A 71,668-nucleotide genomic window follows, 5' to 3' on the forward strand; every position below is an offset into this window, starting at 1 on the left:
CCACACAAGGTTTTTGGCCCCGGTATCGAAGGGAGAGGAATCCCGAGAGGCCCCCTAGCAACTCGCATGGGGACTGGCCTCTCCTGAGGCCACCAGGGCGGGTCCCTGAGGTCCCCGTCGTAACTCGGGAACACCTGCCGCAACTCGAGAAAATCCAGGAAGTTCTCCCTTCCAGGCGAGATGAGGCCTATTTCCGATGAGGCGTCTGGAGACTAATGACACCTAACCTCTGGAACTTCGAAAGGGTCTTTCACACCCTTGCTGCAACTCAAGAAGTTCACCGCCATATCCGTCTCCACTCGAGAGGAAGCACGATGGTCCCGCCCACATCCAGAGGAGCCCCGTTTCCCCCTCGGAGCTCGAGATGAGGGATCCTTTCCCTGCTTTCAACGGGAAAGAATTCCCGGCGTTCCCGTCGCATCTCAAGAGGAGGCACTCTCAACAGGAAAGGCGAGAGGAACTCCATGGTCGTACCACCATTCCAAGAGTCCCCCAGATGTCTAAGTCCATTCCAGAGGAAACTCTTTGCCCTGCACTGGCTCATCTTTCACGCCGAGGATCGACTCACACCACGGTGGCACGTGGGACAGCCCTGTGGGAAAGCCTCGAGGGAAAGCCTCGAGGGAAAACCACAGAACCTTTGATCCACGCGACGGGAAGCGTGACATTGCTGCTACAGCCTGGAAGGAAAGCGCACGAGCATGCCCCCACTCGAGACGAGGCCTGTCTCCCCTGGCGAGACTCCAGAAGTACCCAAAGATCCATGTCAGCCCTTGAGAGGAATCCTCGGTTCCGGCCCTGACTCCACACAAGATTTTTGGCCCCGGTATCGACGGGAGAGGAATCCCGAGAGGCCCCCTAGCAACTCGCATGGGGACTGGCCTCTCCTGAGGCCACCAGGGCGGGTCCCTGAGGTCCCCGTCGTAACTCGGGATAACCTGCCGCAACTCGAGAAAATCCAGGAAGTTCTCCCTTCCAGGCGAGATGAGGCCTATTTCCGATGAGGCGTCTGGACACTAATGACACCTAACCTCTGGAACTTCGAAAGGGTCTTTCACACCCTTGCTGCAACTCAAGTAGTTCACCGCCATACCCGTCTCCACTCGAGAGGAAGCACGATCGTCCCACCCATAACCAGAGGAGCCCCGTTTCCCCCTCGTAGCTCAAGATGAGGGATCCTTTCCCTGCTTTAAATGGGAAAGAATTCCGGGGTTCCTGTCGCATCTCAAGAGGAGGCACTCTCAACAGGAGAGGCAAGAGGAACTCCATGGTCGTACCACCATTCCAAGAGTCCCCCAGATGTCTCAGTCCATTCCAGAGGAACCTCTTTGCCCTGCACTGGCTCATCTTTCACGCCGAGGATCGACTCACACCACGGTGGCACGTGGGACAGCTCTGTGGGAAAGCCTCGAGGGAAAGCCTCGAGGGAAAACCACAGATCCTTTGATCCACGCGACGGGAAGCGTGACATTGCTGCTACAGCCTGGAAGGAAAGCGCACGTGCATGCCCCCACTCGAGATGAGGCCTGACTCCCCTGGGGAGACTCCACAAGTACCCAAAGATCCATGTCAGCCCCTGAGAGGAATCCTCGGTTCCGGCCCTGACTCCACACAAGGTTTTTGGCCCCGGTATCGACGGGAGAGGAATCCCGAGAGGCCCCCTAGCAACTCGCATGGGGACTGGCCTCTCCTGAGGCCACCAGGGCGGGTCCCTGAGGTCCCCGTCGTAACTCGAGAACACCTGCCGCAACTCGAGAAAATCCAGGAAGTTCTCCCTTCCAGGCGAGATGAGGCCTATTTCCGATGAGGCGTCTGGAGACTAATGACACCTAACCTCTGGAACTTCGAAAGGGTCTTTCACACCCTTGCTGCAACTCAAGAAGTTCACCGCCATACCCGTCTCCACTCGAGAGGAAGCACGATGGTCCCGCCCACATCCAGAGGAGCCCCGTTTCCCCCTCGGAGCTCGAGATGAGGGATCCTTTCCCTGCTTTCAACGGGAAAGAATTCCCGGCGTTCCCGTCGCATCTCAAGAGGAGGCACTCTCAACAGGAAAGGCGAGAGGAACTCCGTGGTCGTACCACCATTCCAAGAGTCCCCCAGATGTCTCAGTCCATTCCTGAGGAACCTCTTTGCCCTGCACTGGCTCATCTTTCACGCCGAGGATCGATCACACCACGGTGGCACGTGGGACAGCCCTGTGGGAAAGCCTCGAGGGAAAGCCTCGAGGGAAAACCACAGATCCTTTGATCCACGCCACGGGAAGCGTAACATTGCTGCTACAGCCTGGAAGGAAAGCGCACTTGCATGCCCCCACTCGAGACGAGGCCTGACTCCCCTGGGGAGACTCCACAAGTACCCAAAGATACATGTCAGCCCCTGAGAGGAATCCTCGGTTCCGGCCCTGACTCCACACAAGGTTTTTGGCCCCGGTATCGACGGGAGAGGAATCCCGAGAGGCCCCCTAGCAACTCGCATGGGGACTGGCCTCTCCTGAGGCCACCAGGGCGGGTCCCTGAGGTCCCCGTCGTAACTCGAGAACACCTGCCGCAACTCGAGAAAATCCAGGAAGTTCTCCCTTCCAGGCGAGATGAGGCCTATTTCCGATGAGGCGTCTGGAGACTAATGACACCTAACCTCTGGAACTTCGAAAGGGTCTTTCACACCCTTGCTGCAACTCAAGAAGTTCACCGCCATACCCGTCTCCACTCGAGAGGAAGCACGATGGTCCCGCCCACATCCAGAGGAGCCCCGTTTCCCCCTCGGAGCTCGAGATGAGGGATCCTTTCCCTGCTTTCAACGGGAAAGAATTCCCGGCGTTCCCATCGCATCTCAAGAGGAGGCACTCTCAACAGGAAAGGCGAGACGAACTCCATGGTCGTACCACCATTCCAAGAGTCCCCCAGATGTCTCAGTCCATTCCAGAGGAGCCTCTTTGCCCTGCACTGGCTCATCTTTCACGCCGAGGATCGACTCACACCACGGTGGCACGTGGGACAGCCCTGTGGGAAAGCCTCGAGGGAAAGCCTCGAGGGAAAACCACAGATCCTTTGATCCACGCGACGGGAAGCGTGACATTGCTGCTACAGCCTGGAAGGAAAGCGCACGTGCATGCCCCCACTCGAGACGAGGCCTGACTCCCCTGGGGAGACTCCACAAGTACCCAAAGATCCATGTCAGCCCCTGAGAGGAATCCTCGGTTCCGGCCCTGACTCCACACAAGGTTTTTGGCCCCGGTATCGACGGGAGAGGAATCCCGAGAGGCCCCCTAGCAACTCGCATGGGGACTGGCCTCTCCTGAGGCCACTAGGGCGGGTCCCTGAGGTCCCCGTCGTAACTCGAGAACACCTGCCGCAACTCGAGAAAATCCAGGAAGTTCTCCCTTCCAGGCGAGATGTGGCCTATTTCCGATGAGGCCTCTGGAGACAAATGACACCTAACCTCTGGAACTTCGAAAGGGTCTTTCACACCCTTGCTGCAACTCAAGAAGTTCACCGCCGTACCCGTCTCCACTCGAGAGGAAGCACGATGGTCCCGCCCACATCCAGAGGAGCCCCGTTTCCCCCTCGGAGCTCGAGATGAGGGATCCTTTCCCTGCTTTCAACGGGAAAGAATTCCCGGCGTTCCCATCGCATCTCAAGAGGAGGCACTCTCAACAGGAAAGGCGAGAGGAGCTCCATGGTCGTACCACCATTCCAAGAGTCCCCCAGATGTCTCAGTCCATTCCAGAGGAGCCTCTTTGCCCTGCACTGGCTCATCTTTCACGCCGAGGATCGACTCACACCACGGTGGCACGTGGGACAGCCCTGTGGGAAAGCCTCGAGGGAAAGCCTCGAGGGAAAACCACAGATCCTTTGATTCACGCGACGGGAAGCGTGACATTGCTGCTACAGCCTGGAAGGAAAGCGCACGTGACTGCCCCCACTCGAGACGAGGCCTGACTCCCCTGGGGAGACTCCAGAAGTACCCAAAGATCCATGTCAGCCCCTGAGAGGAATCCTCGGTTCCGGCCCTGACTCCACACAAGGTTTTTGGCCCCGGTATCGACGGGAGAGGAATCCCGAGAGGCCCCCTAGCAACTCGCATGGGGACTGGCCTCTCCTGAGGCCACTAGGGCGGGTCCCTGAGGTCCCCGTCGTAACTCGAGAACACCTGCCGCAACTCGAGAAAATCCAGGAAGTTCTCCCTTCCAGGCGAGATGAGGCCTATTTCCGATGAGGCCTCTGGAGACAAATGACACCTAACCTCTGGAACTTCGAAAGGGTCTTTCACACCCTTGCTGCAACTCAAGAAGTTCACCGCCGAACCCGTCTCCACTCGAGAGGAAGCACGATGGTCCCGCCCACATCCAGAGGAGCCCCGTTTCCCCCTCGTAGCTCGAGATGAGGGATCCTTTCCCTGCTTTCAACGGGAAAGAATTCCCGGCGTTCCCGTCGCATCTCAAGAGGAGGCACTCTCAACAGGAAAGGCGAGAGGAACTCCATGGTCGTACCACCATTCCAAGAGTCCCCCAGATGTCTCAGTCCATTCCAGAGGAGCCTCTTTGCCCTGCACTGGCTCTTCTTTCACGCCGAGAATCGACTCACACCACGGTGGCACGTGGGACAGCCATGTGGGAAAGCCTCGAGGGAAAGCCTCGAGGGAAAACCACAGATCCTTTGATCCACGCGACGGGAAGCGTGACATTGCTGCTAAAGCCTGGAAGGAAAGCGCACGTGCATGCCCCCACTCGAGACGAGGCCTGACTCCCCTGGGGAGACTCCACAAGTACCCAAAGATCCATGTCAGCCCCTGAGAGGAATCCTCGGTCCCGGCCCTGACTCCACACAAGGTTTTTGCCCCGGTATCGACGGGAGAGGAATACCGAGAGGCCCCCTAGCATCTCGCATGGGGACTGGCCTCTCCTGAGGCCACCAGGGCGGGTCCCTGAGGTCCCCGTCGTAACTCGAGAACACCTGCCGCAACTCGAGAAAATTCTGGAAGTTCTCCCTTCCAGGCGAGATGAGGCCTATTTCCGATGAGGCGTTTGGAGACGAATAACACCTAACCTCTGGAACTTCGAAAGGGTCTTTCACACCCTTGTTGCAACTCAAGAAGTTCACCGCCATACCCGTCTCCACTCGAGAGGAAGCACGATGGTCCCGCCCACATCCAGAGGAGCCCCGTTTCCCCCTCGTAGCTCGAGATGAGGGATCCTTTCCCTGCTTTCAACGGGAAAGAATTCCCGGCGTTCCCGTCGCATCTCAAGAGGAGGCACTCTCAACAGGAAAGGCGAGAGGAACTCCATGGTCGTACCACCATTCCAAGAGTCCCCCAGATGTCTCAGTCCATTCCAGAGGAGCCTCTTTGCCCTGCACTGGCTCATCTTTCACGCCGAGGATCGACTCACACCACGGTGGCACGTGGGACAGCCCTGTGGGAAAGCCTCGAGGGAAAGCCTCGAGGGAAAACCACAGATCCTTTGATCCACGCGACGGGAAGCGTGACATTGCTGCTACAGCCTGGAAGGAAAGCGCACGTGCATGCCCCCACTCGAGACGAGGCCTGACTCCCCTGGGGAGACTCCAGAAGTACCCAAAGATCCATGTCAGCCCCTGAGAGGAATCCTCGGTTCCGGCCCTGACTCCACACAAGGTTTTTGGCCCTGGTATCGACGGGAGAGGAATCCCGAGAGGCTCCCTAGCAACTCGCATGGGGACTGGCCTCTCCTGAGGCCACCAGGGCGGGTCCCTGAGGTCCCCGTCGTAACTCGAGAACACCTGCCGCAACTCGAGAAAATCCAGGAAGTTCTCCCTTCCAGGCGAGATGAGGCCTATTTCCGATGAGGCGTATGGAGACGAATGACACCTAACCTCTGGAACTTCGAAAGGGTCTTTCACACCCTTGCTGCAACTCAAGAAGTTCACCGCCATACCCGTCTCCACTCGAGAGGAAGCACGATGGTCCCGCCCACATCCAGAGGAGCCCCGTTTCCCCCTCGTAGCTCGAGATGAGGGATCCTTTCCCTGCTTTCAACGGGAAAGAATTCCCGGCGTTCCCGTCGCATCTCAAGAGGAGGCACTCTCAACAGGAAAGGCGAGAGGAACTCCATGGTCGTACCACCATTCCAAGAGTCCCCCAGATGTCTCAGTCCATTCCAGAGGAGCCTCTTTGCCCTGCACTGGCTCATCTTTCACGCCGAGGATCGACTCACACCACGGTGGCACGTGGGACAGCCCTGTGGGAAAGCCTCGAGGGAAAGCCTCGAGGGAAAACCACAGATCCTTTGATCCACGCGATGGGAAGCGTGTCATTGCTGCTACAGCCTGGAAGGAAAGCGCACGTGCATGCCCCCACTCGAGACGAGGCCTGACTCCCCTGGGGAGACTCCAGAAGTACCCAAAGATCCATGTCAGCCCCTGAGAGGAATCCTCGGTTCCGGCCCTGACTCCACACAAGGTTTTTGGCCCCGGTATCGACGGGAGAGGAATCCCGAGAGGCCCCCTAGCAACTCGCATGGGGACTGGCCTCTCCTGAGGCCACCAGGGCGGGTCCCTGAGGTCCCCGTCGTAACTCGAGAACACCTGCCGCAACTCGAGAAAATCCAGGAAGTTCTCCCTTCCAGGCGAGATGAGGCCTATTTCCGATGAGGCGTCTGGAGACTAATGACACCTAAACTCTGGAACTTCTAAAGGGTCTTTCACACCCTTGCTGCAACTCAAGAAGTTCACCGCCATACCCGTCTCCACTCGAGAGGAAGCACGATGGTCCCGCCCACATCCAGAGGAGACCCGTTTCCCCCTCGGAGCTCGAGATGAGGGATCCATTCCCTGCTTTCAACGGGAAAGAATGCCCGGCGTTCCCGTCGCATCTCAAGAGGAGGCACTCTCAACAGGAAAGGCGAGAGGAACTCCATGGTCGTACCACCATTCCAAGAGTCCCCCAGATGTCTCAGTCCATTCCAGAGGAGCCTCTTTGCCCTGCACTGGCTCATCTTTCACGCCGAGGATCGACTCACACCACGGTGGCACGTGGGACAGCCCTGTGGGAAAGCCTCGAGGGAAAGCCTCGAGGGAAAACCACAGATCCTTTGATCCACGCGACGGGAAGCGTGACATTGCTGCTACAGCCTGGAAGGAAAGCGCACGTGCATGCCCCCACTCGAGACGAGGCCTGACTCCCCAGGGGAGACTCCACAAGTACCCAAAGATACATGTCAGCCTCTGAGAGGAATCCTCGGTTCCGGCCCTGACTCCACACAAGGTTTTTGGCCCTGGTATCGACGGGAGAGGAATCCCGAGAGGCCCCCTAGCAACTCGCATGGGGACTGGCCTCTCCTGAGGCCACCAGGGCGGGTCCCTGAGGTCCCCGTCGTAACTCGAGAACACCTGCCGCAACTCGAGAAAATCCAGGAAGTTCTCCCTTCCAGGCGAGATGAGGCCTATTTCCGATGAGGCGTCTGGAGACTAATGACACCTAAACTCTGGAACTTCGAAAGGGTCTTTCACACCCTTGCTGCAACTCAAGAAGTTCACCGCCATACCCGTCTCCACTCGAGAGGAAGCACGATGGTCCCGCCCACATCCAGAGGAGACCCGTTTCCCCCTCGGAGCTCGAGATGAGGGATCCATTCCCTGCTTTCAACGGGAAAGAATTCCCGGCGTTCCCGTCGCATCTCAAGAGGAGGCACTCTCAACAGGAAAGGCGAGAGGAACTCCATGGTCGTACCACCATTCCAAGAGTCCCCCAGATGTCTCAGTCCATTCCAGAGGAGCCTCTTTGCCCTGCACTGGCTCATCTTTCACGCCGAGGATCGACTCACACCACGGTGGCACGTGGGACAGCCCTGTGGGAAAGCCTCGAGGGAAAGCCTCGAGGGAAAACGACAGATCCTTTGATCCACGCGACGGGAAGCGTGACATTGCTGCTACAGCCTGGAAGGAAAGCGCACGTGCATGCCCCCACTCGAGACGAGGCCTGACTCCCCTGGGGAGACTCCACAAGTACCCAAAGATCCATGTCAGCCCCTGAGAGGAATCCTCGGTTCCGGCCCTGACTCCACACAAGGTTTTTGGCCCTGGTATCGACGGGAGAGGAATCCCGAGAGGCCCCCTAGCAACTCGCATGGGGACTGGCCTCTCCTGAGGCCACCAGGGCGGGTCCCTGAGGTCCCCGTCGTAACTCGAGAACACCTGCCGCAACTCGAGAAAATCCAGGAAGTTCTCCCTTCCAGGCGAGATGAGGCCTATTTCCGATGAGGCGTCTGGAGACTAATGACACCTAACCTCTGGAACTTCGAAAGGGTCTTTCACATCCTTGCTGCAACTCAAGAAGTTCACCGCCATACCCGTCTCCACTCGAGAGGAAGCACGATTGTCCCGCCCACATCCAGAGGAGCCTCTTTTCCCCCTCGAAGCTAGAGATGAGGGATCCTTTCCCTGCTTTCAACGGGAAAGAATTCCCGGCGTTCCCGTCGCATCTCAAGAGGAGGCACTCTCAACAGGAAAGGCGAGAGGAACTCCATGGTCGTACCACCATTCCAAGAGTCCCCCAGATGTCTCAGTCCATTCCAGAGGAACCTCTTTGCCCTGCACTGGCTCATCTTTTATGCCGAGGATCGACTCACACCACGGTGGCACGTGGGACAGCCCTGTGGGAAAGCCTCGAGCGAAAGCCTCGAGGGAAAACCACAGATCCTTTGATCCACGCGACGGGAAGCGTGACATTGCTGCTACAGCCTGGAAGGAAAGCGCACGTGCATGCCTCCACTCGAGACGAGGCCTGACTCCCCTGGGGAGACTCCACAAGTACCCAAAGATCCATGTCAGCCCCTGAGAGGAATCCTTGGTTCCGGCCCTGACTCCACACAAGGTTTTTGGCCCCGGTATCGACGGGAGAGGAATCCCGAGAGGCCCCCTAGCAACTCGCATGGGGACTGGCCTCTCCTGAGGCCACCAGGGCGGGTCCCTGAGGTCCCCGTCGTAACTCGAGAACACCTGCCGCAACTCGAGAAAATCCAGGAAGTTCTCCCTTCCAGGCGAGATGAGGCCTATTTCCGATGAGGCGTCTGGAGACTAATGACACCTAAACTCTGGAACTTCGAAAGGGTCTTTCACACCCTTGCTGCAACTCAAGAAGTTCACCGCCATACCCGTCTCCACTCGAGAGGAAGCACGATGGTCCCGCCCACATCCAGAGGAGACCCGTTTCCCCCTCGGAGCTCGAGATGAGGGATCCATTCCCTGCTTTCAACGGGAAAGAATTCCCGGCGTTCCCGTCGCATCTCAAGAGGAGGCACTCTCAACAGGAAAGGCGAGAGGAACTCCATGGTCGTACCACCATTCCAAGAGTCCCCCAGATGTCTCAGTCCATTCCAGAGGAGCCTCTTTGCCCTGCACTGGCTCATCTTTCACGCCGAGGATCGACTCACACCACGGTGGCACGTGGGACAGCCCTGTGGGAAAGCCTCGAGGGAAAGCCTCGAGGGAAAACCACAGATCCTTTGATCCACGCGACGGGAAGCGTAACATTGCTGCTACAGCCTGGAAGGAAAGCGCACGTGCATGCCCCCACTCGAGACGAGGCCTGACTCCCCTGGGGAGACTCCACAAGTACCCAAAGATCCATGTCAGCCCCTGAGAGGAATCCTCGGTTCCGGCCCTGACTCCACACAAGGTTTTTGGCCCTGGTATCGACGGGAGAGGAATCCCGAGAGGCCCCCTAGCAACTCGCATGGGGACTGGCCTCTCCTGAGGCCACCAGGGCGGGTCCCTGAGGTCCCCGTCGTAACTCGAGAACACCTGCCGCAACTCGAGAAAATCCAGGAAGTTCTCCCTTCCAGGCGAGATGAGGCCTATTTCCGATGAGGCGTCTGGAGACTAATGACACCTAACCTCTGGAACTTCGAAAGGGTCTTTCACATCCTTGCTGCAACTCAAGAAGTTCACCGCATTACCCGTCTCCACTCGAGAGGAAGCACGATTGTCCCGCCCACATCCAGAGGAGCCTCTTTTCCCCCTCGAAGCTCGAGATGAGGGATCCTTTCCCTGCTTTCAACGGGAAAGAATTCCCGGCGTTCCCGTCGCATCTCAAGAGGAGGCACTCTCAACAGGAAAGGCGAGAGGAACTCCATGGTCGTACCACCATTCCAAGAGTCCCCCAGATGTCTCAGTCCATTCCAGAGGAACCTCTTTGCCCTGCACTGGCTCATCTTTTATGCCGAGGATCGACTCACACCACGGTGGCACGTGGGACAGCCCTGTGGGAAAGCCTCGAGCGAAAGCCTCGAGGGAAAACCACAGATCCTTTGATCCACGCGACGGGAAGCGTGACATTGCTGCTACAGCCTGGAAGGAAAGCGCACGTGCATGCCTCCACTCGAGACGAGGCCTGACTCCCCTGGGGAGACTCCACAAGTACCCAAAGATCCATGTCAGCCCCTGAGAGGAATCCTTGGTTCCGGCCCTGACTCCACACAAGGTTTTTGGCCCCGGTATCGACGGGAGAGGAATCCCGAGAGGCCCCCTAGCAACTCGCATGGGGACTGGCCTCTCCTGAGGCCACCAGGGCGGGTCCCTGAGGTCCCCGTCGTAACTCGAGAACACCTGCCGCAACTCGAGAAAATCCAGGAAGTTCTCCCTTCCAGGCGAGATGAGGCCTATTTCCGATGAGGCGTCTGGAGACTAATGACACCTAAACTCTGGAACTTCGAAAGGGTCTTTCACACCCTTGCTGCAACTCAAGAAGTTCACCGCCATACCCGTCTCCACTCGAGAGGAATCACGATGGTCCCGCCCACATCCAGAGGAGACCCGTTTCCCCCTTGGAGCTCGAGATGAGGGATCCATTCCCTGCTTTCAACGGGAAAGAATTCCCGGCGTTCCCGTCGCATCTCAAGAGGAGGCACTCTCAACAGGAAAGGCGAGAGGAACTCCATGGTCGTACCACCATTCCAAGAGTCCCCCAGATGTCTCAGTCCATTCCAGAGGAGCCTCTTTGCCATGCACTGGCTCATCTTTCACGCCGAGGATCGACTCACACCACGGTGGCACGTCGGACAGCCCTGTGGGAAAGCCTCGAGGGAAAGCCTCGAGGGAAAACCACAGATCCTTTGATCCACGCGACGGGAAGCGTGACATTGCTGCTACAGCCTGGAAGGAAAGCGCACGTGCATGCCCCCACTCGAGACGAGGCCTGACTCCCCTGGGGAGACTCCACAAGTACCCAAAGATCCATGTCAGCCCCTGAGAGGAATCCTCGGTTCCGGCCCTGACTCCACACAAGGTTTTTGGCCCCGGTATCGACGGGAGAGGAATACCGAGAGGCCCCCTAGCAACTCGCATGGGGACTGGCCTCTCCTGAGGCCACCAGGGCGGGTCCCTGAGGTCCCCGTCGTAACTCGAGAACACCTGCCGCAACTCGAGAAAATCCAGGAAGTTCTCCCTTCCAGGCGAGATGAGGCCTATTTCCGATGAGGCGTCTGGAGACTAATGACACCTAAACTCTGGAACTTCGAAAGGGTCTTTCACACCCTTGCTGCAACTCAAGAAGTTCACCGCCATACCCGTCTCCACTCGAGAGGAAGCACGATGGTCCCGCCCACGTCCAGAGGAGACCCGTTTCCCCCTCGGAGCTCGAGATGAGGGATCCATTCCCTGCTTTCAACGGGAAAGATTTCCCGGCGTTCCCGTCGCATCTCAAGAGGAGGCACTCTCAACAGGAAAGGCGAGAGGAACTCCATGGTCGTACCACCATTCCAAGAGTCCCCCAGATGTCTCAGTCCATTCCAGAAGAGCCTCTTTGCCCTGCACTGGCTCATCTTTCACGCCGAGGATCGACTCACACCACGGTGGCACGTGGGACAGCCCTGTGGGAAAGCCTCGAGGGAAAGCCTCGAGGGAAAACCACAGATCCTTTGATCCACGCGACGGGAAGCGTGACATTGCTGCTACAGCCTGGAAAGAAAGCGCACGTGCATGCCCCCACTCGAGACGAGGCCTGACTCCCCAGGGTAGACTCCACAAGTACCCAAAGATCCATGTCAGCCTCTGAGAGGAATCCTCGGTTCCGGCCCTGACTCCACACAAGGTTTTTGGCCCTGGTATCGACGGGAGAGGAATCCCGAGAGGCCCCCTAGCAACTCGCAAGGGGACTGGCCTCTCCTGAGGCCACAAGGGCGGGTCCCTGAGGTCCCCGTCGTAACTCGAGAACACCTGCCGCAACTCGAGAAAATCCAGGAAGTTCTCCCTTCCAGGCGAGATGAGGCCTATTTCCGATGAGGCGTCTGGAGACTAATGACACCTAAACTCTGGAACTTCGAAAGGGTCTTTCACACCCTTGCTGCAACTCAAGAAGTTCACCGCCATACCCGTCTCCACTCGAGAGGAAGCACGATGGTCCCGCCCACATCCAGAGGAGACCCGTTTCCCCCTCGGAGCTCGAGATGAGGGATCCATTCCCTGCTTTCAACGGGAAAGAATTCCCGGCGTTCCCGTCGCATCTCAAGAGGAGGCACTCTCAACAGGAAAGGCGAGAGGAACTCCATGGTCGTACCACCATTCCAAGAGTCCCCCAGATGTCTCAGTCCATTCCAGAGGAGCCTCTTTGCCCTGCACTGGCTCATCTTTCACGCCGAGGATCGACTCACACCACGGTGGCACGTGGGACAGCCCTGTGGGAAAGCCTCGAGGGAAAGCCTCGAGGGAAAACCACAGATCCTTTGATCCACGCGACGGGAAGCGTGACATTGCTGCTACAGCCTGGAAGGAAAGCGCACGTGCATGCCCCCACTCGAGACGAGGCCTGACTCCCCTGGGGAGACTCCACAAGTACCCAAAGATCCATGTCAGCCCCTGAGAGGAATCCTCGGTTCCGGCCCTGACTCCACACAAGGTTTTTGGCCCTGGTATCGACGGGAGAGGAATCCCGAGAGGCCCCCTAGCAACTCGCATGGGGACTGGCCTCTCCTGAGGCCACCAGGGCGGGTCCCTGAGGTCCCCGTCGTAACTCGAGAACACCTGCCGCAACTCGAGAAAATCCAGGAAGTTCTCCCTTCCAGGCGAGATGAGGCCTATTTCCGATGAGGCGTCTGGAGACTAATGACACCTAACCTCTGGAACTTCGAAAGGGTCTTTCACACCCTTGCTGCAACTCAAGAAGTTCACCGCCATACCCGTCTCCACTCGAGAGGAAGCACGATGGTCCCGCCCACGTCCAGAGGAGACCCGTTTCCCCCTCGGAGCTCGAGATGAGGGATCCATTCCCTGCTTTCAACGGGAAAGATTTCCCGGCGTTCCCGTCGCATCTCAAGAGGAGGCACTCTCAACAGGAAAGGCGAGAGGAACTCCATGGTCGTACCACCATTCCAAGAGTCCCCCAGATGTCTCAGTCCATTCCAGAAGAGCCTCTTTGCCCTGCACTGGCTCATCTTTCACGCCGAGGATCGACTCACACCACGGTGGCACGTGGGACAGCCCTGTGGGAAAGCCTCGAGGGAAAGCCTCGAGGGAAAACCACAGATCCTTTGATCCACGCGACGGGAAGCGTGACATTGCTGCTACAGCCTGGAAAGAAAGCGCACGTGCATGCCCCCACTCGAGACGAGGCCTGACTCCCCAGGGTAGACTCCACAAGTACCCAAAGATCCATGTCAGCCTCTGAGAGGAATCCTCGGTTCCGGCCCTGACTCCACACAAGGTTTTTGGCCCTGGTATCGACGGGAGAGGAATCCCGAGAGGCCCCCTAGCAACTCGCAAGGGGACTGGCCTCTCCTGAGGCCACAAGGGCGGGTCCCTGAGGTCCCCGTCGTAACTCGAGAACACCTGCCGCAACTCGAGAAAATCCAGGAAGTTCTCCCTTCCAGGCGAGATGAGGCCTATTTCCGATGAGGCGTCTGGAGACTAATGACACCTAAACTCTGGAACTTCGAAAGGGTCTTTCACACCCTTGCTGCAACTCAAGAAGTTCACCGCCATACCCGTCTCCACTCGAGAGGAAGCACGATGGTCCCGCCCACATCCAGAGGAGACCCGTTTCCCCCTCGGAGCTCGAGATGAGGGATCCATTCCCTGCTTTCAACGGGAAAGAATTCCCGGCGTTCCCGTCGCATCTCAAGAGGAGGCACTCTCAACAGGAAAGGCGAGAGGAACTCCATGGTCGTACCACCATTCCAAGAGTCCCCCAGATGTCTCAGTCCATTCCAGAGGAGCCTCTTTGCCCTGCACTGGCTCATCTTTCACGCCGAGGATCGACTCACACCACGGTGGCACGTGGGACAGCCCTGTGGGAAAGCCTCGAGGGAAAGCCTCGAGGGAAAACCACAGATCCTTTGATCCACGCGACGGGAAGCGTGACATTGCTGCTACAGCCTGGAAGGAAAGCGCACGTGCATGCCCCCACTCGAGACGAGGCCTGACTCCCCTGGGGAGACTCCACAAGTACCCAAAGATCCATGTCAGCCCCTGAGAGGAATCCTCGGTTCCGGCCCTGACTCCACACAAGGTTTTTGGCCCTGGTATCGACGGGAGAGGAATCCCGAGAGGCCCCCTAGCAACTCGCATGGGGACTGGCCTCTCCTGAGGCCACCAGGGCGGGTCCCTGAGGTCCCCGTCGTAACTCGAGAACACCTGCCGCAACTCGAGAAAATCCAGGAAGTTCTCCCTTCCAGGCGAGATGAGGCCTATTTCCGATGAGGCGTCTGGAGACTAATGACACCTAACCTCTGGAACTTCGAAAGGGTCTTTCACACCCTTGCTGCAACTCAAGAAGTTCACCGCCATACCCGTCTCCACTCGAGAGGAAGCACGATGGTCCCGCCCACATCCAGAGGAGCCCCGTATCCCCCTCGGAGCTCGAGATGAGGGATCCTTTCCCTTCTTTCAACGGGAACGAATTCCCGGCGTTCCCGTCGCATCTCAAGAGGAGGCACTCTCAACAGGAAAGGCGAGAGGAACTCCATGGTCGTACCACCATTCCAAGAGTCCCCCAGATGTCTCAGTCCATTCCAGAGGAGCCTCTTTGCCCTGCACTGGCTCATCTTTCACGCCGAGGATCGACTCACACCACGGTGGCACGTGGGACAGCCCTGTGGGAAAGCCTCGAGGGAAAGCCTCGAGGGAAAACCACAGATCCTTTGATCCACGCGACGGGAAGCGTGACATTGCTGCTACAGCCTGGAAGGAAAGCGCACGTGCATGCCCCCACTCGAGACGAGGCCTGACTCCCCTGGGGAGACTCCACAAGTACCCAAAGATCCATGTCAGCCCCTGAGAGGAATCCTCGGTTCCGGCCCTGACTCCACACAAGGTTTTTGGCCCCGGTATCGACGGGAGAGGAATCCCGAGAGGCCCCCTAGCAACTCGCATGGGGACTGGCCTCTCCTGAGGCCACCAGGGCGGGTCCCTGAGGTCCCCGTCGTAACTCGAGAACACCTGCCGCAACTCGAGAAAATCCAGGAAGTTCTCCCTTCCAGGCGAGATGAGGCCTATTTCCGATGAGGCGTCTGGAGACTAATGACACCTAAACTCTGGAACTTCGAAAGGGTCTTTCACACCCTTGCTGCAACTCAAGAAGTTCACCGCCATACCCGTCTCCACTCGAGAGGAAGCACGATGGTCCCGCCCACGTCCAGAGGAGACCCGTTTCCCCCTCGGAGCTCGAGATGAGGGATCCATTCCCTGCTTTCAACGGGAAAGAATTCCCGGCGTTCCCGTCGCATCTCAAGAGGAGGCACTCTCAACAGGAAAGGCGAGAGGAACTCCATGGTCGTACCACCATTCCAAGAGTCCCCCAGATGTCTCAGTCCATTCCAGAGGAGCCTCTTTGCCCTGCACTGGCTCATCTTTCACGCCGAGGATCGACTCACACCACGGTGGCACGTGGGACAGCCCTGTGGGAAAGCCTCGAGGGAAAGCCTCGAGGGAAAACCACAGATCCTTTGATCCACGCGACGGGAAGCGTGACATTGCTGCTACAGCCTGGAAGGAAAGCGCACGTGCATGCCCCCACTCGAGACGAGGCCTGACTCCCCTGGGGAGACTCCACAAGTACCCAAAGATCCATGTCAGCCCCTGAGAGGAATCCTCGGTTCCGGCCCTGACTCCACACAAGGTTTTTGGCCCTGGTATCGACGGGAGAGGAATCCCGAGAGGCCCCCTAGCAACTCGCATGGGGACTGGCCTCTCCTGAGGCCACCAGGGCGGGTCCCTGAGGTCCCCGTCGTAACTCGAGAACACCTGCCGCAACTCGAGAAAATCCAGGAAGTTCTCCCTTCCAGGCGAGATGAGGCCTATTTCCGATGAGGCGTCTGGAGACTAATGACACCTAACCTCTGGAACTTCGAAAGGGTCTTTCACATCCTTGCTGCAACTCAAGAAGTTCACCGCCATACCCGTGTCCACTCGAGAGGAAGCACGATTGTCCCGCCCACATCCAGAGGAGCCCCGTTTCCCCCTCGTAGCTCGAGATGAGGGATCCTTTCCCTGTTTTCAACGGGAAAGAATTCCCGGCGTTCCCGTCGCATCTCAAGAGGAGGCACTCTCAACAGGAAAGGCGAGAGGAACTCCATGGTCGTACCACCATTCCAAGAGTCCCCCAGATGTCTCAGTCCATTCCAGAGGAACCTCTTTGCCCTGCACTGGCTCATCTTTCACGCCGAGGATCGACTCACACCACGGTGGTACGTGGGACAGCCCTGTGGGAAAGCCTCGAGGGAAAGACTTGAGGGAAAACCACAGATCCTTTGATCCACGCCACGGGAAGCGTGACATTGCTGCTACAGCCTGGAAGGAAAGCGCACGTGCATGCCCCCACTCGAGAAGAGGCCTGACTCCCCTGGGGAGACTCCAGAAGTACCCAAAGATCCATGTCAGCCCCTGAGAGGAATCCTCGGTTCCGGCCCTGACTCCACACAAGGTTTTTGGCCCCGGTATCGACGGGAGAGGAATCCCGAGAGGCCCCCTAGCAACTCGCATGGGGACTGGCCTCTCCTGAGGCCACCAGGGCGGGTCCCTGAGGTCCCCGTCGTAACTCGAGAACACCTGCCGCAACTCGAGAAAATCCATGAAGTTCTCCCTTCCAGGCGAGATGAGGCCTATTTCCGATGAGGCGTCTGGAGACTAATGACACCTAACCTCTGGAACTTCGAAAGGGTCTTTCACACCCTTGCTGCAACTCAAGAAGTTCAACGCCATACCCGTCTCCACTCGAGAGGAAGCACGATGGTCCCGCCCACATCCAGAGGAGCCCCGTATCCCCCTCGGAGCTCGAGATGAGGGATCCTTTCCCTGCTTTCAACGGGAAAGAATTCCCGGCGTTCCCGTCGCATCTCAAGAGGAGGCACTCTCAACAGGAAAGGCGAGAGGAACTCCATGGTTCTACCACTTTTCCAAGAGTCCCCCAGATGTCTCAGTCCATTCCAGAGGAACCTCTTTTCCCTGCACTGGCTCATCTTTCACGCCGAGGATCGACTCACACCACGGTGGCACGTGGGACAGCCCTGTGGGAAAGCCTCGAGGGAAAGCCTCGAGGGAAAACCACAGATACTTTGATCCAGGCCACGGGAAGCGTGACATTGCTGCTACAGCCTGGAAGGAAAGTTCACGTGCATGCACCCACTCGAGACGAGGCCTGACTCCCCTGGGGAGACTCCACAAGTACCCAAAGATCCATGTCAGCCCCTGAGAGGAATCCTCGGTTCCGGCCCTGACTCCACACAAGGTTTTCGGCCCCGGTATCAACGGGAGAGGAATCCCGAGAGGCCCTCTAGCAACTCGCATGGGGACTGGCCTCTCCTGAGGCCACCAGGGCGGTTCCCTGAGGTCCCCGTCGTAACTCGAGAACACCTGCCGCAACTCGAGAAAATCCAGGAAGTTCTCCCTTCTAGGCGAGATGAGGCCTATTTCCAATGAGGCGTCTGGAGACTAATGACACCTAACCTCTGGAACTTCGAAAGGGTCTTTCACATCCTTGCTGCAACTCAAGAAGTTCACCGCCATACCCGTCTCCACTCGAGAGGAAGCACGATTGTCCCGCCCACATCCAGAGGAGCCTCGTTTCCCCCTCGTAGCTCGAGATGAGGGATCCTTTCCCTGCTTTCAACGGGAAAGAATTCCCGGCGTTCCCGTCGCATCTCAAGAGGAGGCACTCTCAACAGGAAAGGCGAGAGGAACTCCATGGTCGTACCACCATTCCAAGAGTCCCCCAGATGTCTCAGTCCATTCCAGAGGAACCTCTTTGCCCTGCACTGGCTCATCTTTCACGCCGAGGATCGACTCACACCACGGTGGCACGTGGGACAGCCCTGTGGGAAAGCCTCGAGCGAAAGCCTCGAGGGAAAACCACAGATCCTTTGATCCACGCGACGGGAAGCGTGACATTGCTGCTACAGCCTGGAAGGAAAGCGCACGTGCATGCCCCCACTCGAGACGAGGCCTGACTCCCCTGGGGAGACTCCAGAAGTACCCAAAGATCCATGTCAGCCCCTGAGAGGAATCCTCGGTTCCGGCCCTGACTCCACACAAGGTTTTTGGCCCTGGTATCGACGGGAGAGGAGTCCCGAGAGGCCCCCTAGCAACTCGCATGGGGACTGGCCTCTCCTGAGGCCACCAGGGCGGGTCCCTGAGGTCCCCGTCGTAACTCGAGAACACCTGCCGCAACTCGAGAAAATCCAGGAAGTTCTCCCTTCCAGGCGAGATGAGGCCTATTTCCGATGAGGCGTCTGGAGACGAATGACACCTAACCTCTGGAACTTCGAAAGGGTCTTTCACACCCTTGCTGCAACTCAAGAAGTTCACCGCCATACCCGTCTCCACTCGAGAGGAAGCACGATGGTCCCGCCCACATCCAGAGGAGCCCCGTTTCCCCCTCGGAGCTCGAGATGAGGGATCCTTTCCCTGCTTTCAACGGGAAAGAATTCCCGGCGTTCCCGTCGCATCTCAAGAGGAGGCACTCTCAACAGGAAAGGCGAGAGGAACTCCATGGTCGTACCACCATTCCAAGAGTCCCCCAGATGTCTCAGTCCATTCCAGAGGAGCCTCTTTGCCCTGCACTGGCTCATCTTTCACGCCGAGGATCGACTCACACCACGGTGGCACGTGGGACAGCCCTGTGGGAAAGCCTCGAGGGAAAGCCTCGAGGGAAAACCACAGATCCTTTGATCCACGCGACGGGAAGCGTGACATTGCTGATACAGCCTGGAAGGAAAGCGCACGTGCATGCCCCCACTCGAGACGAGGCCTGACTCCCCTGGGGAGACTCCAGAAGTACCCAAAGATCCATGTCAGCCCCTGAGAGGAATCCTCGGTTCCGGCCCTGACTCCACACAAGGTTTTTGGCCCCGGTATCGACGGGAGAGGAATCCCGAGAGGCCCCCTAGCAACTCGCATGGGGACTGGCCTCTCCTGAGGCCACCAGGGCGGGTCCCTGAGGTCCCCGTCGTAACTCGAGAACACCTGCCGCAACTCGAGAAAATCCAGGAAGTTCTCCCTTCCAGGCGAGATGAGGCCTATTTCCGATGAGGCGTCTGGAGACTAATGACACCTAACCTCTGGAACTTTGAAAGGGTCTTTCACATCCTTGCTGCAACTCAAGAAGTTCACCGCCATACCCGTGTCCACTCGAGAGGAAGCACGATGGTCCCGCCCACATCCAGAGGAGCCCCGTTTCCCCCTCGTAGCTCGAGATGAGGGATCCTTTCCCTGCTTTCAACGGGAAAGAATTCCCGGCGTTCCCGTCGCATCTCAAGAGGAGGCACTCTCAACAGGAAAGGCGAGAGGAACTCCATGGTCGTACCACCATTCCAAGAGTCCCCCAGATGTCTCAGTCCATTCCAGAGGAGCCTCTTTGCCCTGCACTGGCTCATCTTTCACGCCGAGGATCGACTCACACCACGGTGGCACGTGGGACAGCCCTGTGGGAAAGCCTCGAGGGAAAGCCTCGAGGGAAAACCACAGATCCTTTGATCCACGCGACGGGAAGCGTGACATTGCTGCTACAGCCTGGAAGGAAAGCGCACGTGCATGCCCCCACTCGAGACGAGGCCTGACTCCCCTGGGGAGACTCCACAAGTACCCAAAGGTCCATGTCAGCCCCTGAGAGGAATCCTCGGTTCCGGCCCTGACTCCACACAAGGTTTTTGGCCCCGGTATCGACGGGAGAGGAATCCCGAGAGGCCCCCTAGCAACTCGCATGGGGACTGGCCTCTCCTGAGGCCACCAGGGCGGGTCCCTGAGGTCCCCGTCGTAACTCGAGAACACCTGCCGCAACTCGAGAAAATCCAGGAAGTTCTCCCTTCCAGGCGAGATGAGGCCTATTTCCGATGAGGCGTTTGGAGACTAATGACACCTAAACTCTGGAACTTCGAAAGGGTCTTTCACACCCTTGCTGCAACTCAAGAAGTTCACCGCCATACCCGTCTCCACTCAAGAGGAAGCACGATGGTCCCGCCCACATCCAGAGGAGACCCGTTTCCCCCTCGGAGCTCGAGATGAGGGATCCATTCCCTGCTTTCAACGGGAAAGAATTCCCAGCGTTCCCGTCGCATCTCAAGAGGAGGCACTCTCAACAGGAAAGGCGAGAGGAACTCCATGGTCGTACCACCATTCCAAGAGTCCCCCAGATGTCTCAGTCCATTCCAGAGGAGCCTCTTTGCCCTGCACTGGCTCATCTTTCACGCCGAGGATCGACTCACACCACGGTGGCACGTGGGACAGCCCTGTGGGAAAGCCTCGAGGGAAAGCCTCGAGGGAAAACCACAGATCCTTTGATCCACGCGACGGGAAGCGTGACATTGCTGCTACAGCCTGGAAGGAAAGCGCACTTGCATGCCCCCACTCGAGACGAGGCCTGACTCCCCTGGGGAGACTCCACAAGTACCCAAAGATCCATGTCAGCCCCTGAGAGGAATTCTCGGTTCCGGCCCTGACTCCACAAAAGGTTTTTGGCCCTGGTATCGACGGGAGAGGAATCCCGAGAGGCCCCCTAGCAACTCGCATGGGGACTGGCCTCTCCTGAGGCCACCAGGGCGGGTCCCTGAGGTCCCCGTCGTAACTCGAGAACACCTGCCGCAACTCGAGAAAATCCAGGAAGTTCTCCCTTCCAGGCGAGATGAGGCCTATTTCCGATGAGGCGTCTGGAGACTAATGACACCTAAACTCTGGAACTTCGAAAGGGTCTTTCACACCCTTGCTGCAACTCAAGAAGTTCACCGCCATACCCGTCTCCACTCGAGAGGAAGCACGATGGTCCCGCCCACATCCAGAGGAGACCCGTTTCCCCCTTGGAGCTCGAGATGAGGGATCCATTCCCTGCTTTCAACGGGAAAGAATTCCCGGCGTTCCCGTCGCATCTCAAGAGGAGGCACTCTCAACAGGAAAGGCGAGAGGAACTTCATGGTCGTACCACCATTCCAAGAGTCCCCCAGGTGTCTCAGTCCATTCCAGAGGAGCCTCTTTGCCCTGCACTGGCTCATCTTTCACGCCGAGGATCGACTCACACCACGGTGGCACGTGGGACAGCCCTGTGGGAAAGCCTCGAGGGAAAGCCTCGAGGGAAAACCACAGATCCTTTGATCCACGCGACGGGAAGCGTGACATTGCTGCTACAGCCTGGAAGGAAAGCGCACGTGCATGCCCCCACTCGAGACGAGGCCTGACTCCCCAGGGGAGACTCCACAAGTACCCAAAGATCCATGTCAGTCTCTGAGAGGAATCCTCGGTTCCGGCCCTGACTCCACACAAGGTTTTTGGCCCTGGTATCGACGGGAGAGGAATCCCGAGAGGCCCCCTAGCAACTCGAATGGGGACTGGCCTCTCCTGAGGCCACCAGGGCGGGTCCCTGAGGTCCCCGTCGTAACTCGAGAACACCTGCCGCAACTCGAGAAAATCCAGGAAGTTCTCCCTTCCAGGCGAGATGAGGCCTATTTCCGATGAGGCGTCTGGAGACTAATGACACCTAAACTCTGGAACTTCGAAAGGGTCTTTCACACCCTTGCTGCAACTCAAGAAGTTCACCGCCATACCCGTCTCCACTCGAGAGGAAGCACGATGGTCCCGCCCACATCCAGAGGAGACCCGTTTCCCCCTCGGAGCTCGAGATGAGGGATCCATTCCCTGCTTTCAACGGGAAAGAATTCCCGGCGTTCCCGTCGCATCTCAAGAGGAGGCACTCTCAACAGGAAAGGCGAGAGGAACTCCATGGTCGTACCACCATTCCAAGAGTCCCCCAGATGTCTCAGTCCATTCCAGAGGAGCCTCTTTGCCCTGCACTGGCTCATCTTTCACGCCGAGGATCGACTCACACCACGGTGGCACGTGGGACAGCCCTGTGGGAAAGCCTCGAGGGAAAGCCTCGAGGGAAAACCACAGATCCTTTGATCCACGCGACGGGAAGCGTGACATTGCTGCTACAGCCTGGAAGGAAAGCGCACGTGCATGCCCCCACTCGAGACGAGGCCTGACTCCCCTGGGGAGACTCCACAAGTACCCAAAGATCCATGTCAGCCCCTGAGAGGAATCCTCGGTTCCGGCCCTGACTCCACACAAGGTTTTTGGCCCTGGTATCGACGGGAGAGGAATCCCGAGAGGCCCCCTAGCAACTCGCATGGGGACTGGCCTCTCCTGAGGCCACCAGGGCGGGTCCCTGAGGTCCCCGTCGTAACTCGAGAACACCTGCCGCAACTCGAGAAAATCCAGGAAGTTCTCCCTTCCAGGCGAGATGAGGCCTATTTCCGATGAGGCGTCTGGAGACTAATGACACCTAACCTCTGGAACTTCGAAAGGGTCTTTCACACCCTTGCTGCAACTCAAGAAGTTCACCGCCATACCCGTCTCCACTCGAGAGGAAGCACGATGGTCCCGCCCACATCCAGAGGAGCCCCGTATCCCCCTCGGAGCTCGAGATGAGGGATCCTTTCCCTGCTTTCAACGGGAAAGAATTCCCGGCGTTCCCGTCGCATCTCAAGAGGAGGCACTCTCAACAGGAAAGGCGAGAGGAACTCCATGGTCGTACCACCATTCCAAGAGTCCCCCAGATGTCTCAGTCCATTCCAGAGGAGCCTCTTTGCCCTGCACTGGCTCATCTTTCACGCCGAGGATCGACTCACACCACGGTGGCACGTGGGACAGCCCTGTGGGAAAGCCTCGAGCGAAAGCCTCGAGGGAAAACCACAGATCCTTTGATCCACGCGACGGGAAGCGTGACATTGCTGCTACAGCCTGGAAGGAAAGCGCACGTGCATGCCCCCACTCGAGACGAGGCCTGACTCCCCTGGGGAGACTCCAGAAGTACCCAAAGATCCATGTCAGCCCCTGAGAGGAATCCTCGGTTCCGGCCCTGACTCCACACAAGGTTTTTGGCCCTGGTATCGACGGGAGAGGAATACCGAGAGGCCCCCTAGCAACTCGCATGGGGACTGGCCTCTCCTGAGGCCACCAGGGCGGGTCCCTGAGGTCCCCGTCGTAACTCGAGAACACCTGCCGCAACTCGAGAAAATCCAGGAAGTTCTCCCTTCCAGGCGAGATGAGGCCTATTTCCGATGAGGCGTCTGGAGACGAATGACACCTAACCTCTGGAACTTCGAAAGGGTCTTTCACACCCTTGCTGCAACTCAAGAAGTTCACCGCCATACCCGTCTCCACTCGAGAGGAAGCACGATGGTCCCGCCCACATCCAGAGGAGCCCCGTTTCCCCCTCGGAGCTCGAGATGAGAGATCCTTTCCCTGCTTTCAACGGGAAAGAATTCCCGGCGTTCCCGTCGCATCTCAAGAGGAGGCACTCTCAACAGGAAAGGCGAGAGGAACTCCATGGTCGTACCACCATTCCAAGAGTCCCCCAGATGTCTCAGTCCATTCCAGAGGAGCCTCTTTGCCCTGCACTGGCTCATCTTTCACGCCGAGGATCGACTCACACCACGGTGGCACGTGGGACAGCCCTGTGGGAAAGCCTCGAGGGAAAGCCTCGAGGGAAAACCACAGATCCTTTGATCCACGCGACGGGAAGCGTGACATTGCTGATACAGCCTGGAAGGAAAGCGCACGTGCATGCCCCCACTCGAGACGAGGCCTGACTCCCCTGGGGAGACTCCACAAGTACCCAAAGATCCATGTCAGCCCCTGAGAGGAATCCTCGGTTCCGGCCCTGACTCCACACAAGGTTTTTGGCCCCGGTATCGACGGGAGAGGAATCCCGAGAGGCCCCCTAGCAACTCGCATGGGGACTGGCCTCTCCTGAGGCCACCAGGGCGGGTCCCTGAGGTCCCCGTCGTAACTCGAGAACACCTGCCGCAACTCGAGAAAATCCAGGAAGTTCTCCCTTCCAGGCGAGATGAGGCCTATTTCCGATGAGGCGTCTGGAGACTAATGACACCTAACCTCTGGAACTTTGAAAGGGTCTTTCACATCCTTGCTGCAACTCAAGAAGTTCACCGCCATACCCGTGTCCACTCGAGAGGAAGCACGATGGTCCCGCCCACATCCAGAGGAGCCCCGTTTCCCCCTCGGAGCTCGAGATGAGGGATCCTTTCCCTGCTTTCAACGGGAAAGAATTCCCGGCGTTCCCGTCGCATCTCAAGAGGAGGCACTCTCAACAGGAAAGGCGAGAGGAACTCCATGGTCGTACCACCATTCCAAGAGTCCCCCAGATGTCTCAGTCCATTCCAGAGGAGCCTCTTTGCCCTGCACTGGCTCATCTTTCACGCCGAGGATCGACTCACACCACGGTGGCACGTGGGACAGCCCTGTGGGAAAGCCTCGAGGGAAAGCCTCGAGGGAAAACCACAGATCCTTTGATCCACGCGACGGGAAGCGTGACATTGCTGCTACAGCCTGGAAGGAAAGCGCACGTGCATGCCCCCACTCGAGACGAGGCCTGACTCCCCTGGGGAGACTCCACAAGTACCCAAAGGTCCATGTCAGCCCCTGAGAGGAATCCTCGGTTCCGGCCCTGACTCCACACAAGGTTTTTGGCCCCGGTATCGACGGGAGAGGAATCCCGAGAGACCCCCTAGCAACTCGCATGGGGACTGGCCTCTCCTGAGGCCACCAGGGCGGGTCCCTGAGGTCCCCGTCGTAACTCGAGAACACCTGCCGCAACTCGAGAAAATCCAGGAAGTTCTCCCTTCCAGGCGAGATGAGGCCTATTTCCGATGAGGCGTCTGGAGGCTAATGACACCTAACCTCTGGAACTTCGAAAGGGTCTTTCACACCCTTGCTGCAACTCAAGAAGTTCACCGCCATACCCGTCTCCACTCGAGAGGAAGCACGATGGTCCCGCCCACGTCCAGAGGAGACCCGTTTCCCCCTCGGAGCTCGAGATGAGGGATCCATTCCCTGCTTTCAACGGGAAAGAATTCCCGGCGTTCCCGTCGCATCTCAAGAGGAGGCACTCTCAACAGGAAAGGCGAGAGGAACTCCATGGTCGTACCACCATTCCAAGAGTCCCCCAGATGTCTCAGTCCATTCCAGAGGAGCCTCTTTGCCCTGCACTGGCTCATCTTTCACGCCGAGGATCGACTCACACCACGGTGGCACGTGGGACAGCCCTGTGGGAAAGCCTCGAGGGAAAGCCTCGAGGGAAAACCACAGATCCTTTGATCCACGCGACGGGAAGCGTGACATTGCTGCTACAGCCTGGAAGGAAAGCGCACGTGCATGCCCCCACTCGAGACGAGGCCTGACTCCCCAGGGGAGACTCCACAAGTACCCAAAGATCCATGTCAGCCTCTGAGAGGAATCCTCGGTTCCGGCCCTGACTCCACACAAGGTTTTTGGCCCTGGTATCGACGGGAGAGGAATCCCGAGAGGCCCCCTAGCAACTCGCAAGGGGACTGGCCTCTCCTGAGGCCACCAGGGCGGGTCCCTGAGGTCCCCGTCGTAACTCGAGAACACCTGCCGCAACTCGAGAAAATCCAGGAAGTTCTCCCTTCCAGGCGAGATGAGGCCTATTTCCGATGAGGCGTCTGGAGACTAATGACACCTAAACTCTGGAACTTCGAAAGGGTCTTTCACACCCTTGCTGCAACTCAAGAAGTTCACCGCCATACCCGTCTCCACTCGAGAGGAAGCACGATGGTCCCGCCCACATCCAGAGGAGACCCGTTTCCCCCTCGGAGCTCGAGATGAGGGATCCATTCCCTGCTTTCAACGGGAAAGAATTCCCGGCGTTCCCGTCGCATCTCAAGAGGAGGCACTCTCAACAGGAAAGGCGAGAGGAACTCCATGGTCGTACCACCATTCCAAGAGTCCCCCAGATGTCTCAGTCCATTCCAGAGGAGCCTCTTTGCCCTGCACTGGCTCATCTTTCACGCCGAGGATCGACTCACACCACGGTGGCACGTGGGTCAGCCCTGTGGGAAAGCCTCGAGGGAAAGCCTCGAGGGAAAACCACAGATCCTTTGATCCACGCGACGGGAAGCGTGACATTGCTGCTACAGCCTGGAAGGAAAGCGCACGTGCATGCCCCCACTCGAGACGAGGCCTGACTCCCCTGGGGAGACTCCACAAGTACCCAAAGATCCATGTCAGCCCCTGAGAGGAATCCTCGGTTCCGGCCCTGACTCCACACAAGGTTTTTGGCCCCGGTATCGACGGGAGAGGAATCCCGAGAGGCCCCCTAGCAACTCGCATGGGGACTGGCCTCTCCTGAGGCCACCAGGGCGGGTCCCTGAGGTCCCCGTCGTAACTCGAGAACACCTGCCGCAACTCGAGAAAATCCAGGAAGTTCTCCCTTCCAGGCGAGATGAGGCCTATTTCCAATGAGGCGTCTGGAGACTAATGACACCTAACCTCTGGAACTTCGAAAGGGTCTTTCACACCCTTGCTGCAACTCAAGAAGTTCACCGCCATACCCGTCTCCACTCGAGCGGAAGCACGATGGTCCCGCCCACATCCAGAGGAGCCCCGTATCCCCCTCGGAGCTCAAGATGAGGGATCCTTTCCCTGCTTTCAACGGGAAAGAATTCCCGGCGTTCCCGTCGCATCTCAAGAGGAGGCACTCTCAACAGGAAAGGCGAGAGGAACTCCATGGTCGTACCACCATTCCAAGAGTCCCCCAGATGTCTCAGTCCATTCCAGAGGAGCCTCTTTGCCCTGCACTGGCTCATCTTTCACGCCGAGGATCGACTCACACCACGGTGGCACGTGGGACAGCCCTGTGGGAAAGCCTCGAGGGAAAGCCTCGAGGGAAAACCACAGATCCTTTGATCCACGCGACGGGAAGCGTGACATTGCTGCTACAGCCTGGAAGGAAAGCGCACGTGCATGCCCCCACTCGAGACGAGGCCTGACTCCCCTGGGGAGACTCCACAAGTACCCAAAGATCCATGTCAGCCCCTGAGAGGAATCCTCGGTTCCGGCCCTGACTCCACACAAGGTTTTTGGCCCCGGTATCGACGGGAGAGGAATCCCGAGAGGCCCCCTAGCAACTCGCATGGGGACTGGCCTCTCCTGAGGCCACCAGGGCGGGTCCCTGAGGTCCCCGTCGTAACTCGAGAACACCTGCCGCAACTCGAGAAAATCCAGGAAGTTCTCCCTTCCAGGCGAGATGAGGCCTATTTCCGATGAGGCGTCTGGAGACTAATGACACCTAAACTCTGGAACTTCGAAAGGGTCTTTCACACCCTTGCTGCAACTCAAGAAGTTCACCGCCATACCCGTCTCCACTCGAGAGGAAGCACGATGGTCCCGCCCACGTCCAGAGGAGACCCGTTTCCCCCTCGGAGCTCGAGATGAGGGATCCATTCCCTGCTTTCAACGGGAAAGAATTCCCGGCGTTCCCGTCGCATCTCAAGAGGAGGCACTCTCAACAGGAAAGGCGAGAGGAACTCCATGGTCGTACCACCATTCCAAGAGTCCCCCAGATGTCTCAGTCCATTCCAGAGGAGCCTCTTTGCCCTGCACTGGCTCATCTTTCACGCCGAGGATCGACTCACACCACGGTGGCACGTGGGACAGCCCTGTGGGAAAGCCTCGAGGGAAAGCCTCGAGGGAAAACCACAGATCCTTTGATCCACGCGACGGGAAGCGTGACATTGCTGCTACAGCCTGGAAGGAAAGCGCACGTGCATGCCCCCACTCGAGACGAGGCCTGACTCCCCTGGGGAGACTCCACAAGTACCCAAAGATCCATGTCAGCCCCTGAGAGGAATCCTCGGTTCCGGCCCTGACTCCACACAAGGTTTTTGGCCCTGGTATCGACGGGAGAGGAATCCCGAGAGGCCCCCTAGCAACTCGCATGGGGACTGGCCTCTCCTGAGGCCACCAGGGCGGGTCCCTGAGGTCCCCGTCGTAACTCGAGAACACCTGCCGCAACTCGAGAAAATCCAGGAAGTTCTCCCTTCCAGGCGAGATGAGGCCTATTTCCGATGAGGCGTCTGGAGACTAATGACACCTAAACTCTGGAACTTCGAAAGGGTCTTTCACATCCTTGCTGCAACTCAAGAAGTTCACCGCCATACCCGTCTCCACTCGAGAGGAAGCACGATTGTCCCGCCCACATCCAGAGGAGCCTCGTTTCCCCCTCGAAGCTCGAGATGAGCGATCCTTTCCCTGCTTTCAACGGGAAAGAATTCCCGGCGTTCCCGTCGCATCTCAAGAGGAGGCACTCTCAACAGGAAAGGCGAGAGGAACTCCATGGTCGTACCACCATTCCAAGAGTCCCCCAGATGTCTCAGTCCATTCCAGAGGAACCTCTTTGCCCTGCACTGGCTCATCTTTCACGCCGAGGATCGACTCACACCACGGTGGCACGTGGGACAGCCCTGTGGGAAAGCCTCGAGCGAAAGCCTCGAGGGAAAACCACAGATCCTTTGATCCACGCGACGGGAAGCGTGACATTGCTGCTACAGCCTGGAAGGAAAGCGCACGTGCATGCCTCCACTCGAGACGAGGCCTGACTCCCCTGGGGAGACTCCACAAGTACCCAAAGATCCATGTCAGCCCCTGAGAGGAATCCTCGGTTCCGGCCCTGACTCCACACAAGGTTTTTGGCCCCGGTATCGACGGGAGAGGAATCCCGAGAGGCCCCCTAGCAACTCGCATGGGGACTGGCCTCTCCTGAGGCCACCAGGGCGGGTCCCTGAGGTCCCCGTCGTAACTCGACAACACCTGCCGCAACTCGAGAAAATCCAGGAAGTTCTCCCTTCCAGGCGAGATGAGGCCTATTTCCGATGAGGCGTCTGGAGACTAATGACACCTAAACTCTGGAACTTCGAAAGGGTCTTTCACACCCTTGCTGCAACTCAAGAAGTTCACCGCCATACCCGTCTCCACTCGAGAGGAAGCACGATGGTCCCGCCCACATCCAGAGGAGACCCGTTTCCCCCTTGGAGCTCGAGATGAGGGATCCATTCCCTGCTTTCAACGGGAAAGAATTCCCGGCGTTCCCGTCGCATCTCAAGAGGAGGCACTCTCAACAGGAAAGGCGAGAGGAACTCCATGGTCGTACCACCATTCCAAGAGTCCCCCAGATGTCTCAGTCCATTCCAGAGGAGCCTCTTTGCCCTGCACTGGCTCATCTTTCACGCCGAGGATCGACTCACACCACGGTGGCACGTGGGACAGCCCTGTGGGAAAGCCTCGAGGGAAAGCCTCGAGGGAAAACCACAGATCCTTTGATCCACGCGACGGGAAGCGTGACATTGCTGCTACAGCCTGGAAGGAAAGCGCACGTGCATGGCCCCACTCGAGACGAGGCCTGACTCCCCTGGGGAGACTCCACAAGTACCCAAAGATCCATGTCAGCCCCTGAGAGGAATCCTCGGTTCCGGCCCTGACTCCACACAAGGTTTTTGGCCCCGGTATCGACGGGAGAGGAATCCCGAGAGGCCCCCTAGCAACTCGCATGGGGACTGGCCTCTCCTGAGGCCACCAGGGCGGGTCCCTGAGGTCCCCGTCGTAACTCGAGAACACCTGCCGCAACTCGAGAAAATCCAGGAAGTTCTCCCTTCCAGGCGAGATGAGGCCTATTTCCGATGAGGCGTCTGGAGACTAATGACACCTAAACTCTGGAACTTCGAAAGGGTCTTTCACACCCTTGCTGCAACTCAAGAAGTTCACCGCCATACCCGTCTCCACTCGAGAGGAAGCACGATGGTCCCGCCCACGTCCAGAGGAGACCCGTTTCCCCCTCGGAGCTCGAGATGAGGGATCCATTCCCTGCTTTCAACGGGAAAGAATTCCCGGCGTTCCCGTCGCATCTCAAGAGGAGGCACTCTCAACAGGAAAGGCGAGAGGAACTCCATGGTCGTACCACCATTCCAAGAGTCCCCCAGATGTCTCAGTCCATTCCAGAGGAGCCTCTTTGCCCTGCACTGGCTCATCTTTCACGCCGAGGATCGACTCACACCACGGTGGCACGTGGGACAGCCCTGTGGGAAAGCCTCGAGGGAAAGCCTCGAGGGAAAACCACAGATCCTTTGATCCACGCGACGGGAAGCGTGACATTGCTGCTACAGCCTGGAAGGAAAGCGCACGTGCATGCCTCCACTCGAGACGAGGCCTGACTCCCCTGGGGAGACTCCACAAGTACCCAAAGATCCATGTCAGCCCCTGAGAGGAATCCTCGGTTCCGGCCCTGACTCCACACAAGGTTTTTGGCCCCGGTATCGACGGGAGAGGAATCCCGAGAGGCCCCCTAGCAACTCGCATGGGGACTGGCCTCTCCTGAGGCCACCAGGGCGGGTCCCTGTGGTCCGCGTCGTAACTCGAGAACACCTGCCGCAACTCGAGAAAATCCAGGAAGTTCTCCCTTCCAGGCGAGATGAGGCCTATTTCCGATGAGGCGTCTGGAGACTAATGACACCTAAACTCTGGAACTTCGAAAGGGTCTTTCACACCCTTGCTGCAACTCAAGAAGTTCACCGCCATACCCGTCTCCACTCGAGAGGAAGCACGATGGTCCCGCCCACGTCCACAGGAGACCCGTTTCCCCCTTGGAGCTCGAGATGAGGGATCCATTCCCTGCTTTCAACGGGAAAGAATTCCCGGCGTTCCCGTCGCATCTCAAGAGGAGGCACTCTCAACAGGAAAGGCGAGAGGAACTCCATGGTCGTACCACCATTCCAAGAGTCCCCCAGATGTCTCAGTCCATTCCAGAGGAGCCTCTTTGCCCTGCACTGGCTCATCTTTCACGCCGAGGATCGACTCACACCACGGTGGCACGTGGGACAGCCCTGTGGGAAAGCCTCGAGGGAAAGCCTCGAGGGAAAACCACAGATCCTTTGATCCACGCGACGGGAAGCGTGACATTGCTGCTACAGCCTGGAAGGAAAGCGCACGTGCATGCCCCCACTCGAGACGAGGCCTGACTCCCCTGGGGAGACTCCACAAGTACCCAACGATCCATGTCAGCCCCTGAGAGGAATCCTCGGTTCCGGCCCTGACTCCACACAAGGTTTTTGGCCCTGGTATCGACGGGAGAGGAATCCCGAGAGGCCCCCTAGCAACTCGCATGGGGACTGGCCTCTCCTGAGGCCACCAGGGCGGGTCCCTAAGGTCCCCGTCGTAACTCGAGAACACCTGCCGCAACTCGAGAAAATCCAGGAAGTTCTCCCTTCCAGGCGAGATGAGGCCTATTTCCGATGAGGCGTCTGGAGACTAATGACACCTAAACTCTGGAACTTCGAAAGGGTCTTTCACACCCTTGCTGCAACTCAAGAAGTTCACCGCCATACCCGTCTCCACTCGAGAGGAAGCACGATGGTCCCGCCCACGTCCAGAGGAGACCCGTTTCCCCCTCGGAGCTCGAGATGAGGGATCCATTCCCTGCTTTCAACGGGAAAGAATTCCCGGCGTTCCCGTCGCATCTCAAGAGGAGGCACTCTCAACAGGAAAGGCGAGAGGAACTCCATGGTCGTACCACCATTCCAAGAGTCCCCCAGATGTCTCAGTCCATTCCAGAGGAGCCTCTTTGCCCTGCACTGGCTCATCTTTCACGCCGAGGATCGACTCACACCGCGGTGGCACGTGGGACAGCCCTGTGGGAAAGCCTCGAGGGAAAGCCTCGAGGGAAAACCACAGATCCTTTGATCCACGCGACGGGAAGCGTGACATTGCTGCTACAGCCTGGAAGGAAAGCGCACGTGCATGCCTCCACTCGAGACGAGGCCTGACTCCCCTGGGGAGACTCCACAAGTACCCAAAGATCCATGTCAGCCCCTGAGAGGAATCCTCGGTTCCGGCCCTGACTCCACACAAGGTTTTTGGCCCCGGTATCGACGGGAGAGGAATCCCGAGAGGCCCCCTAGCAACTCGCATGGGGACTGGCCTCTCCTGAGGCCACCAGGGCGGGTCCCTGAGGTCCGCGTCGTAACTCGAGAACACCTGCCGCAACTCGAGAAAATCCAGGAAGTTCTCCCTTCCAGGCGAGATGAGGCCTATTTCCGATGAGGCGTCTGGAGACTAATGACACCTAAACTCTGGAACTTCGAAAGGGTCTTTCACACCCTTGCTGCAACTCAAGAAGTTCACCGCCATACCCGTCTCCACTCGAGAGGAAGCACGATGGTCCCGCCCACATCCACAGGAGACCCGTTTCCCCCTTGGAGCTCGAGATGAGGGATCCATTCCCTGCTTTCAACGGGAAAGAATTCCCGGCGTTCCCGTCGCATCTCAAGAGGAGGCACTCTCAACAGGAAAGGCGAGAGGAACTCCATGGTCGTACCACCATTCCAAGAGTCCCCCAGATGTCTCAGTCCATTCCAGAGGAGCCTCTTTGCCCTGCACTGGCTCATCTTTCACGCCGATGATCGACTCACACCACGGTGGCACGTGGGACAGCCCTGTGGGAAAGCCTCGAGGGAAAGCCTCGAGGGAAAACCACAGATCCTTTGATCCACGCGACGGGAAGCGTGACATTGCTGATACAGCCTGGAAGGAAAGCGCACGTGCATGCCCCCACTCGAGACGAGGCCTGACTCCCCTGGGGAGACTCCAGAAGTACCCAAAGATCCATGTCATCCCCTGAGAGGAATCCTCGGTTCCGCCCCTGACTCCACACAAGGTTTTTGGCCCCGGTATCGACGGGAGAGGAATCCCGAGAGGCCCCCTAGCAACTCGCATGGGGACTGGCCTCTCCTGAGGCCAACAGGGCGGGTCCCTGAGGTCCCCGTCGTAACTCGAGAACACCTGCCGCAACTCGAGAAAATCCAGGAAGTTCTCCCTTCCAGGCGAGATGAGGCCTATTTCCGATGAGGCCCTGGAAACAAATGACACCTAACCTCTGGAACTTCGAAAGGGTCTTTCACACCCTTGCTGCAACTCAAGAAGTTCACCGCCGTACCCGTCTCCACTCGAGAGGAAGCACGATGGTCCCGCCCACATCCAGAGGAGCCCCGTTTCCCCCTCGTAGCTCGAGATGAGGGATCCTTTCCCTGCTTTCAACGGGAAAGAATACCCGGCGTTCCCGTCGCATCTCAAGAGGAGGCACTCTCAACAGGAAAGGCGAGAGGAACTCCATGGTCGTACCACCATTCCAAGAGTCCCCCAGATGTCTCAGTCCATTCCAGAGGAGCCTCTTTGCCCTGCACTGGCTCATCTTTCACGCCGAGGATCGACTCACACCACGGTGGCACGTGGGACAGCCCTGTGGGAAAGCCTCGAGGGAAAGCCTCGAGGGAAAACCACAGATCCTTTGATCCACGCGACGGGAAGCGTGACATTGCTGCTACAGCCTGGAAGGAAAGCGCACGTGCATGCCCCCACTCGAGACGAGGCCTGACTCCCCTGGGGAGACTCCACAAGTACCCAAAGGTCCATGTCAGCCCCTGAGAGGAATCCTCGGTTCCGGCCCTGACTCCACACAAGGTTTTTGGCCCCGGTATCGACGGGAGAGGAATCCCGAGAGGCCCCCTAGCAACTCGCATGGGGACTGGCCTCTCCTGAGGCCACCAGGGCGGGTCCCTGAGGTCCCCGTCGTAACTCGAGAACACCTGCCGCAACTCGAGAAAATCCAGGAAGTTCTCCCTTCCAGGCGAGATGAGGCCTATTTCCGATGAGGCGTCTGGAGACTAATGACACCTAAACTCTGGAACTTCGAAAGGGTCTTTCACACCCTTGCTGCAACTCAAGAAGTTCACCGCCATACCCGTCTCCACTCGAGAGGAAGCACGATGGTCCCGCCCACATCCAGAGGAGACCCGTTTCCCCCTCGGAGCTCGAGATGAGGGATCCATTCCCTGCTTTCAACGGGAAAGAATTCCCGGCGTTCCCGTCGCATCTCAAGAGGAGGCACTCTCAACAGGAAAGGCGAGAGGAACTCCATGGTCGTACCACCATTCCAAGAGTCCCCCAGATGTCTCAGTCCATTCCAGAGGAGCCTCTTTGCCCTGCACTGGCTCATCTTTCACGCCGAGGATCGACTCTCACCACGGTGGCACGTGGGACAGCCCTGTGAGAAAGCCTCGAGGGAAAGCCTCGAGGGAAAAACACAGATCCTTTGATCCACGCGACGGGAAGCGTGACATTGCTGCTACAGCCTGGAAGGAAAGCGCACGTGCATGCCCCCACTCGAGACGGGGCCTGACTCCCCTGGGGAGACTCCAGAAGTACCCCAAGATCCATGTCAGCCCCTGAGAGGAATCCTCGGTTCCGGCCCTGACTCCACACAAGGTTTTTGGCCCTGGTATCGACGGGAGAGGAATCCCGAGAGGCCCCCTAGCAACTCGCATGGGGACTGGCCTCTCCTGAGGCCACCAGGGCGGGTCCCTGAGGTCCCCGTCGTAACTCGAGAACACCTGCCGCAACTCGAGAAAATCCAGGAAGTTCTCCCTTCCAGGCGAGATGAGGCCTATTTCCGATGAGGCGTCTGGAGACTAATGACACCTAAACTCTGGAACTTCGAAAGGGTCTTTCACACCCTTGCTGCAACTCAAGAAGTTCACCGCCATACCCGTCTCCACTCGAGAGGAAGCACGATGGTCCCGCCCACATTCACAGGAGACCCGTTTCCCCCTTGGAGCTCGAGATGAGGGATCCATTCCCTGCTTTCAACGGGAAAGAATTCCCGGCGTTCCCGTCGCATCTCATGAGGAGGCACTCTCAACAGGAAAGGCGAGAGGAACTCCATGGTCGTACCACCATTCCAAGAGTCCCCCAGATGTCTCAGTCCATTCCAGAGGAGCCTCTTTGCCCTGCACTGGCTCATCTTTCACGCCGATGATCGACTCACACCACGGTGGCACGTGGGACAGCCCTGTGGGAAAGCCTCGAGGGAAAGCCTCGAGGGAAAACCACAGATCCTTTGATCCACGCGACGGGAAGCGTGACATTGCTGCTACAGCCTGGAAGGAAAGCGCACGTGCATGCCCCCACTCGAGACGAGGCCTGACTCCCCTGGGGAGACTCCAGAAGTACCCAAAGATCCATGTCAGCCCCTGAGAGGAATCCTCGGTTCCGGCCCTGACTCCACACAAGGTTTTTGGCCCCGGTATCGACGGGAGAGGAATCCCGAGAGGCCCCCTAGCAACTCGCATGGGGACTGGCCTCTCCTGAGGCCAACAGGGCGGGTCCCTGAGGTCCCCGTCGTAACTCGAGAACACCTGCCGCAACTCGAGAAAATCCAGGAAGTTCTCCCTTCCAGGCGAGATGAGGCCTATTTCCGATGAGGCGTCTGGAGACTAATGACACCTAACCTCTGGAACTTCGAAAGGGTCTTTCACACCCTTGCTGCAACTCAAGAAGTTCACCGCCATACCCGTCTCCACTCGAGAGGAAGCACGATGGACCCGCCAACATTCAGAGGAGCCCCGTTTCCCCCTCGGATCTCGAGATGAGGGATCCTTTCCCTGCTTTCAACGGGAAAGAATTCCCGGCGTTCCCGTCGCATCTCAAGAGGAGGCACTCTCAACAGGAAAGGCGAGAGGAACTCCATGGTCGTACCACCATTCCAAGAGTCCCCCAGATGTCTCAGTCCATTCCAGAGGAACCTCTTTGCCCTGCACTGGCTCATCTTTCACGCCGAGGATCGACTCACACCACGGTGGCACGTGGGACAGCCCTGTGGGAAAGCCTCGAGGGAAAGCCTCGAGGGAAAACCACAGATCCTTTGATCCACGCCACGGGAAGCGTCACATTGCTGCTACAGCCTGGAAGGAAACCGCAAGTGCATGCCCCCACACGAGACGAGGCCTGACTCCCCTGGGGAGACTCCAGAAGTACCCAAAGATCCATGTCAGCCCCTGAGAGGAATCCTCGGTTCCGGCCCTGACTCCACACAAGGTTTTTGGCCCCGGTATCGACGGGAGAGGAATCCCGAGAGGCCCCCTAGCAACTCGCATGGGGACTGGCCTCTCCTGAGGCCACCAGGGCGGGTGCCTGAGGTCCCCGTCATAACTCGAGAACACCTGCCGCAACTCGAGAAAATCCAGGAAGTTCTCCCTTCCAGGCGAGATGAGGCCTATTTCCGATGAGGCGTCTGGAGACTAATGACACCTAACCTCTGGAACTTCGAAAGGGTCTTTCACACCCTTGCTGCAACTCAAGAAGTTCACCGCCATACCCGTCTCCACTCGAGAGGAAGCACGATGGTCCCGCCCACATCCAGAGGAGCCCCGTTTCCCCCTCGGAGCTCGAGATGAGGGATCCTTTCCCTGCTTTCAACGGGAAAGAATTCCCGGCGTTCCCGTCGCATCTCAAGAGGAGGCACTCTCCACAGGAAAGCCGAGAGGAACTCCATGGTCGTACCACCATTCCAAGAGTCCCCCAGATGTCTCAGTCCATTCCAGACGAAACTCTTTGCCCTGCACTGGCTCATCTTTCACGCCGAGGATCGACTCACACCACGGTGGCACGTGGGACAGCCCTGTGGGAAAGCCTCGAGGGAAAGCCTCGAGGGAAAACCACAGACCCTTTGATCCACGCGACGGGAAGCGTGACATTGCTGCTACAGCCTGGAAGGAAAGCGCACGTGCATGCCCCCACTCGAGACGAGGCCTGACTCCCCTGGGGAGACTCCAGAAGTACCCAAAGATCCATGTCAGCCCCTGAGAGGAATCCTCGGTTCCGGCCCTGACTCCAAAAAATTCTTTTGGCCCCGGTGTCGACGGGAGAGGCATCCCGAGAGGCCCCCTAGCAACTCGCATGGGTACTGGCCTCTCCTGAGGCCACCAGGGCGGGTCCCTGAGGTCCCCGTCGTAACTCGAGAACACCTGCCGCAACTCGAGAAAATCCAGGAAGTTCTCCCTTGCAGGCGAGATGAGGCCTATTTCCAATGAAGCGTCTGGAGACTAATGACACCTAACCTCTGGAACTTCGAAAGGGTCTTTCACACCCTTGCTGCAACTCAAAAAGTTCACCGCCATACCCGTCTCCACTCGAGAGGAAGCACGATGGTCCCGCCCACATCCAGAGGAGCCCTTTTTCCCCCTCGGAGCTCGAGATGAGGGATCCTTTTCCTGCTTTCAACGGGAAAGAATTCCCGGCGTTCCCGTCGCATCTCAATAGGAGGCACTCTCAACAGGAAAGGCGAGAGGAACTCCATGGTCGTACCACCATTCCAAGAGTCCCCCAGATGTCTCAGTCCATTCCAGAGGAACCTCTTTGCCCTGCACTGGCTCATCTTTCACGCCGAGGATCGACTCACACCACGGTGGCACGTGGGACAGCCCTGTGGGAAAGCCTCCAGGGAAACCCACAGATCCTTTGATCCACGCGACGGGAAGCGTGACATTGCTGCTACAGCCTGGAAGGAAAGCGCACGTGCATGCCCCCACTCGAGACGAGGCCTGACTCCCTTGGGGAGACTGCATAAGTACCCAAAGATCCATGTCAGCCCCTGAGAGGAATCCTCGGTTCCTGCCCTGACTCCACACAAGGATTTTGGCCCTGGTATCAACGGGAGAGGAATCCCGAGAGGCCCCCTAGCAACTCGCATGGGGACTGGCCTCTCCTGAGGCCACCAGGGCGGGTCCCTGAGGTCCCCGTCGTAACTCGAGAACACCTGCCGCAACTCGAGAAAATCCAGGAAGTTCTCCCTTCCAGGCGAGATGAGGCCTATTTCCGATGAGGCGTCTGGAGACTAATGACACCTAACCTCTGGAACTTCGAAAGGGTCTTTCACACCCTTGCTGCAACTCAAGAAGTTCACCGCCATACCCGTCTCCACTCGAGAGGAAGCACGATGGACCCGCCAACATTCAGAGGAGCCCCGTTTCCCCCTCGGATCTCGAGATGAGGGATCCTTTCCCTGCTTTCAACGGGAAAGAATTCCCGGCGTTCCCGTCGCATCTCAAGAGGAGGCACTCTCAACAGGAAAGGCGAGAGGAACTCCATGGTCGTACCACCATTCCAAGAGTCCCCCAGATGTCTCAGTCCATTCCAGAGGAACCTCTTTGCCCTGCACTGGCTCATCTTTCACGCCGAGGATCGACTCACACCACGGTGGCACGTGGGACAGCCCTGTGGGAAAGCCTCGAGGGAAAGCCTCGAGGGAAAACCACAGATCCTTTGATCCACGCCACGGGAAGCGTGACATTGCTGCTACAGCCTGGAAGGAAAGCGCACGTGCATGCCCCCACTCGAGAGGAGGCCTGAATCCCCTGGGGAGACTCCAGAAGTACCCAAAGATCCATTTCAGCCCCTGAGAGGAATCCTCGGTTCCGGCCCTGACTCCACACAAGGTTTTTGGCCCCGGTATCGACGGGAGAGGAATCCCGAGAGGCCCCCTAGCAACTCGCATGGGGACTGGCCTCTCCTGAGGCCACCAGGGCGGGTCCCTGAGGTCCCCGTCGTAACTCGGGAATACCTGCCGCAACTCGAGAAAATCCAGGAAGTTCTCCCTTCCAGGCGAGATGAGGCCTATTTCCGATGAGGCGTCTGGAGACTAATGACACCTAACCTCTGGAACTTCGAAAGGGTCTTTCACACCTTTGCTGCAACTCAAGAAGTTCACCGCCATACCCGTCTCCACTCGAGAGGAAGCACGATGGACCCGCCCACATCCAGAGGAGCCCCGTTTTCCCCTCGGAGCTCGAGATGAGGGATCCTTTCCCTGCTTTCAACGGGAAAGAATTCCCGGCGATCCCGTCGCATCTCAAGAGGAGGCACTCTCCACAGGAAAGCCGAGAGGAACTCCATGGTCGTACCACCATTCCAAGAGTCCCCCAGATGTCTCAGTCCATTCCAGAGGAAACTCTTTGCCCTGCACTGGCTCATCTTTCACGCCGAGGATCGACTCACACCACGGTGGCACGTGGGACAGCCCTGTGGGAAAGCCTCGAGGGAAAGCCTCGAGGGAAAACCACAGATCCTTTGATCCACGCGACGGGAAGCGTGACATTGCTGCTACAGCCTGGAAGGAAAGCGCACGTGCATGCCCCCACTCGAGACGAGGCCTGAATCCCCTGGGGAGACTCCAGAAGTACCCAAAGATCCATGTCAGCCCCTGAGAGGAATCCTCGCTTCCGGTCCTGACTCCACACAAGGTTTTTGGCCCCGGTATCGACGGGAGAGGAATCCCGAGAGGCCCCCTAGCAACTCGCATGGGGACTGGCCTCTCCTGAGGCCACCAGGGCGGGTCCCTGAGTTCCCCGTCGTAACTCGGGATCACCTGCCGCAACTCGAGAAAATCCAGGAAGTTCTCCCTTCCAGGCGAGATGAGGCCTATTTCCGATGAGGCGTCTGGAGACTAATGACACCTAACCTCTGGAACTTCGAAAGGGTCTTTCACACCCTTGCTGCAACTCAAGAAGTTCACCGCCATACCCGTCTCCACTCGAGAGGAAGCACGATGGTCCCGCCCACATCCAGAGGAGCCCCGTTTCACCCTCGGAGCTCGAGATGAGGGATCCTTTCCCTGCTTTCAACGGGAAAGAATTCCCGGCGATCCCGTCGCATCTCAAGAGGAGGCACTCTCCACAGGAAAGCCGAGAGGAACTCCATGGTCGTACCACCATTCCAAGAGTCCCCCAGATGTCTCAGTCCATTTCAGAGGAACCTCTTTGCCCTGCACTGGCTCATCTTTCACGCCGAGGATCAACTCACACCACGGTGGCACGTGGGACAGCCCTGTGGGTAAGCCTCGAGGGAAAGCCTCGAGGGAAAACCACAGATCCTTTGATCCAGGCGACGGGAAGCGTGACATTGCTGCTACAGCCTGGAAGGAAAGCGCACGTGCATGCCCCCACTCGAGACGAGGCCTGACTCCCCTGGGGAGACTCCAGAAGTACCCAAAGATCCATGTCAGCCCCTGAGAGGAATCCTCGGTTCCGGCCCTGACTCCAAAAAATTCTTTTGGCCCCGGTATCAACGGGAGAGGAATCCCGAGCGGCCCCCTAGCAACTCGCATGGGGATTGGCCTCTCCTGAGGCCACCAGTGCGGGTCCCTGAGGTCCCCTTCGTAACTCGAGAACACCTGACGCAACTCGAGAAAATCCAGGAAGTTCTCCCTTCCAGGCGAGATGAGGCCTATTTCCGATGAGGCGTCTGGAGACTAATGACACCTAACCTCTGGAACTTCGAAAGGGTCTTTCACACCCTTGCTGCAACTCAAGAAGTTGACCGCCATACCCGTCTCCAATCGAGAGGAAGCACGATGGTCCCGCCCACATCCAGAGGAGCCCCGTTTCCCCCTCGGAGCTCGAGATGAGGGATCCTTTCCCTGCTTTCAACGGGAAGGAATTCCCGGCGATCCCGTCGCATCTCAAGAGGAGGCACTCTCCACAGGAAAGCCGAGAGGAACTCCATGGTCGTACCACCATTCCAAGAGTCCCCCAGATGTCTCAGTCCATTCCAGAGGAACCTCTTTGCCCTGCACTGGCTCATCTTTCACGCCGAAGATCGACTCACACCACGGTGGCACGTGGGACAGCCCTGTGGGAAAGCCTCGAGGGAAAGCCTCGAGGGAAAACCACAGATCCTTTGATCCACGCGACGGGAAGCGTGACATTACTGCTACAGCCTGGAAGGAAAGCGCACGTGCATGCCCCGACTCGAGACGAGGCCTGAATCCCCTGGGGAGACTCCAGAAGTACCCAAAGATCCATTTCAGCCCCTGAGAGGAATCCTCGGTTCCGGCCCTGACTCCACACAAGGTTTTTGGCCCCGGTATCGACGGGAGAGGAATCCCGAGAGGCCCCCTTGCAACTCGCATGGGGACTGGCCTCTCCTGAGGCCACCAGGGCGGGTCCCTGAGGTCCCCGTCGTAACTCGGGAACACCTGCCGCAACTCGAGAAAATCCAGGAAGTTCTCCCTTCCAGGCGAGATGAGGCCTATTTCCGATGAGGCGTCTGGAGACTAATGACACCTAACCTCTGGAACTTCGAAAGGGTCTTTCACACCCTTGCTGCAACTCAAGAAGTTCACCGCCATACCTGTCTCCACTCGAGAGGAAGCACGATGGTCCCGCCCACATCCAGAGGAGCCCCGTTTCCCCCTCGGAGCTCGAGATGAGGGATCCTTTCCCTGCTTTCAACGGGAAAGATTTCCCGGCGTTCCCGTCGCATCTCAAGAGGAGGCACTCTCAACAGGAAAGGCGAGAGAAACTCCATGGTCGTACCACCATTCCAAGAGTCCCCCAGATGTCTCAGTCCATTCCAGAGGAAACTCTTTGCCCTGCACTGGCTCATCTTTCACGCCGAGGATCGACTCACACCACGGTGGCACGTGGGAGAGCCCTGTGGGAAAGCCTCGAGGGAAAGCCTCGAGGGAAAACCACAGATCCTTTGATCCACGCGACGGGAAGCGTGACATTGCTGCTACAGCCTGGAAGGAAAGCGCACGTGCATGCCCCGACTCGAGACGAGGCCTGACTCCCTTGGGGACACTCCAGAAGTACCCAAAGATCCATGTCAGCCCCTGAGAGGAATCCTCGGTTCCGGCCCTGACTCCAAAAAATTCTTTTGGCCCCGGTATCGACGGGAGAGGAATCCCGAGAGGCCCCCTAGCAACTCGCATGGGGACTGGCCTCTCCTGAGGCCACCAGGGCGGGTCCCTAAGGTCCCCGTCGTAACTTGAGAACACCTGCCGCAACTCGAGAAAATCCAGGAAGTTCTCCCTTCCAGGCGAGATGAGGCCTATTTCCGATGAGGCGTCTGGAGACTAATGACACCTAACCTCTTGAACTTCGAAAGGGTCTTTCACACCCTTGCTGCAACTCAAGAAGTTCACCGCCATACCCGTCTCCACTCGAGAGGACGCACGATGGTCCCGCCCACATCCAGAGGAGCCCCGTTTCCCCCTCGGAGCTCGAGATGAGGGATCCTTTCCCTGCTTTCAACGGGAAAGAATTCCCGGCGATCCCGTCGCATCTCAAGAGGAGGCACTCTCCACAGGAAAGCCGAGAGGAACTCCATGGTCGTACCACCATTCCAAGAGTCCCCCAGATGTCTCAGTCCATTTCAGAGGAACCTCTTTGCCCTGCACTGGCTCATCTTTCACGCCGAGGATCAACTCACACCACGGTGGCACGTGGGACAGCCCTGTGGGTAAGCCTCGAGGGAAAGCCTCGAGGGAAAACCACAGATCCTTTGATCCACGCGACGGGAAGCGTGACATTGCTGCTACAGCCTGGAAGGAAAGCGCACGTGCATGCCCCCACTCGAGACGAGGCCTGACTCCCCTGGGGAGACTCCAGAAGTACCCAAAGATCCATGTCAGCCCCTGAGAGGAATCCTCGGTTCCGGCCCTGACTCCAAAAAATTCTTTTGGCCCCGGTATCGACGGGAGAGGAATCCCGAGCGGCCCCCTAGCAACTCGCATGGGGATTGGCCTCTCCTGAGGCCACCAGGGCGGGTCCCTGAGGTCCCCGTCGTAACTCGAGAACACCTGACGCAACTCGAGAAAATCCAGGAAGTTCTCCCTTCCAGGCGAGATGAGGCCTATTTCCGATGAGGCGTCTGGAGACTAATGACACCTAACCTCTGGAACTTCGAAAGGGTCTTTCACACCCTTGCTGCAACTCAAGAAGTTGACCGCCATACCCGTCCCAATCGAGAGGAAGCAAGATGGTCCCGCCCACATCCAGAGGAGCCCCGTTTCCCCCTCGGAGCTCGAGATGAGGGATCCTTTCCCTGCTTTCAACGGGAAGGAATTCCCGGCGATCCCGTCGCATCTCAAGAGGAGGCACTCTCCACAGGAAAGCCGAGAGGAACTCCATGGTCGTACCACCATTCCAAGAGTCCCCCAGATGTCTCAGTCCATTCCAGAGGAACCTCTTTGCCCTGCACTGGCTCATCTTTCACGCCGAAGATCGACTCACACCACGGTGGCACGTGGGACAGCCCTGTGGGAAAGCCTCGAGGGAAAGCCTCGAGGGAAAACCACAGATCCTTTGATCCACGCGACGGGAAGCGTGACATTACTGCTACAGCCTGGAAGGAAAGCGCACGTGCATGCCCCGACTCGAGACGAGGCCTGAATCCCCTGGGGAGACTCCAGAAGTACCCAAAGATCCATTTCAGCCCCTGAGAGGAATCCTCGGTTCTGGCCCTGACTCCAAAAAATTCTTTTGGCCCCGGTATCGACGGGAGAGGAATCCCGAGAGGCCCCCTAGCAACTCGCATGGGGACTGGCCTCTCCTGAGGCCACCAGGGCGGGTCCCTAAGGTCCCCGTCGTAACTTGAGAACACCTGCCGCAACTCGAGAAAATCCAGGAAGTTCTCCCTTCCAGGCGAGATGAGGCCTATTTCCGATGAGGCGTCTGGAGATAAATGACACCTAACTTCTGGAACTTCGAAAGGGTCTTTCACACCCTTGCTGCAACTCAAGAAGTTCACCGCCATATCCGCCTCCACTCGGGAGGAAGCACGATGGTCCCGCCCACATCCAGAGGAGCCCCGTTTCCCCCTCGGAGCTCGAGATGAGGGATCCTTTCCCTGCTTTCAACGGGAAAGAATTCCCGGCGTTCCCGTCGCATCTCAAGAGGAGGCACTCTCAACAGGAAAGGCGAGAGGAACTCCATGGTCGTACCACCATTCCAAGAGTCCCCCAGATGTCTCAGTCCATTCCAGAGGAACCTCTTTGCCCTGCACTGGCTCATCTTTCACGCCGAGGATCGACTCACACCACGGTGGCACGTGGGACAGCCCTGTGGGAAAGCCTCGAGGGAAAGCCTCGAGGGAAAACCACAGATCCTTTGATCCACGCGACGGGAAGCGTGACATTGCTGCTACAGCCTGGAAGGAAAGCGCACGTGCATGCCCCCACTCGAGACGAGGCCTGACTCCCTTGGGGAGACTGCAGAAGTACCAAAGATCCATGTCAGCCCCTGAGAGGAATCCTCGGTTCCGGCCCTGACTCCACACAAGGTTTTTGGCCCTGGTATCAACGGGAGAGGAATCTCGAGAGGCCCCCTAGCAACTCGCATGGGGACTGGCCTCTCCTGAGGCCACCAGGGCGGGTCCCTGAGGTCCCCGTCGTAACTCGAGAACACCTGCCGCAACTCGAGAAAATCCAGGAAGTTCTCCCTTCCAGGCGAGATGAGGCCTATTTCCGATGAGCGTCTGGAGACTAATGACACCTAACCTCTGGAACTTCGAAAGGGTCTTTCACACCCTTGCTGCAACTCAAGAAGTTCACTGCCATACCCGTCTCCACTCGAGAGGAAGCACGATGGACCCGCCAACATCCAGAGGAGCCCCGTTTCCCCCTCGGAGCTCGAGATGAGGGATCCTTTCCCTGCTTTCAACGGGAAAGAATTCCCGGCGTTCCCGTCGCATCTCAAGAGGAGGCACTCTCAACAGGTAAGGCGAGAGGAACTCCATGGTCGTACCACCATTCCAAGAGTCCCCCAGATGTCTCAGTCCATTTCAGAAGAACCTCTTTGCCCTGCACTTGCTCATCTTTCACGCCGAGGATCGACTCACACCACGGTGGCACGTGGGACAGCCCTGTGGGTAAGCCTCGAGGGAAAGCCTCGAGGGAAAACCACAGATCCTTTGATCCACGCGACGGGAAGCGTGACATTGATGCTACAGCCTGGAAGGAAAGCGCACGTGCATGCCCCCACTCGAGACGAGGCCTGACTCCCCTGGGGAGACTCCAGAAGTACCCAAAGATCCATGTCAGCCCCTGAGAGGAATCCTCGGTTCCGGCCCTGACTCCAAAAAATTCTTTTGGCCCCGGTATCGACGGGAGAGGAATCCCTAGTGGCCCCCTAGCAACTCGCATGGGGACTGGCCTCTCCTGAGGCCACCAGGGCGGGTCCCTGAGGTCCCCGTCGTAACTCGAGAACACCTGCCGCAACTCGAGAAAATGCAGGAAGTTCTCCCTTCCAGGCGAGATGAGGCCTATTTCCGATGAGGCGTCTGGAGACTAATGACACCTAACCTCTGGAACTTCGAAAGGGTCTTTCACACCCTTGCTGCAACTCAAGAAGTTGACCGCCATACCCGTCTCCAATCGAGAGGAAGCACGATGGTCCCGCCCACATCCAGAGGAGCCCCGTTTCCCCCTCGGAGCTCGAGATGAGGGATCCTTTCCCTGCTTTCAACGGGAAAGAATTCCCGGCGATCCCGTCGCATCTCAAGAGGAGGCACTCTCCACAGGAAAGCCGAGAGGAACTCCATGGTCGTACCACCATTCCAAGAGTCCCCCAGATGTCTCAGTCCATTCCAGAGGAACCTCTTTGCCCTGCACTGGCTCATCTTTCACGCCGAAGATCGACTCACACCACGGTGGCACGTGGGACAGCCCTGTGGGAAAGCCTCGAGGGAAAACCACAGATCCTTTGATCCACGCGACGGGAAGCGTGACATTACTGCTACAGCCTGGAAGGAAAGCGCACGTGCATGCCCCCACTCGAGACGAGGCCTGAATCCCCTGGGGAGACTCCAGAGGTACCCAAAGATCCATATCAGCCCCTGAGAGGAATCCTCGGTTCCGGCCCTGACTCCACACAAGTTTTTGGCCCCGGTATCGACGGGAGAGGAATCCCGAGAGGCCCCCTAGCAACTCGCATGGGGACTGGCCTCTCCTGAGGCCACCAGGGCGGGTCCCTGAGGTCCCCGTCGTAACTCGGGATAACCTGCCGCAACTCGAGAAAATCCAGGAAGTTCTCCCTTCCAGGCGAGATGAGGCCTATTTCCGATGAGGCGTCTGGAGACTAATGACACCTAACCTCTGGAACTTCGAAAGGGTCTTTCACACCCTTGCTGCAACTCAAGAAGTTCACCGCCATACCCGTCTCCACTCGAGAGGAAGCACGAGGGTCCCGCCCACATCCAGAGGAGCCCCGTTTCCCCCTCGGAGCTCGAGATGAGGGATCCTTTCCCTGCTTTCAACGCGAAAGAATTCCCGGCGTTCCCGTCGCATCTCAAGAGGAGGCACTCTCAACAGGAAAGGCGAGAGGAACTCCATGGTCGTACCACCATTCCAAGAGTCCCCCAGATGTCTCAGTCCATTCCAGAGGAACCTCTTTGCCCTGCACTGGCTCATCTTTCACGCCGAGGATCGACTCACACCACGGTGGCACGTGGGACAGCCCTGTGGGAAAGCCTCGAGGGAAAGCCTCGAGGGAAAACCACAGATCCTTTGATCCACGCGACGGAAAGCGTGACATTGCTGCTACAGCCTGGAAGGAATGCGCACGTGCATGCCCCCACTCGAGACGAGGCCTGACTCCCCTGGGGAGACTCCATATGTACCCAAAGATACATGTCAGCCCCTGAGAGGAATCCTCGGTTCCGGCCTTGACTCCACACAAGGTTTTTGGCCCCGGTATCGACGGGAGAGGAATCCCGAGAGGCCCCCTAGCAACTCGCATGGGGACTGGCCTCTCCTGATGCTACCAGGGCGGGTCCCTGAGGTCCCCGTCGTAACTCGAGAACACCTGCCGCAACTCGAGAAAATCCAGGAAGTTCTCCCTTCCAGGCGAGATGAGGCCTATTTCCGATGAGGCGTCTGGAGACTAATGACACCTAACCTCTGGAACTTCGAAAGGGTCTTTCACAACCTTTCTGCAACTCAAGAAGTTCACCGCCATACCCGTCTCCACTCGAGAGGAAGCACGATGGTCCCGCCCACATCCAGAGGAGCCCCGTTTCCCCCTCGGAGCTCGAGATTAGGGATCCTTTCCCTGCTTTCAACGGTAAAGAATTCCCGGCGTTCCCGTCGCATCTCAAGAGGAGGCACTCTCAACAGGAAAGGCGAGAGGAACTCCATGGTCGTACCACCATTCCAAGAGTCCCCCAGATGTCTCAGTCCATTCCAGAGGAACCTCTTTGCCCTGCACTGGCTCATCTTTCACGCCGAGGATCGACTCACACCACGGTGGCACGTGGGACAGCCCTGTGGGAAAGCCTCTAGGGAAAGCTTCGAGGGAAAACCACAGATCCTTTGATCCACGCGACGGGAAGCGTGACATTGCTGCTACAGCCTGGAAGGAAAGCGCACATGCATGCCCCCACTCGAGACGAGGCCTGACTCCCCTGGGGAGACTCCAGAAGTACCCAAAGATCCATGTAAGCCCCTGAGAGGAATCCTTGGTTCCGGCCCTGACTCCAAAAAAGTCTTTTGGCCCCGGTATCGACGGGAGAGGAATCCCGAGAGGCCCCCTAGCAACTCGCATGGGGACTGGCCTCTCCTGAGGCCACCAGGGCGGGTCCCTGAGGTCCCCGTCGTAAGTCGAGAACCCCTGCCGCAACTCGAGAAAATCCAGGAAGTTCTCCCTTCCAGGCCAGATGAGGCCTATTTCCGATGAGGCGTCTGGAGACTAATGACACCTAACCTCTGGAACTTCGAAAGGGTCTTTCACACCCTTGCTGCAACTCAAGAAGTTCACCGCCATACCTGTCTCCACTCGAGAGGAAGCACGATGGTCCCGCCCACATCCAGAGGAGCCCCGTTTCCCCCTCGTAGCTCGAGATGAGGTATCCTTTCCCTGCTTTCAACGGGAAAGAATTCCCGGCGTTCCCGTCGCATCTCAAGAGGAGGCACTCTCAACAGGAAAGGCGAGAGGAACTCCATGGTCGTACCACCATTCCAAGAGTCCCCCAGATGTCTCAGTCCATTCCAGAGGAAACTCTTTGCCCTGCACTGGCTCATCTTTCACGCCAAGGATCGACTCACACCACGGTGGCACGTGGGACAGCCCTGTGGGAAAGCCTCGAGGGAAAGCCTCGAGGGAAAACCACAGACCCTTTGATCCACGCGACGGGAAGCGTGACATTGCTGCTACAGCCTGGAAGGAAAGCGCACGTGCATGCCCCCACTCGAGACGAGGCCTGTCTCCCCTGGCGAGACTCCAGAAGTACCCAAAGATCCATATCAGCCCCTGAGAGGAATCCTCGGTTCCGGCCCTGACTCCACACAAGTTTTTGGCCCCGGTATTGACGGGAGAGGAATCCCGAGAGGCCCCCTAGCAACTCGCATGGGGACTGGCCTCTCCTGAGGCCACCAGGGCGGGTCCCTGAAGTCCCCGTCGTAACTCGGGATAACCTGCCGCAACTCGAGAAAATCCAGGAAGTTCTCCCTTCCAGGCGAGATGAGGCCTATTTCCGATGAGGCGTCTGGAGACTAATGACACCTAAACTCTGAAACTTCGAAAGGGTCTTTCACACCCTTGCTGCAACTCAAGAAGTTCACCGCCATACCTGTCTCCACTCGAGACGAAGCACGATGGTCCCGCCCACATCCAGAGGAGCCCCGTTTCCCCCTCGTAGCTCGAGATGAGGGATCCTTTCCCTGCTTTCAACAGGAAAGAATTCCCGGCGTTCCCGTCGCATCTCAAGAGGAGGCACTCTCAACAGGAAAGGCGAGAGGAACTCCATGGTCGTACCACCATTCCAAGAGTCCCCCAGATGTCTCAGTCCATTCCAGAGGAAACTCTTTGCCCTGCACTGGCTCATCTTTCACGCCGAGGATCGACTCACACCACGGTGGCACGTGGGACAGCCCTGTGGGAAAGCCTCGAGGGAAAGCCTCGAGGGAAAACCACAGATCCTTTGATCCACGCGGCGGGAAGCGTGACATTGCTGCTACAGCCTGGAAGGAAAGTGCACGTGCATGCCCCCACTCGAGACGAGTCCTGACTCCCCTGGGGAGACTCCAGAAGTACCCAAAGATACATGTCAGCCCATGAGAGGAATCCTCGGTTCCGGCCCTGACTCCACACAAGGTTTTTGGCCCCGGTATCGACGGGAGAGGAATCCCGAGAGGCCCCCTAGCAACTCGCATGGGGACTGGCCTCTCCTGAGGCCACCAGGGCGGGTCCCTGAGGTCCCCGTCGTAACTCGACAACACCTGCCGCAACTCGAGAAAATCCAGGAAGTTCTCCCTTGCAGGAGAGATGAGGCCTATTTCCGATGAGGCGTCTGGAGACTAATGACACCTAAACTCTGGAACTTCGAAAGGGTCTTTCACACCCTTGCTGCAACTCAAGAAGTTCACCGCCATACCCGTCTCCACTCGAGAGGAAGCACGATGGTCCCGCCCACATCCAGAGGAGCCCCGTTTCCCCCTCGGAGCTCGAGATGAGGGATCCTTTCCCTGCTTTCAAGGGGAAAGAATTCCCGGCGTTCCCGTCGCATCTCAAGAGGAGGCACTCTCAACAGGAAAGGCGAGAGGAACTCCATGGTCGTACCACCATTCCAAGAGTCCCCCAGATGTCTCAGTCCATTCCAGAGGAACCTCTTTGCCCTGCACTGGCTCATCTTTCACGCCGAGGATCGACTCACACCACGGTGGCACGTGGGACAGCCCTGTGGGAAAGCCTCGAGGGAAAGCCTCGAGGGAAAACCACAGATCGTTTGATCCACGCGACGGGAAGCGTGACATTGCTGCTACAGCCTGGAAGGAAAGTGCACGTGCATGCCCCCACTCGAGACGAGGCCGGACTCCCCTGTGGAGACTCCACAAGTACCCAAAGATCCATGTCAGCCCCTGAGAGGAATCCACGGTTCCGGCCCTGACTTCACACAAGGTTTTTGGCGCCGGTATCGACGGGAGAGGAATCCCGAGAGGCCCCCTAGCAACTCGCATGGTGACTGGCCTCTCCTGAGGCCACCAGGGCGGGTCCCTGAGGTCCCCGTCGTAACTCGAGAACACCTGCCGCAACTCGAGAAAATCCAGGAAGTTCTCCCTTCCAGGCGAGATGAGGCCTATTTCCGATGAGGCGTCTGGAGACTAATGACACCTAACCTCTGGAACTTCGAAAGGGTCTTTCACACCCTTGCTGCAACTCAAGAAGTTCACCGCCATACCCGTCTCCACTCGAGAGGAAGCACGATGGTCCCGCCCACATCCAGAGGAGCCCCGTTTCTCCCTCGGAGCTCGAGATGAGGGATCCTTTCCCTGCTTTCAACGGGAAAGAATTCCCGGCGATCCCGTCACATCTCAAGAGGAGGCACTCTCCACAGGAAAGCCGAGAGGAACTCCATGGTCGTACCACCATTCCAAGAGTCCCCCAGATGTCTCAGTCCATTACAGAGGAAACTCTATGCCCTGCACTGGCTCATCTTTCACGCCGAGGATCGACTCACACCACGGTGGCACGTGGGACAGACCTGTGGGAAAGCCTCGAGGGAAAGCCTCGAGGGAAAACCACAGATCCTTTGATCCAGGCCACGGGAAGCGTGACATTGCTGCTACAGCCTGGAAGGAAAGCGCACGTGCATGCCCCCACTCGAGACGAGGCCTGACTCCATTGGGGAGACTCCAGAAGTACCCAAAGATCCATGTAAGCCCCTGAGAGTAATCCTCGGTTCCGGCCCTGACTCCAAAAAATTCTTTTGGCCCCGGGATCGACGGGAGAGGAATCCCGAGAGGCCCCCTAGCAACTCGCATGGGGACTGGCCTCTCCTGAGGCCACCAGGGCGGGTCCCTGAGGTCCCCGTCGTAACTCGGGATAACCTGCCGCAACTCGATAAAATCCAGGAAGTTCTCCCTTCCAGGCGAGATGAGGCCTATTTCCGATGAGGCGTCTGGAGACTAATGACACCTAAACTCTGAAACTTCGAAAGGGTCTTTCACACCCTTGCTGCAACTCAAGAAGTTCACCGCCATACCTGTCTCCACTCGAGACGAAGCACGATGGTCCCGCCCACATCCAGAGGAGCCCCGTTTCCCCCTCGGAGCTCGAGATGAGGGATCCTTTCCCTGCTTTCAAGGGGAAAGAATTCCCGGCGTTCCCGTCGCATCTCAATAGGAGGCACTCTCAACAGGAAAGGCGAGAGGAACTCCATGGTCGTACCACCATTCCAAGAGTCCCCCAGATGTCTCAGTCCATTCCAGAGGAACCTCTTTGCCCTGCACTGGCTCATCTTTCACGCCGAGGATCGACTCACACCACGGTGGCACGTGGGACAGCCCTGTGGGAAAGCCTCGAGGGAAAGCCTCGAGGGAAAACCACAGATCGTTTGATCCACGCGACGGGAAGCGTGACATTGCTGCTACAGCCTGGAAGGAAAGTGCACGTGCATGCCCCCACTCGAGACGAGGCCTGACTCCCCTGGGGAGACTCCACAAGTACCCAAAGCTCCATGTCAACCCCTGAGAGGAATCCTCGGTTCCGGCCCTGACTTCACACAAGGTTTTTGGCGCCGGTATCGACGGGAGAGGAATCCCGAGAGGCCCCCTAGCAACTCGCATGGGGACTGGCCTCTCCTGAGGCCACCAGGGCGGGTCCCTGAGGTCCCCGTCGTAACTCGAGAACACCTGCCGCAACTCGAGAAAATCCAGGAAGTTCTCCCTTCCAGGCGAGATGAGGCCTATTTCCGATACGGCGTCTGGAGACTAATGACACCTAACCTCTGGAACTTCGAAAGGGTCTTTCACACCCTTGCTGCAACTCAAGAAGTTCACCGCCATACCCGTCTCCACTCGAGAGGAAGCACGATGGTCCCGCCCACATCCAGAGGAGCCCCGTTTCCCCCTCGTAGCTCGAGATGAGGGATCCTTTCCCTGCTTTCAACGGGAAAGAATTCCCGGTGTTCCCGTCGCATCTCAAGAGGAGGCACTCTCAACAGGAAAGGCGAGAGGAACTCCATGGTCGTACCACCATTCCAAGAGTCCCCCAGATGTCTCAGTCCATTCCAGAGGAACCTCTTTGCCCTGCACTGGCTCATCTTTCACGCCGAGGATCGACTCACACCACGGTGGCACGTGGGACAGCCCTGTGGGAAAGCCTCGAGGGAAAGCCTCGAGGGAAAACCACAGATCCTTTGATCCACGCCACGGGAAGCGTGACATTGCTGCTACAGCCTGGAAGGAAAGCGCACGTGCATACCCCCACTCGAGACGAGGCCTGACTCCCTTGGGGAGACTGCAGAAGTACCCAAAGATCCATGGCAGCCCCTGAGAGGAATCCTCGCTTCCGGCCCTGACTCCACACAAGGTTTTTGGCCCTGGTATCAACGGGAGAGGTATCCCGAGAGGCCCCCTAGCAACTCGCATGGGGACTGGCCTCTCCTGAGGCCACCCGGGCGGGTCCCTGAGGTCCCCGTCGTAACTCGAGAACACCTGCCGCAACTCGAGAAAATCCAGGAAGTTCTCCCTTCCAGGCGAGATGAGGCCTATTTCCGATGAGGCGTCTGGAGACTAATGACACCTAACCTCTGGAACTTCAAAAGGGTCTTTCACACCCTTGCTGCAACTCAAGAAGTTCACCGCCATACCCGTCTCCACTCGAGAGGAAGCACGATGGACCCGCCAACATCCAGAGGAGCCCCGTTTCACCCTCGGAGCTCGAGATGAGGGATCCTTTCCCTGCTTTCAACGGGAAAGATTTCCCGGCGTTCCCGTCGCATCTCAAGAGGAGGCACTCTCAACAGGAAAGGCGAGAGGAACTCCATGGTCGTACCACCATTCCAAGAGTCCCCCAGATGTCTCAGTCCATTCCAGACGAACCTCTTTGCCCTGCACTGGCTCATCTTTCACGCCGAGGATCGACTCACACCACGGTGGCACGTGGGACAGCCCTGTGGGAAAGCCTCGAGGGAAAGCCTCGAGGGAAAACCACAGATCCTTTGATCCACGCGACGGGAAGCGTGACATTGCTGCTACAGCCTGGAAGGAAAGCGCACGTGCATGCCCCGACTCGAGACGAGGCCTGACTACCTTGGGGACACTCAAGAAGTACCCAAAGATCCATGTCAGCCCCTGAGAGGAATCCTCGGTTCCGGCCCTGACTCCAAAAAATGTTTTTGGGCCCGGTATCGACGGGAGAGGAATCCCGAGAGGCCCCCTAGCAACTCGCATGGGGACTGGCCTCTCCTGAGGCCACCAGGGCGGGTCCCTGAGGTCCCCGTCGTAACGCGGGATGACCTGCCGCAACTCGAGAAAATCCAGGAAGTTCTCCCTTCCAGGCGAGATGAGGCCTATTTCCGATGAGGCGTCTGGAGACTAATGACACCTAACCTCTGGAACTTCGAAAGGGTCTTTCACACCCTTGCTGCAACTCAAGAAGTTCACCGCCATACCCGTCTCCACTCGAGAGGAAGCACGATGGTCCCGCCCACATCCAGAGGAGCCCCGTTTCCCCCTCGGAGCTCGAGATGAGGGATCCTTTCCCTGCTTTCAACGGGAAAGAATTCCCGGCGTTCCCGTCGCATCTCAAGAGGAGGCACTCTCAACAGGAAAGGCGAGAGGAACTCCAAGGTCGTACCACCATTCCAAGAGTCCCCCAGATGTCTCAGTCCATTCCAGAGGAACCTCTTTGCCCTGCACTGGCTCATCTTTCACGCCGAGGATCGACTCACACCACGGTGGCACGTGGGACAGCCCTGTGGGAAAGCCTCGAGGGAAAGCCTCGAGGGAAAACCACAGACCCTTTGATCCACGCGACGAGAAGCGTGACATTGCTGCTACAGCCTGGAAGGAAAGCGCACGTGCATGCCCCCAATCGAGACGAGGCCTGTCTCCCCTGGCGAGACTCCAGAAGTACCCAAAGATCCATATTAGCCCCTGAGAGGAATTCTCGGTTCCGGCCCTGACTCCACAGAAGGCTTTTGGCCCCGGTATCGACGGGAGAGGAATCCCGAGAGGCCCCCTAGCAACTCGCATGGGGACTGGCCTCTCCTGAGGCCACCAGGGCGGGTCCCTGAGGTCCCCGTCGTAACTCGGGATAACCTGCCGCAACTCGAGAAAATCCAGGAAGTTCTCCCTTCCAGGCGAGATGAGGCCTATTTCCGATGAGGCGTCTGGAGACTAATGACACCTAACCTCTGGAACTTCGAAAGGTCTTTCACACCCTTTCTGCAACTCAAGAAGGTCACCGCCATACCCGTCTCCACTCGAGAGGAAGCACGTTGGTCCCGCCCACATCCAGAGGAGCCCCGTTTCCCCCTCGTAGCTCGAGATGAGGGATCCTTTCCCTGCTTTCAACGGGAAAGAATTCCCGGCGTTCCCGTCGCATCTCAAGAGGAGGCACTCTCAACAGGAAAGGCGAGAGGAACTCCATGGTCGAACCACCATTTCAAGAGTCCCCCAGATGTCTCAGTCCATTCCAGAGGAACCTCTTTGCCCTGCACTGGCTCATCTTTCACGCCGAGGATCGACTCACACCACGGTGGCACGTGGGACAGCCCTGTGGGAAAGCCTCTAGGGAAAGCTTCGAGGGAAAACCACAGATCCTTTGATCCACGCGACGGGAAGCGTGACATTGCTGCTACAGCCTGGAAGGAAAGCGCACGTGCATGCCCCCACTCGAGACGAGGCCTGACTCCCCTGGGGAGACTCCAGAAGTACCCAAAGATCCATGTCAGCCCCTGAGAGGAATCCTCGGTTCCGGCCCTGACGCCACACAAGGTTTTTGGCCCCGGTATCGACGGGAGAGGAATCCCGAGAGGCCCCCTAGCAACTCGCATGGGGACTGGCCTCTCCTGAGGCCACCAGGGCGGGTCCCTGAGGTCCCCGTCGTAACTCGAGAACACCTGCCGCAACTCGAGAAAATCCAGGAAGTTCTCCCTTGCAGGAGAGATGAGGCCTATTTCCGATGAAGCTTCTGGAGACTAATGACACCTAAACTCTGGAACTTCGAAAGGGTCTTTCACACCCTTGCTGCAACTCAAGAAGTTCACCGCCATACCCGTCTCCACTCGAGAGGAAGCACGATGGTCCCGCCCACATCCAGAGGAGCCCCGTTTCCCCCTCGGAGCTCGAGATGAGGGATCCTTTCCCTGCTTTCAAGGGGAAAGAATTCCCGGCGTTCCCGTCGCATCTCAATAGGAGGCACTCTCAACAGGAAAGGCGAGAGGAACTCCATGGTCGTACCACCATTCCAAGAGTCCCCCAGATGTCTCAGTCCATTCCAGAGGAACCTCTTTGCCTTGCACTGGCTCATCTTTCACGCCGAGGATCGACTCACACCACGGTGGCACGTGGGACAGCCCTGTGGGAAAGCCTCGAGGGAAAGCCTCGAGGGAAAACCACAGATCGTTTGATCCACGCGACGGGAAGCGTGACATTGCTGCTACAGCCTGGAAGGAAAGTGCACGTGCATGCCCCCACTCGAGACGAGGCCTGACTCCCCTGGGGAGACTCCACAAGTACCCAAAGATCCATGTCAGCCCCTGAGAGGAATCCTCGGTTCCGGCCCTGACTTCACACAAGGTTTTTGGCGCCGGTATCGACGGGAGAGGAATTCCGAGAGGCCCCCTAGCGCCTCGCATGGGGACTGGCCTCTCCTGAGGCCACCAGGGCGGGTCCCTGAGGTCCCCGTCGTAACTCGAGAACACCTGCCACAACTCGAGAAAATCCAGGAAGTTCTTCCTTCCAGGCGAGATGAGGCCTATTTCCGATACGGCGTCTGGAGACTAATGACACCTAACCTCTGGAACTTCGAAAGGGTCTTTCACACCCTTGCTGCAACTCAAGAAGTTCAACGCCATACCCGTCTCCACTCGAGAGGATGCACGATGGTCCCGCCCACATCCAGAGGAGCCCCGTTTCCCCCTCGTAGCTCGAGATGAGGGATCCTTTCCCTGCTTTCAACGGGAAAGAATTCCCGGTGTTCCCGTCGCATCTCAAGAGGAGGCACTCTCAACAGGAAAGGCGAGAGGAACTCCATGGTCGTACCACCATTCCAAGAGTCCCCCAGATGTCTCAGTCCATTCCAGAGGAACCTCTTTGCCCTGCACTGGCTCATCTTTCACGCCGAGGATCGATTCACACCACGGTGGCACGTGGGACAGCCCTGTGGGAAAGCCTCGAGGGAAAGCCTCGAGGGAAAACCACAGATCCTTTGATCCACGCGACGGGAAGCGTGACATTGCTGCTACAGCCTGGAAGGAAAGCGCACGTGCATGCCCCCACTCGAGACGAGGCCGTACTCCCTTGGGGAGACTGCAGAAGTACCCAAAGATCCATGTCAGCCCCTGAGAGGAATCCTCGGTTCCGGCCCTGACTCCACACAAGGTTTTTGGCCCTGGTATCAACGGGAGAGGTATCCCGAGAGGCCCCCTAGCAACTCGCATGGGGACTGGCCTCTCCTGAGGCCACCAGGGCGGGTCCCTGAGGTCCCCGTCGTAACTCGAGAACACCTGCCGCAACTCGAGAAAATCCAGGAAGTTCTCCCTTCCAGGCGAGATGAGGCCTATTTCCGATGAGGCGTCTGGAGACTAATGACACCTAACCTCTGGAACTTTAAAAGGGTCTGTCACACCCTTGCTGCAACTCAAGAAGTTCACCGCCATACCCGTCTCCACTCGAGAGGAAGCACGATGGACCCGCCAACATCCAGAGGAGCCCCGTTTCCCCCTCGGAGCTCGAGATGAGGGATCCTTTCCCTGCTTTCAACGGGAAAGAATTCCCGGCGTTCCCGTCGCATCTCAAGAGGAGGCACTCTCAACAGGAAAGGCGAGAGGAACTCCATGGTCGTACCACCATTCCAAGAGTCCCCCAGATGTCTCAGTCCATTCCAGAGGAACCTCTTTGCCCTGCACTGGCTCATCTTTCACGCCGAGGATCGACTCACACCACGGTGGCACGTGGGACAGCCCTGTGGGAAAGCCTCGAGGGAAAGCCTCGAGGGAAAACCACAGATCCTTTGATCCACGCGACGGGAAGCGTGACATTGCTGCTACAGCCTGGAAGTAAAGCGCACGTGCATGCCCCGACTCGAGACGAGGCCTGACTACCTTGGGGACACTCAAGAAGTACCCAAAGATCCATGTCAGCCCCTGAGAGGAATCCTCGGTTCCGGCCCTGACTCCAAAAAATGTTTTTGGGCCCGGTATCGACCGGAGAGGAATCCCGAGAGGCCCCCTAGCAACTCGCATGGGGACTGGCCTCTCCTGAGGCCACCAGGGCGGGTCCCTGAGGTCCCCGTCGTAACTCGGGATAACCTGCCGCAACTCGAGAAAATCCAGGAAGTTCTCCCTTCCAGGCGAGATGAGGCCTATTTCCGATGAGGCGTCTGGAGATAAATGACACCTAACTTCTGGAACTTCGAAAGGGTCTTTCACACCCTTGCTGCAACTCAAGAAGTTCACCGCCATACCCGTCTCCACTCGCCAGGAAGCACGATGGTCCCGCCCACATCCAGAGGAGTCCCGTTTCCCCCTCGTAGCTCGAGATGAGGGATCCTTTCCCTGCTTTCAACGGGAAAGAATTCCCGGCGGTCCCGTCGCATCTCAAGAGGAGGCACTCTCAACAGGATAGGCGAGAGGAACTCCATGGTCGTACCACCATTCCAAGAGTCCCCCAGATGTCTCAGTCCATTCCAGAGGAACATCTTTGCCCTGCACTGGCTCATCTTTCACGCCGAGGATCGACTCACACCACGATGGCACGTCGGACAGCCCTGTGGGAAAGCCTCGAGGGAAAGCCTCGAGGGAAAACCACAGATCCTTTGATCCACGCGACGGGAAGCGTGACATTGCTGCTACAGCCTGGAAGGAAAGCGCACGTGCATGCCCCCACTCGAGACGAGGCCTGAATCCCATGGGGAGACTCCAGAAGTACCCAAAGATCCATTTCAGCCCCTGAGAGGAATCCTCGGTTCCGGCCCTAACTCCACACAAGGTTTTTGGCCCCGGTATCGATGGGAGAGGAATCCCAAGAGGCCCCCTAGCAACTCGCATGGGGACTGGCCTCTCCTGAGGCCACCAGGGCGGGTCCCTGAGGTCCCCGTCGTAACTCGGGAACACCTGCCGCAACTCGAGAAAATCCAGGAAGTTCTCCCTTTCAGGCGAGATGAGGCCTATTTCCGATGAGGCGTCTGGAGACTAATGACACCTAACCTCTGGAACTTCGAAAGGGTCTTTCACACCCTTGCTGCTACTCAAGAAGTTCACCGCCATACCTGTCTCCACTCGAGAGGAAGCACGATGGTCCCGCCCACATCCAGAGGAGCCCCGTTTCCCCCTCGTAGCTCGAGATGAGGGATCCTTTCCCTGCTTTCAACGGGAAAGATTTCCCGGCGTTCCCGTCGCATCTCAAGAGGAGGCACTCTCAACAGGAAAGGCGAGAGGAACTCCATGGTCGTACCACCATTCCAAGAGTCCCCCAGATGTCTCAGTCCATTCCAGAGGAACCTCTTTGCCCTGCACTGGCTCATCTTTCACGCCGAGGATCGACTCACACCACGGTGGCACGTGGGACAGCCCTGTGGGAAAGCCTCGAGGGAAAGCCTCGAGGGAAAACCACAGATCCTTTGATCCACGCGACGGGAAGCGTGACATTGCTGCTACAGCCTGGAAGGAAAGCGCACGTGCATGCCCCGACTCGAGACGAGGCCTGACTCCCTTGGGGACACTCCAGAAGTACCCAAAGGTCCATGTCAGCCCCTGAGAGGAATCCTCGGTTCCGGCCCTGACTCCAAAAAATGTTTTTGGGCCCGGTATCGACGGGAGAGGAATCCCGAGAGGCCCCCTAGCAACTCGCATGGGGACTGGCCTCTCCTGAGGCCACCAGGGCGGGTCCCTGAGGTCCCCGTCGTAACTCGAGAACACCTGCCGCAACTCGAGAAAATCCAGGAAGTTCTCCCTTCCAGGCGAGATGAGGCCTATTTCCGATGAGGCGTCTGGAGATAAATGACACCTAACTTCTGGAACTTCGAAAGGGTCTTTCACACCCTTGCTGCAACTCAAGAAGTTCACCGCCATACCCGTCTCAACTCGAGAGGAAGCACGATGGTCCCGCCCACATCCAGAGGAGTCCCGTTTCCCCCTCGTAGCTCGAGATGAGGGATCCTTTCCCTGCTTTCAACGGGAAAGAATTCCCGGCGTTCCCGTCGCATCTCAAGAGGAGGCACTCTCAACAGGAAAGGCGAGAGGAACTCCATGGTCGTACCACCATTCCAAGAGTCCCCCAGATGTCTCAGTCCATTCCAGAGGAACCTCTTTGCCCTGCACTGGCTCATCTTTCACGCCGAGGATCGACTCACACCACGGTGGCACGTGGGACAGCCCTGTGGGAAAGCCTCGAGGGAAAGCCTCGAGGGAAAACCACAGATCCTTTGATCCACGCCACGGGAAGCGTGACATTGCTGCTACAGCCTGGAAGGAAAGCGCAAGTGCATGCCCCCACACGAGACGAGGCCTGACTCCCCTGGGGAGACTCCAGAAATACCCAAAGATCCATGTCAGCACCTGAGAGGAATCCTCGGTTCCGGCCCTGACTCCACACAAGGTTTTTGGACCCGGTATCGACGGGAGAGGAATCCCGAGAGGCCCCCTAGCAACTCGCATGGGGACTGGCCTCTCCTGAGGCCACCAGGGCGGGTCCCTGAGGTCCCCGTCGTAACTCGAGAACACCTGCCGCAACTCGAGAAAATCCAGGAAGTTCTCCCTTCCAGGCGAGATGAGGCCTATTTCCGATGAGGCGTTTGGAGACTAATGACACCTAACCTCTGGAACTTCGAAAGGGTCTTTCACACCCTTGCTGCAACTCAAGAAGTTTACCGCCATACCCGTCTCCACTCGAGAGCAAGCACGATGGTCCCGCCCACATTCAGAGGAGCCCCGTTTCCCCCTCGGAGCTCGAGATGAGGGATCCTTTCCCTGCTTTCAACGGGAAAGAATTCCCGGCGTTCCCGTCGCATCTCAAGAGGAGGCACTCTCAACAGGAAAGGCGAGAGGAACTCCATGGTCGTACCACCATTCCAAGAGTCCCCCAGATGTCTCAGTCCATTCCAGAGGAACCTCTTTGCCCTGCACTGGCTCATCTTTCACGCCGAGGATCGACTCACACCACGGGGGCACGTGGGACAGCCCTGTGGGAAAGCCTCTAGGGAAAGCTTCGAGGGAAAACCACAGATCCTTTGATCCACGCGACGGGAAGCGTGACATTGCTGCTACAGCCTGGAAGGAATGCGCACGTGCATGCCCCCACTCAAGACGAGGCCTGACTCCCCTGGGGAGACTCCAGAAGTACCCAAAGATCCATGTCAGCCCCTGAGAGGAATCCTCGGTTCCGGCCCTGACGCCACACAAGGTTTTTGGCCCCAGTATCGACGGGAGAGGAATCCCGATAGGCCCCCTAGCAACTCGCATGGGGACTGGCCTCTCCTGAGGCCACCAGGGCGGGTCCCTGAGGTCCCCGTCGTAACTCGAGAACACCTGCCGCAACTCGAGAAAATCCAGGAAGTTCTCCCTTCCACGCGAGATGAGGCCTATTTCCGATGAAGCGTCTGGAGACTAATGACACCTAACCTCTGGAACTTCGAAAGGGTCTTTCACATCCTTGCTGCAACTCAAGAAGTTCACCGCCATACCCGTCTCCACTCGAGAGGAAGCACGATGGTCCCGCCCACATCCAGAGGAGACCCGTTTCCCCCTCGGAGCTCGAGATGAGGGATCCATTCCCTGCTTTCAACGGGAAAGAATTCCCGGCGTTCCCGTCGCATCTCAAGAGGAGGCACTCTCAACAGGAAAGGCGAGAGGAACTCCATGGTCGTACCACCATTCCAAGAGTCCCCCAGATGTCTCAGTCCATTCCAGAGGAACCTCTTTGCCCTGCACTGGCTCATCTTTCACGCCGAGGATCGACTCACACCACGGTGGCACGTGGGACAGCCCTGTGGGAAAGCTTCGAGGGAAAGCCTCGAGGGAAAACCACAGATCCTTTGATCCACGTGACGGGAAGCGTGACATTGCTGATACAGCCTGGGAGGAAAGCGCACGTGCATGCCCCCACTCGAGACGAGGCCTGACTCCCCTGGGGAGACTCCACAAGTACCCAAAGATCCATGTCAGCCCCTGAGAGGAATCCTCGGTTCCGGCCCTCACTTCACACAAGGTTTTTGGAGCCGGTATCGACGGGAGAGGAATCCCGAGAGGCCCGCTAGCACCTCGCATGGGGACTGGCCTCTCCTGAGGCCACCAGGGCGGGTCCCTGAGGTCCCCGTCGTAACTCGAGAACACCTGCCGCAACTCGAGAAAATCCAGGAAGTTCTCCCTTCCAGGCGAGATGAGGCCTATTTCCGATGAGGCGTCTGGAGACTAATGACACCTAACCTCTGGAACTTCGAAAGGGTCTTTCACACCCTTGCTGCAACTCAGGAAGTTCACCGCCATACCCGTCTCCACTCGAGAGGAAGCACGATGGTCCCGACCACATCCAGAGGAGCCCCGTTTCCCCCTCGGAGCTCGAGATGAGGGATCCTTTCCCTGCTTTCAAGGGGAAAGAATTCCCGGCGTTCCCGTCGCATCTCAATAGGAGGCACTCTCAACAGGAAAGGGGAGAGGAACTCCATGGTCGTACCACCATTCCAACAGTCCCCCAGATGTCTCAGTCCATTCCAGAGGAACCTCTTTGCCCTGCACTGGCTCATCTTTCACGCCGAGGATCGACTCACACCACGGTGGCACGTGGGACAGCCCTGTGGGAAAGCCTCGAGGGAAAGCCTCGAGGGAAAACCACAGATCCTTTGATCCACGCGACGGGAAGCGTGACATTGCTGCTACTGCCTGGAAGGAAAGCGCACGTGCATGCCCCGACTCGAGACGAGGCCTGACTCCCTTGGGGACACTCCAGAAGTACACAAAGATCCATGTCAGCCCCTGAGAGGAATCCTCGGTTCCGGCCCTGACTCCAAAAAATGTTTTTCGGCCCGGTATCGACGGGAGAGGAATCCCGAGAGGCCCCCTAGCAACTCGCATGGGGACTGGCCTCTCCTGAGGCCACCAGGGCGGGTCCCTGAGGTTCCCGTCGTAACTCGAGAACACCTGCCGCAACTCGAGAAAATCCAGGAAGTTCTCCCTTCCAGGCGAGATGAGGCCTATTTCCGATGAGGCGTCTGGAGACTAATGACATCTAACCTCTGGAACTTCGAAAGGGTCTTTCACATCCTTGCTGCAACTCAAGAAGTTCACCGCCATACCCGTCTCCACTCGAGAGGAAGCACGATGGTCCCGCCCATATCCAGAGGAGACCCGTTTCCCCCTCGGAGCTCGAGATGAGGGATCCTTTCCCTGCTTTCAACGGGAAAGAATTCCCGGCGTTCCCGTCGCATCTCAAGAGGAGGCACTCTCAACAGGAAAGGCGAGAGGAACTCCATGGTCGTACCACCATTCCAAGAGTCCCCCAGATGTCTCAGTCCATTCCAGAGGAACCTCTTTGCCCTGCACTGGCTCATCTTTCACGCCGAGGATCGACTCACACCACGGTGTCACGTGGGACAGCCCTGTGGGAAAGCTTCGAGGGAAAGCCTCGAGGGAAAACCACAGATCCTTTGATCCACGTGACGGGAAGCGTGACATTGCTGATACAGCCTGGGAGGAAAGCGCACGTGCATGCCCCCACTCGAGACGAGGCCTGACTCCCCTGGGGAGACTCCACAAGTACCCAAAGATCCATGTCAGCCCCTGAGAGGAATCCTCGGTTCCGGCCCTGACTTCACACAAGGTTTTTGGCGCCGGTATCGACGGGAGAGGAATCCCGAGAGGCCCCCTAGCACCTCGCGTGGGGACTGGCCTCTCCTGAGGCCACCAGGGCGGGTCCCTGAGGTCCCCGTCGTAACTCGAGAACACCTGCCGCAACTCGAGAAAATCCAGGAAGTTCTCCCTTCCAGGCGAGATGAGGCCTATTTCCGATGAGGCGTCTGGAGACTAATGACACCTAACCTCTGGAACTTCGAAAGGGTCTTTCACACCCTTGCTGCAACTCAAGAAGTTCACCGCCATACCCGTCTCCACTCGGGAGGAAGCACGATGGTCCCGCCCACATCCAGAGGAGTCCCGTTTCCCCCTCGTAGCTCGAGATGAGGGATCCTTTCCCTACTTTCAACGGGAAAGAATTCCCGGCGTTCCCGTCGCATCTCAAGTGAAGGCACTCTCAACAGGAAAGGCGAGAGGAACTCCATGGTCGTACCACCATTCCAAGAGTCCCCCAGATGTCTCAGTCCATTCCAGAGGAACCTCTTTGCCCTGCACTGGCTCATCTTTCACGCCGAGGATCGACTCACACCACGGTGGCACGTGGGACAGCCCTGTGGGAAAGCCTCGAGGGAAAGCCTCAAGGGAAAACCACAGATCCTTTGATCCACGCCACGGGAAGCGTGACATTGCTGCTACAGCCTGGAAGGAAAGCGCAAGTGCATGCCCCCACACGAGACGAGGCCTGACTCCCCTGGGGAGACTCCAGAAGTACCCAAAGATCCATGTCAGCACCTGAGAGGAATCCTCGGTTCCGGCCCTGACTTCACACAAGGTTTTTGGACCGGTATCGACGGGAGAGGAATCCCGAGAGGCCCCCTAGCAACTCGCATGGGGACTGGCCTCTCCTGAGGCCACCAGGGCGGGTCCCTGAGGTTCCCGTCGTAACTCGAGAACACCTGCCGCAACTCGAGAAAATCCAGGAAGTTCTCCCTTCCAGGCGAGATGAGGCCTATTTCCGATGAGGCGTCTGGAGACTAATGACACCTAACCTCTGGAACTTCGAAAGGGTCTTTCACACCCTTGCTGCAACTCAAGAAGTTTACCGCCATACCCGTCTCCACTCGAGAGGAAGCACGATGGTCCCGCCCACATCCAGAGGAGCCCCATTTCCCCCTCGGAGCTCGAGATGAGGGATCCTTTCCCTGCTTTCAACGGGAAAGAATTCCCGGCGTTCCCGTCGCATCTCAAGAGGAGGCACTCTCAACAGGAAAGGCGAGAGGAACTCCATGGTCGTACCACCATTCCAAGAGTCCCCCAGATGTCTCAGTCCATTCCAGAGGAACCTCTTTGCCCTGCACTGGCTCATCTTTCACGCCGAGGATCGACTCACACCACGGTGGCACGTGGGACAGCCCTGTGGGAAAGCCTCGAGGGAAAGCCTCGAGGGAAAACCACAGATCCTTTGATCCACGCGACGGGAAGCGTGACATTGCTGCTACAGCCTGGAAGGAAAGCGCAAGTGCATGCCCCCACACGAGACGAGGCCTGACTCCCCTGGGGAGACTCCAGAAGTACCCAAAGATCCATGTCAGCACCTGAGAGGAATCCTCGGTTCCGGCCCTGACACCACACAAGGTTTTTGGACCCGGTATCGACGGGAGAGGAATCCCGAGAGGCCCCCTAGCAACTCGCATGGGGACTGGCCTCTCCTGAGGCCACCAGGGCGGGTCCCTGAGGTCCCCGTCGTAACTCGAGAACACCTGCCGCAACTCGAGAAAATCCAGGAAGTTCTCCCTTCCAGGCGAGATGAGGCCTATTTCCGATGAGGCGTCTGGAGACTAATGACACCTAACCTCTGGAACTTCGAAAGTGTCTTTCACACCCTTGCTGCAACTCAAGAAGTTTACCGCCATACCCGTCTCCACTCGAGAGGAAGCACGATGGTCCCGCCCACATCCAGAGGAGCCCCGTTTCCCCCTCGGAGCTCGAGATGAGGGATCCTTTCCCTGCTTTCAACGGGAAAGAATTCCCGGCGTTCCCGTCGCATCTCAAGAGGAGGCACTCTCAACAGGAAAGGCGAGAGGAACTCCATGGTCGTACCACCATTCCAAGAGTCCCCCAGATGTCTCAGTCCATTCCAGAGGAACCTCTTTGCCCTGCACTGGCTCATCTTTCACGCCGAGGATCGACTCACACCACGGTGGCACGTTCGACAGCCCTGTGGGAAAGCCTCTAGGGAAAGCTTCGAGGGAAAACCACAGATCCTTTGATCCACGCGACGGGAAGAATGACATTGCTGCTACAGCCTGGAAGGAAAGCGCACGTGCATTCCCCCACTCGAGACGAGGCCTGACTCCCCTGGGGAGACTCCAGAAGTACCCAAAGATCCATGTCAGCCCCTGAGAGGAATCCTCGGTTCCGGCCCTGACGCCACACAAGGTTTTTGGCCCCGGTATCGACGGGAGAGGAATCCCGATAGGCCCCCTAGCAACTCGCATGGGGACTGGCCTCTCCTGAGGCCACCAGGGCGGGTCCCTGAGGTCCCCGTCGTAACTCGATAACACCTGCCGCAACTCGAGAAAATCCAGGAAGTTCTCCCTTCCAGGCGAGATGAGGCCTATTTCCGATGAAGCGTCTGGAGACTAATGACACCTAACCTCTGGAACTTCGAAAGGGTCTTTCACATCCTTGCTGCAACTCAAGAAGTTCACCGCCATACCCGTCTCCACTCGAGAGGAAGCACGATGGTCCCGCCCACATCCAGAGGAGCCCCGTTTCCCCCTCGGAGCTCGAGATGAGGGATCCTTTCCCTGCTTACAACGGGAAAGAATTCCCGGCGTTCCAGTCGCATCTCAAGTGGAGGCACTCTCAACAGGAAAGGCGAGAGGAACTCCATGGTCGTACCACCATTCCAAGAGTCCCCCAGATGTCTCAGTCCATTCCAGAGGAACCTCTTTGCCCTGCACTGGCTCATCTTTCACGCCGAGGATCGACTCACACCACGGTGGCACGTGGGACAGCCCTGTGGGAAAGCCTCGAGGGAAAGCCTCGAGGGAAAACCACAGATCGTTTGATCCACGCGACGGGAAGCGTGACATTGCTGCTACAGCCTGGAAGGAAAGTGCACGTGCATGCCCCCACTCGAGACGAGGCCGGACTCCCCTGTGGAGACTCCACAAGTACCCAAAGATCCATGTCAGCCCCTGAGAGGAATCCACGGTTCCGGCCCTGACTTCACACAAGGTTTTTGGCGCCGGTATCGACGGGAGAGGAATCCCGAGAGGCCCCCTAGCAACTCGCATGGGGACTGGCCTCTCCTGAGGCCACCAGGGCGGGTCCCTGAGGTCCCCGTCGTAACTCGAGAACACCTGCCGCAACTCGAGAAAATCCAGGAAGTTCTCCCTTCCAGGCGAGATGAGGCCTATTTCCGATGAGGCGTCTGGAGACTAATGACACCTAACCTCTGGAACTTCGAAAGGGTCTTTCACACCCTTGCTGCAACTCAAGAAGTTCACCGCCATACCCGTCTCCACTCGAGAGGAAGCACGATGGTCCCGCCCACATCCAGAGGAGCCCCGTTTCTCCCTCGGAGCTCGAGATGAGGGATCCTTTCCCTGCTTTCAACGGGAAAGAATTCCCGGCGATCCCGTCACATCTCAAGAGGAGGCACTCTCCACAGGAAAGCCGAGAGGAACTCCATGGTCGTACCACCATTCCAAGAGTCCCCCAGATGTCTCAGTCCATTACAGAGGAACCTCTTTGCCCTGCACTGGCTCATCTTTCACGCCGAGGATCGACTCACACCACGGTGGCACGTGGGACAGACCTGTGGGAAAGCCTCGAGGGAAAGCCTCGAGGGAAAACCACAGATCCTTTGATCCAGGCCACGGGAAGCGTGACATTGCTGCTACAGCCTGGAAGGAAAGCGCACGTGCATGCCCCCACTCGAGACGAGGCCTGACTCCATTGGGGAGACTCCAGAAGTACCCAAAGATCCATGTAAGCCCCTGAGAGTAATCCTCGGTTCCGGCCCTGACTCCAAAAAATTCTTTTGGCCCCGGGATCGACGGGAGAGGAATCCCGAGAGGCCCCCTAGCAACTCGCATGGGGACTGGCCTCTCCTGAGGCCACCAGGGCGGGTCCCTGAGGTCCCCGTCGTAACTCGGGATAACCTGCCGCAACTCGATAAAATCCAGGAAGTTCTCCCTTCCAGGCGAGATGAGGCCTATTTCCGATGAGGCGTCTGGAGACTAATGACACCTAAACTCTGAAACTTCGAAAGGGTCTTTCACACCCTTGCTGCAACTCAAGAAGTTCACCGCCATACCTGTCTCCACTCGAGACGAAGCACGATGGTCCCGCCCACATCCAGAGGAGCCCCGTTTCCCCCTCGGAGCTCGAGATGAGGGATCCTTTCCCTGCTTTCAAGGGGAAAGAATTCCCGGCGTTCCCGTCGCATCTCAATAGGAGGCACTCTCAACAGGAAAGGCGAGAGGAACTCCATGGTCGTACCACCATTCCAAGAGTCCCCCAGATGTCTCAGTCCATTCCAGAGGAACCTCTTTGCCCTGCACTGGCTCATCTTTCACGCCGAGGATCGACTCACACCACGGTGGCACGTGGGACAGCCCTGTGGGAAAGCCTCGAGGGAAAGCCTCGAGGGAAAACCACAGATCGTTTGATCCACGCGACGGGAAGCGTGACATTGCTGCTACAGCCTGGAAGGAAAGTGCACGTGCATGCCCCCACTCGAGACGAGGCCTGACTCCCCTGGGGAGACTCCACAAGTACCCAAAGATCCATGTCAGCCCCTGAGAGGAATCCTCGGTTCCGGCCCTGACTTCACACAAGGTTTTTGGCGCCGGTATCGACGGGAGAGGAATCCCGAGAGGCCCCCTAGCAACTCGCATGGGGACTGGCCTCTCCTGAGGCCACCAGGGCGGGTCCCTGAGGTCCCCGTCGTAACTCGAGAACACCTGCCGCAACTCGAGAAAATCCAGGAAGTTCTCCCTTCCAGGCGAGATGAGGCCTATTTCCGATACGGCGTCTGGAGACTAATGACACCTAACCTCTGGAACTTCGAAAGGGTCTTTCACACCCTTGCTGCAACTCAAGAAGTTCACCGCCATACCCGTCTCCACTCGAGAGGAAGCACGATGGTCCCGCCCACATCCAGAGGAGCCCCGTTTCCCCCTCGTAGCTCGAGATGAGGGATCCTTTCCCTGCTTTCAACGGGAAAGAATTCCCGGTGTTCCCGTCGCATCTCAAGAGGAGGCACTCTCAACAGGAAAGGCGAGAGGAACTCCATGGTCGTACCACCATTCCAAGAGTCCCCCAGATGTCTCAGTCCATTCCAGAGGAACCTCTTTGCCCTGCACTGGCTCATCTTTCACGCCGAGGATCGACTCACACCACGGTGGCACGTGGGACAGCCCTGTGGGAAAGCCTCGAGGGAAAGCCTCGAGGGAAAACCACAGATCCTTTGATCCACGCCACGGGAAGCGTGACATTGCTGCTACAGCCTGGAAGGAAAGCGCACGTGCATACCCCCACTCGAGACGAGGCCTGACTCCCTTGGGGAGACTGCAGAAGTACCCAAAGATCCATGGCAGACCCTGAGAGGAATCCTCGCTTCCGGCCCTGACTCCACACAAGGTTTTTGGCCCTGGTATCAACGGGAGAGGTATCCCGAGAGGCCCCCTAGCAACTCGCATGGGGACTGGCCTCTCCTGAGGCCACCCGGGCGGGTCCCTGAGGTCCCCGTCGTAACTCGAGAACACCTGCCGCAACTCGAGAAAATCCAGGAAGTTCTCCCTTCCAGGCGAGATGAGGCCTATTTCCGATGAGGCGTCTGGAGACTAATGACACCTAACCTCTGGAACTTCAAAAGGGTCTTTCACACCCTTGCTGCAACTCAAGAAGTTCACCGCCATACCCGTCTCCACTCGAGAGGAAGCACGATGGACCCGCCAACATCCAGAGGAGCCCCGTTTCACCCTCGGAGCTCGAGATGAGGGATCCTTTCCCTGCTTTCAACGGGAAAGAATTCCCGGCGTTCCCGTCGCATCTCAAGAGGAGGCACTCTCAACAGGAAAGGCGAGAGGAACTCCATGGTCGTACCACCATTCCAAGAGTCCCCCAGATGTCTCAGTCCATTCCAGACGAACCTCTTTGCCCTGCACTGGCTCATCTTTCACGCCGAGGATCGACTCACACCACGGTGGCACGTGGGACAGCCCTGTGGGAAAGCCTCGAGGGAAAGCCTCGAGGGAAAACCACAGATCCTTTGATCCACGCGACGGGAAGCGTGACATTGCTGCTACAGCCTGGAAGGAAAGCGCACGTGCATGCCCCGACTCGAGACGAGGCCTGACTACCTTGGGGACACTCAAGAAGTACCCAAAGATCCATGTCAGCCCCTGAGAGGAATCCTCGGTTTCGGCCCTGACTCCAAAAAATGTTTTTGGGCCCGGTATCGACGGGAGAGGAATCCCGAGAGGCCCCCTAGCAACTCGCATGGGGACTGGCCTCTCCTGAGGCCACCAGGGCGGGTCCCTGAGGTCCCCGTCGTAACGCGGGATGACCTGCCGCAACTCGAGAAACTCCAGGAAGTTCTCCCTTCCAGGCGAGATGAGGCCTATTTCCGATGAGGCGTCTGGAGACTAATGACACCTAACCTCTGGAACTTCGAAAGGGTCTTTCACACCCTTGCTGCAACTCAAGAAGTTCACCGCCATACCCGTCTCCACTCGAGAGGAAGCACGATGGTCCCGCCCACATCCAGAGGAGCCCCGTTTCCCCCTCGGAGCTCGAGATGAGGGATCCTTTCCCTGCTTTCAACGGGAAAGAATTCCCGGCGTTCCCGTCGCATCTCAAGAGGAGGCACTCTCAACAGGAAAGGCGAGAGGAACTCCATGGTCGTACCACCATTCCAAGAGTCCCCCAGATGTCTCAGTCCATTCCAGAGGAACCTCTTTGCCCTGCACTGGCTCATCTTTCACGCCGAGGATCGACTCACACCACGGTGGCACGTGGAACAGCACTGTGGGAAAGCCTCGAGGGAAAGCCTCGAGGGAAAACCACAGACCCTTTGATCCACGCGACGAGAAGCGTGACATTGCTGCTACAGCCTGGAAGGAAAGCGCACGTGCATGCCCCCAATCGAGACGAGGCCTGTCTCCCCTGGCGAGACTCCAGAAGTACCCAAAGATCCATATTAGCCCCTGAGAGGAATTCTCGGTTCCGGCCCTGACTCCACACAAGGCTTTTGGCCCCGGTATCGACGGGAGAGGAATCCCGAGAGGCCCCCTAGCAACTCGCATGGGGACTGGCCTCTCCTGAGGCCACCAGGGCGGGTCCCTGAGGTCCCCGTCGTAACTCGAGAACACCTGCCGCAACTCGAGAAAATCCAGGAAGTTCTCCCTTCCAGGCGAGATGAGGCCTATTTCCGATGAGGCGTCTGGAGACTAATGACACCTAACCTCTGGAACTTCGAAAGGGTCTTTCACACCCTTGCTGCAACTCAAGAAGTTCACCGCCATACCCGTCTCCACTCGAGAGGAAGCACGATGGTCCCGCCCACATCCAGAGGAGCCCCGTTTCCCCCTCGGAGCTCGAGATGAGGGATCCTTTCCCTGCTTTCAACGGGAAAGAATTCCCGGCGTTCCCGTCGCATCTCAAGAGGAGGCACTCTCAACAGGAAAGGCGAGAGGAACTCCATGGTCGTACCACCATTCCAAGAGTCCCCCAGATGTCTCAGTGCATTCCAGAGGAACATCTTTGCCCTGCACTGGCTCATCTTTCACGCCGAGGATCGACTCACACCACGGTGGCACGTGGGACAGCCCTGTGGGAAAGCCTCTAGGGAAAGCTTCGAGGGAAAACCACAGATCCTTTGATCCACGCGACGGGAAGCGTGACATTGCTGCTACAGCCTGGAAGGAAAGCGCACGTGCATGCCCCCACTCGAGACGAGGCCTGACTCCCTTGGGGAGACTCCAGAAGTACCCAAAGATCCATGTAAGCCCCTGAGCGGAATCCTCGGTTCCGGCCCTGACTCCAAAAAATTCTTTTGGCCCCGGTATCGACGGGAGAGGAATCCCGAGAGGCCCCCTAGCAACTCGCATGGGGACTGGCCTCTCCTGAGGCCACCAGGGCGGGTCCCTGAGGTCCCCGTCGTAACTCGGGATAACCTGCCGCAACTCGAGAAAATCCAGGAAGTTCTCCCTTCCAGGCGAGATGAGGCCTATTTCCGATGAGGCGTCTGGAGACTAATGACACCTAACCTCTGGAACTTCGAAAGGTCTTTCACACCCTTTCTGCAACACAAGAAGGTCACCGCCATACCCGTCTCCACTCGAGAGGAAGCACGTTGGTCCCGCCCACATCCAGAGGAGCCCCGTTTCCCCCTCGTAGCTCGAGATGAGGGATCCTTTCCCTGCTTTCAACGGGAAAGAATTCCCGGCGTTCCCGTCGCATCTCAAGAGGAGGCACTCTCAACAGGAAAGGCGAGAGGAACTCCATGGTCGTACCACCATTTCAAGAGTCCCCCAGATGTCTCAGTCCATTCCAGAGGAACCTCTTTGCCCTGCACTGGATCATCTTTCACGCCGAGGATCGACTCACACCATGGTGGCACGTGGGACAGCCCTGTGGGAAAGCCTCTAGGGAAAGCTTCGAGGGAAAACCACAGATCCTTTGATCCACGCGACGGGAAGCGTGACATTGCTGCTACAGCCTGGAAGGAAAGCGCACGTGCATGCCCCCACTCGAGACGAGGCCTGACTCCCCTGGGGAGACTCCAGAAGTACCCAAAGATCCATGTCAGCCCCTGAGAGGAATCCTCGGTTCCGGCCCTGACGCCACACAAGGTTTTTGGCCCCGGTATCGACGGGAGAGGAATCCCGAGAGGCCCCCTAGCAACTCGCATGGGGACTGGCCTCTCCTGAGGCCACCAGGGCGGGTCCCTGAGGTCCCCGTCGTAACTCGAGAACACCTGCCGCAACTCGAGA

The sequence above is a fragment of the Capricornis sumatraensis genome, chromosome 5 (genome assembly GCF_032405125.1).
Source record: "Capricornis sumatraensis isolate serow.1 chromosome 5, serow.2, whole genome shotgun sequence".
In the NCBI taxonomy this organism is placed as follows: domain Eukaryota; kingdom Metazoa; phylum Chordata; class Mammalia; order Artiodactyla; family Bovidae; genus Capricornis; species Capricornis sumatraensis.